This window comes from Dioscorea cayenensis, chromosome 3, assembly GCF_009730915.1.
Source record: "Dioscorea cayenensis subsp. rotundata cultivar TDr96_F1 chromosome 3, TDr96_F1_v2_PseudoChromosome.rev07_lg8_w22 25.fasta, whole genome shotgun sequence".
NCBI lineage: Eukaryota > Viridiplantae > Streptophyta > Magnoliopsida > Dioscoreales > Dioscoreaceae > Dioscorea > Dioscorea cayenensis.
In genome coordinates this window covers 50,966-123,054 of record NC_052473.1, presented here as the reverse complement: position 1 = coordinate 123,054, position 72,089 = coordinate 50,966, and the positions used below count along the sequence as shown (strand labels likewise).

Here is a 72,089-nt window from a genome sequence, read left to right as displayed (position 1 = left end):
TTGTTTCTTTGTTCTTTACTTGTTTATTAGTTTGCTGTATTTGCTTTTTCTTTCAATAAATTCATGGTTTATCTACTTTATTAAAAAAAATCACAAATACATCTTCTTATCACCATGCAAATTGCTAGAGTAAACAATATAGCATTATACAAGAATCAATTAATAAAGCACTTAACCTAATATTTGGATAGACAAAAATTTACAGGTCGTTCCATGGATGCATTTATTCAATTTATTAATCAAAATATATATAGAGAGTATGTTTGCAATGTTATAATTATTAGTTTATTTATTATTTATTTATATTAATAGCTACTTCTGTAAACAAGTCCGTTGATGAAAAATTTGTGTGGTTGTAATAGTTGTTATACCAAGGAAAAAAAGAACTCAATGATTGTGTTAAACACTAATGTTAAAATGGGTTTAAATATAAATTTATAAGAGTTGTCTTCATCCATGAAGATTTATTAATAAAAAATATCTTTTATTTTATTAAAAATTTATTTCGTTGTATTATTACTAAATGACAGGAACGACTACCCATTTATGGACATGTCTATCTGTTCTTTTCATCGCCGGTGTTTCTTTCCCCCTTTTCTTTCTCTTATTGCACTCAAATACATTCTAGTTCTCTTTCTAAAGTTGGTGGAGATGATCCATTCCATCTTATATGTATCACTCACTTTCCATTTCTCTGCTAAACATTTTCAAGCTTCTTTAATTTTCATTAAAAATAAATTTGTTGAATATGAATCCCATCCAACACAAGAGCAAAGCTTGCAAGGACACAAACACTCAAATATATGCATATATAGAACACAAACACAAACATATTTTATTAGAAACTCAAAGCACTCAAAAACATGAACAAACACATGCACCAACATAAGTAACACAACCATAAGATAAACAAAACATAGAGACATGCACACAAACTTAATTATGAGCTAGTTAGAATCCTTGATTTCTAGTCTTCTTACTTTCCTCATTGACAACCTTAGGATGAGCATACTTCTTCTCCTTATTCTTCTTTTGATCCTTATTCTTCTTATTTTTCTTATCTTTCTTCTTGGCCTTCTCTTCCTTTCGCTCATTCTCAGTTGACGATGAGGTACCTAATGCTTCTTCGCCAAAAAGGGCAAGCGTTAATTTGGCAGCCACATAATCTCCAAACAACTTCTTTTGAGCTCTAACTTCGGTGTTCACCATCTTCACATTATTTCCACCGGCTATAAGCTTTCCGGTGGGCTTCATATCCGTAAAGCAGAGGAAACGTTCCCTAGAACAGTGCAAACGCGCCATGGCTTAGATCTAAGATAGGAGATGAAGGTTGTGAGTAGTGCAATGAGAGGTTTTGGTGTCTTTTTATAGATGAAGGTGTGACTTGTTGGGAAGATAATGTACGTGGCTGTAAGCGAAATGTGCTGGGATACAAGAGTGCCAGGAGTCACTTGGAGACGTCATCCTTGTTGATGAGTTGTCATCACTTCAAATTTTCTTTTTTCTTTCTTTTTTTTTTGTTGAATGTTTAGAAGAAGTGTTTTTACTTTGAGAAGTACCGTGAGAGTTACTATGGGTTAAAGTTGGGTAATTACATGACAATGGTGGACATGTGTTGGAAGAAGAGAAGGGGAGGAGGTGGTTAGGGTTGAGACAAACAAGGGAGAAGATAAGAAGTGAGAGAGGAGATGAAGACAGAAGAACACACCGTGAAGCATGCATAGGGTTTTGGTTGCAAAGAGTGTTTCTTGTGAGACTTTGTTGAGTTCTTTAGGGTTTAGTACTGTTAAGTGTTAAGTGGGAATTCTTTGAAGTTTAACGTCCACATTTTGCATTCATGGAAAGTTCAATAGTATGTATGTATTTATTTATTAAGAAAAGAGTTGTAATTATTTGAATGGCATGTTTTGTATATAATATGTGAGTTAGAATTACCCCTAAATTTTGAGTGTTTACTATAATGAGCAAAAGTGTTTTATATGGTTTAGTACTGTTAAGTGGGCATTCATTCTTTGAAGTTTAACGTCCACATTTTGCATTCATGGAAAGTTCAATGGTATGTATTCATTTATTAAGGAAAGAATTGTACTTATTGGGTAATAATCTTGTTTGGATACTAAACTATACCTATTTTTCAAAATGGATACCGCATTTCGATTTGTTTTATTGCGGATACTATTCTATGATTTCTGTTTGACGGGAAGGTACCTGCACATTTCTGATGGGAATAAGTTGACGTGGACGCCCGAGTAACGACGTGGTGAGGGTTTTGACAGGTCATCTGTTGACGTGGACCTCAAGTCATTATTTTTTAATACATGTCACCAAAGAAAATCCATGTCAATTAAAATTAGGGCCACATCATCACCATCTTCTTCATCCCTCTTCTCCCGAGAACTCATTCTTCTTCTTCTTCTTCTTCGTCTCTTCGTCTTCTGTGCTCCTGCTATTGCTCTTCTCCTTCTTATTCTTCTTCTTATTTTTCTTATTCTTCTTCTTCTTCTTCTGCTTCTTCTGCTTCTTCTGCTTCTTCTGCTTCTTCTCTTGTGTTTCTTCTTTAACAAAGTAGGTTACATTAATAAACCTCTCCATTTATCTTTCTCTTGATATCTCTAGATCAAAAATGAAATTATTCTCAATTTAATTAGTTTCTTAAATTGCGGAATCATTTGTGAAGCCTGCGTAATTTGGGAAAATAACATTAAAACCTGGCAGCAAAAACATGCATAATCAACTCTTGCATGTTCTAAAGTGCTATGAAGCACCACAAAATTTACATAGTTTATAAGATGCTATGAAACATCACGACATTTACATTGTTTCCAAAATTTACATAGTTAGCATGTTTCCTACACTTAAAAACCCATTCAGATTGTACCACATGCTCTATCACAAATTTTACCCAGTCAATGTGTATCACCAGAATTAGCAGACCCTCCAACACTATGCGGCACCCATATCTTCTTTTCTTTGTGGCAAGCACATCTTTGTCATTGGCTCGAGCCCTAAGAAATTTAGAAGAAGAGCAACAACAACAGAAGAAGAAAAAGACAAAGAAGATGAAGAATAAGAAAAAGAGGAATGAATTCTCGGGAGAAAAGGGATGAAGAAGATGGTGATGACGTGTCTCCCAATTTTATATGACATAGATTTTCTTTGGTGACATGTATTAAAAAATAACAACTGGAGGTACACATCAGTAGATGACCTATCAAAACCCTCGCCACGTCGCTACTCCGGCATCCATGTCAACTTGTTCCCATCGAAAACGCGCGAGTACCCTCCCGCTGAACAGAAATTATAGTGTAGTATTTGAAAAAAACAAATTGAAATGCTGTATCCGTTTTGAAATATGAGTATAGTTTAGTACCCAAATAAGATTATTACCCTGTACTTATTTGAATGACATATTTTGTGTATATAATGTGAGCTAGAATTGGCGCAAAAGTGTTTTAGAAATAAGTTTATTAAAAAACATTAGAAATTTCTATATTCAAATAATAATTCCTCTATATTGCTATATATCTATAATAAATCCCTCAAATTTAATATTAGATCTATATTGCTATATAGATCTAATATTAAATTTGATTAATATTAGATCTATAATAATTTTAGAAAATATTGAAATTGAATGACTCAAATTCTTAAATAATATTAGGCACATCATATGATCAGAATAAAGTTCACATAACAAAATAAAACTCAATTGAATTAACTAGTGAAAAAAAAAAATTAAAAGTCCCTCAAATTATAATCAATTTTAAGGGCATAAATCCCTTTATCTATATTGCTATATATCACAAAGGATTGATACTATATATATATATAGTATGTTATGTAATTATCGATAACGACAAACTTGGTTACGGTTAAAGCATTTCTTTTTATCGAAAATGACAAGCTCCAAAATTATCGGATATTCCATGAATGTATTTACGTACTTATTAATCAAACTATGAAAATATATTTGCCATGTTATAAACAAATAATACAGAGGTCTACCACTTATAGTAGTTTACCGACCTCTAGAAAAATCCCTCTGCCTTGCAACCCTGGAAGGGAGAAACTACTATTTCTCTGATTAGAGTCTTACACCTGAGCTGTGAACATACTTGATGAATGTGGGCCAAGTGTAAAAGAACAGTACTGCATTGTTTGACAGAAATTGATATTAATTTTTCTTCATAAAAAATTTTATTCACACTTCTATCTGTAATTGTTGATAGAGGGCTTAAGAGGATTGTAGATAGAGAGGAAGAGGAGAAGGAAGAAAAAAAGTAATATATGCAAGGGGATGATAACAGAGATCATAGAGGTTGAGGAGAAAAAATAATAATAATCAAATATTTCTTTAATTTATATACTAATGAGGAAAGTCATACCATGTCAACCGGAGAAAAAAAGTTCCAATTCAAAAAATTTTGTCCTGTGGAATGGTCCATTCAAGACTTACATCTTGGAAGGCTTTTTATCTTTCCTTAGGTGGATGCCTAACTATTATCAACTCTGTTCTCTTGACAATTCCAATTTATTGGATGTCAGTATTTAAACTCCCAGTTTGGGTTTTAAAAGATATTGATAAGATACGAAGGGATTTCCTTTGGAAAGGCTCAGACTTAGGAGCAAAGGGAATCAGACCAGTCGCATGGAAAAGGATTTGTAGACCCTGAAGCATGGGAGGATGGGGAATTCTCAACCTTTAAGAATTCAATCGAGCTCTTCTTGGGGAATGGTAATGGAAGATCTCTTCCTCATCGAATAGCTGTTGGGCCAAAATTGTTAAAGCCGACTACTCAAACAAGGATCTTTCCAGAATTCTCTTTCAAAATTCACCCAGGAATAAATCCTTTTTCTAGGCAGGAGTTATGTTTGTGTTATCACCTTTTAGGTCCGGTATTCTTAAAACTGTGAATAATGGGGCCAACACTTTACTTTGGTTCGATAAATGACATTCTACTCAAGCCTTAAAAAATCTCTGGCCTTTACTCTTCAATGATTGTACCACTCCCTGGATAACCGTTAGCCATTTTTTCCAGCACCTAAACATGCCAGAAAACCTTTTCCATACTGCCACTTTAACCGACTTATTTTCTCTATTGGGAGCAATCCCTGACTGCTCCAGTGATCAGACCGACCTTATCAATTGGTCGCTTGAAAAAAAGGGAATATTCTCAGTTAAATCTTTTTACAAATTCCTAATAGATGGGGCAGTGCACAATTCACTATATTCTCAATTCTAGAAAATCAAATGGCCCAGCAAAATCACCCTATTTTGTTGGCTAGCTGGGGAAGATAAATTGCTTACTCTCACAAATTTATTCAAAAAAATGTGCAACTCCCAAACCGCCACTGATCCTTGCATCCTCTGTCATAAAGCTTCTGAGACAGTGGAACATCTATATCTGGATTGTGACTTCTCGAGGAGAATTTGGTCCTTCTTCAATCAAACTCTAGACTTACAATCAGTTCCACCGAGCTTGTCTAAGATTTGGACAACTTGGATACCTTCTTTGCATCCATGCAAAAATAAATCTCTTTGTGGTCTCAGCACAAAAAGCCATCTTGTGGAACATATGGCTGGAACGGAACAAACACATATTTCAACTTGATGCTTTGCCTTCTTATTTAATAATGATTAAAATTGCTAATATGCTTCTTTCTTGGTTTTCTACAGCTTTGGACAGCCATCAGCAATCCCTCAACGAGGCTTTCGAGAGGATAAAGCTCTAACTCAACTTCATCAGCTCAAGAGCTTTTCATTAATCTGGTGAGATAGATCGTAATCTGACTTTGGAGTGAGAGGCTTCTTTTTGCAGCCTTAGCAGGCATGTTCTACCAGACGGTGGCTTTCGCCTGCTAGACTGTCTTTTCTTTCCTGTTGTTGCTTCTATTTTGTTTGATTTCCCTGCTTTTACCTCACCTTTGGTGAGGAGCTATGTTGCTACTTTTTAGTTCTGTCTGTTGAACTATTTCCTTCAATAAAGCTATGGTTTATCCACTTTATTAAAAAAAAAAATTATCCCAAATATACATTTCATACATCACATAAATCTTTAATATCTATCTCATCAAAGATCACAAATACATCTTCTTATCACCATGCAAATTGCTATAGTAAACAATATAGCATTATATAAGAATCAATTAATAAAGCACTTATCCTAATTATTGGATAGCCAAAAATTTACTGGTCGTTCCATGAATGTATTTATTCCATTTATTAATCAAAATATAGAGTATATTTGCAATGTTATAATTATTAGTTTATTTATTATTTATTTATATTCGTAGCTACTGTATAAGTCTGTTAATGAAAAATTTATGTGGTTGTAATAGTTGTTATACCAAGGAAAAAAAAGAACCAAATGATTGTGTTAAACAATAATGTTCAAATGGGTTTAAATATAAATTTATAAGAGTTGCATGTCTTCATCCATGAAGATTTATTAATAAAAAAATATCTTTATAACATATACAACTATGGAAGATTTTAATACAGAAAATTGTAAAAATATATATATATATATATAAATTAATATAGCCACAAGTTCCACTCATTTATTCAATCTTTTTTATTATAATAAAAAAATCTTTTTATTTTATTAAAAATTTATTTCGTTGTATTATTCCTAAATGACAAAAAAAAAAGAACTAGTGGACATGTCTACCTGTTCTTTTCATCGCCGGTGTTTCTTTCTCCCTTATCTTACTCTTATTGCTCTCAAATACATGCTAGTTTTCTTTCATCGCCGGTGTTTCTTTCTCCCTTATCTTTCTCTTATTGCACTCAAATACATGCCTGTTCTCTTTCTAAAGTTGGTGGAGATGATTCATTCCATCATATATATACATACTAAATACATCAAGCTTTTTTATGTCACTCACTTTCCATTTCTCTGTTAAAACATTTTCAAGCTTCTTTAATTTTCATTAAACATATATAAATTGTTGAATATGAATTTCATCCAACACGAGCAAAGCTTGCAAGTACACAAACACTCAAATATATGCATATATAGAACACAAACACAAACATATTTTATTAGAAACTCAAAACACTCAAAGACATGAACAAACACATGCACCAACACAAGTAACACAACCATAAAATAAACAAAACATAGAGACATGCACACAAACTTCTGAGGTAGTTAGACTTCAATGGTGCCCTTTCTTTAATTCTTAGTAGTCTTCGTACTTTCCTCGTTGACAACCTTAGGAGCATGCTTCTTCTCCTTATTCTTCTTTTGATCCTTATTCTTCTTATTTTTCTTGTCTTTCTTCTTGTTCTTTGCCTTCTCTTCCTTTCGCTCATTCTCAGTTGATGATGAGGTACCTAATATTGCTTCTTCGCCAAAAAGGGCAAGCGTTAACTTGGCAGCCACATAATCTCCGAACAACTTCTTTTGGGCTCTAATTTCGGTGGCCACCATCTTCACATTATTTCCACCGGCTATAAGCTTTCCGGTGGGCTTCATATCCGTAAAGCAGAGAACACGTTCCCTAGAACAGTGCAAACGCGCCATGGCTTGGATCTAAGATAGGAGATGAAGGTTGTGAGTTGTGCACGAGAGGTTTTGGTGTCTTTTTATAGAGGAAGGTGTGACTTGTTGGGAAGATAATGTACGTGGCTGTATGCGAAATCTGCTAGGGATACAAGAGTGCCAGGAGTCACTTGGAGACGTCATCCTTGTTGATGAGATGTCATCACTTCAATTTTTCTTTTTTCTTTTGTCTTTTTTTTTTAATGTTTAGAAGAAGTGTTTTAATTTGAGAAGTACGGTGAGAGTTACTATGGGTTAAAGTTGGGTAACATGAAAATGGTGGACATGTGTTGGAAGAAGAGAAGGGGCAGAGGTGGTTAGGGTTGAGACAAACAAGGGGGAGAAGATAAGAAGTGATAGAGGAGATGAAGACAGAAGAACACACCGTGAAGCATAGGGTTTTGGTTGCAAGGGGTGTTTCTTGTGAGACTTTGTTTAGTTCTTTAGGGTTTAGTACTGTTAAGTGTTAAGTGGGCATTCTTTGAAGTTTAACGTCCACATTTTGCATTCATGGAAAGTTCAATGGTATGTATTCATTTATTAAGGAAAGAGTTGTACTTATTGGGTAATAATCTTGCTTGGGTACTAAATTATATATACCTATTTCTCAAAATAAAATACCGCATTTCAATTTGTTTATTTTTTAATACTATTCTGTTAATTCTGTTCGACGGGAGGGTACCTGCATGTTTCCGATGTGAATAAGTTGACGTGGACGCCAGAGTAACGACGTGGTGAGGGTTTGACAGGGGCTGTTTTGAGTCAGAATAAACACCCTATTGCATTTTTTTTCAAAGAAAATGTCACCATCCATGCAAAAACAATCCACTTACATTCGGGAATTATTTGCAATTATTGAAGCAGTGGAAAAATTTCGGCATTATCTTATCGGGAAACATTTCATTATCAAAACAGATCAGCAAACACTTTGACATTTGTGTAATCAAATTAACCATTCAGACACCTAAGCAGCAAAAATGGCTCCCAAAATTGTCGAGCTTCAATTTTTCGATTGAATACAGACCTGGAATTGAAAACAAAGCAGCTGATGCTTTGTCCATGTGTTTTCAATTGCCTACTTTTGGCCCAGAATGTTAGTTTTGGTGCGAAATCCAGCAAGCACAGGCTAGTGATCATGTTCTGGCAAATATTATTTATCAGTTGTAATGTTCTGAAGCTATTATTCCTGAATATTCTTGGAAGCAGAATATGCTATGAAGGTATGGTAGGATTGTAATTCCTGATGTTCCTGCAATCAAGCACACCTTATTAACTGAATTTCATTCTTCAAAGTTGGGGGTCCATTCAGTTCAGTTAAGGACATATGCTAGGATGGCATTGCAATTTTTCTGGCCGGGCATGAGAAGTGATGTCAAGAAATTTATAAAGGCATGCTCTATTTGTCAGCGAGCCAAGAGTTTAACTACACATCCTGCAGGATTATTGCAACCATTGCCAATTCCTCAGCAAATATGGCAGGATATTTCAATGGATTTTATAGTGGGCCTTCCAGTATCCAAGGGAAATTCTGTAATATTTGTAGTTATTAACAGATTGTCAAAATATGGGCATTTCATGGCTCTTCGATCTAATTTCAACAGTCACATTGTTGTTGAGGCATTCATCACTCATGTTGTCAAATTACATGGAGTTCCAAGGTCTATTACTTCAGATAGGGTCAGGACATTCATGCAAATTCTGGCAACATTTGTTTAGTAGAATGGGCACGACTTTGGCTATGTCCTCAGCGTATCACCCAGAATCTGATGAGTAGACAAACGTGATCAATAAGGGCATTGAACATTATCTTAGGTGCTTCATTGCTGAAAATCCAAAATCATGGGTGGATTTGTTACCCTGGTCAGAGTACTCCTACAACACTGCTTTCATACGGGTATGGGCATACTACCTCATGCTTCTAATGAATTAGAACTAGTGCCAATCACTGAATGGTTGTCTAACTGTGATAAAATTCTGCAGCAGTTGAAGATCAATTTATCAAAGGCATAGGATAAGATGAAAAATATGCGGACATGAAGCGAAATGAGGTTTCTTTTGTAGTGGCTGATTGGGTATTGGTTAGGTTACAATCCTATCGGCAACACTCAGTATTTTTGCGCAAGAATCACAAATTGAGTATGAAGTACTTTGGGCCATTTAAAATTCTGCAAAGAGTGGGACAGGTTGCCTACAAATTGGAACTTCCGGAAGGAGCTCGAATACACCCAGTGTTTCACATTTCGGAGCTCAAACAATTTGTTGGCAATCCGTTAACTAAGACTAGTCCTTTGCCTATAAATACATATACTTTGGGCCCTTTAATTCAGCCCGAAATCTTACTGCAAGGTCGCACATTTCTGAGAAATCAATGACCAGTTAAGCAGGTCCTGGTCAATGGATGGGTTTTCCATATTCAGAAAATTCCTGGGAAGATTTACTCTTTCTACAACAACAATACCCAAAACTTGACCTTGAGGACAAGGTCTCAATTGAAGAGGGAGGTAATGTTATGTTCCCTCATGTAATTGAAATGAAATTGTAGGAAAAAGGCTAGGATAAGGGTAAGGCGGGGAAGAATGAAAATCAGGAGGATTTGAATCTTGATGACCACGTGGAGATCCAAGAAAGGTTGTTGGTGGATCAAGGTGGAGGTGTGGATAGTGGCCAGGTGGAAACTCAGGAAAGGGTGAATTCAAATCAGGTAAAAGGTCATAGGCCATCAGCACTGGGAAGAGGAGAGCCATTTGAGAAAGGACACACAGATAGCTCGATGAGTGAGGTGGTTACTGTTGAGGATGTGATTGAAAATGGTGCGCTGGCGAGAGGCATGGGATGCGATGCTAGCAAGGATCATGGTATGATGGCGCAGCTGAAGCATGATGAAGATCAGGACAGCATGAAGATGGTGAAGTACAAGCATGGTGGTGTACTGAACCGGGATGGAGAAGTCAGCTAGGTTTATTGCTGAGTTTCTCTATATTAAGTTTAAGTTAAGTTATGTTAGTTGTGATTTTGTGAGAAAAGAGTTTTTAATTAAACTCAATCTCTTGTTGTTAGTGTCCACCCAATGAGTTAAATGTTAGTGGAATGGGGTGGCCAATGGGAGTTTAGGTTGGGCATTAGCCAATGGGTGTGCTTTATTTTGTCTGACTGTCTATATTAGTTTATATATATTGGAAGATAGTGGAAGAATGGTATTGGTGGAGAACCAATCCTTGACTTGTCTTGCTCTTCTTTTCCTCAGAGAAAGTAGTGTGTTTTTGAGGAGCATTTTAACAAACACTTTGTTCTCTTTCAGGCTTTTCATCAAACAATCAGCTTCCTCTCCAGCGTTTAGCACTCCGGTCATCTACAGTTACAACATCAAGGACTAACCCGAGTGATGGACATTTGGCGAGGGAAAGGCATTTGAGCTAGCGATTGAAGGGGTACGTTCTGACGGGAGGAAGGGGATATAAGATGAAGGAAGGGGATAGAACTAGGGGTATCGAAGAATTCAATGGAGGATTGTGTTGATGATTTGCAGATGAAGAACCAGAAAGTTTGGGTATCAATCTGAAATGGAAACCATAAAAGCACAAGTAGAGAAGAAACACAAACAGTAACAAACACAAAGCATCCATTCATTCACACACACATTACTTTTTCCTCAGTCAAACACTACAAAACAAAGGAGACTAAATAAAAGTAAAGACAATCGAAAAATACAATAATGCCCTTAACTTAACCTGAGACAACCATCGAGCATGCCTCGAACTTAAAAGCGCATCTCGGGATCCATTCATCTCAGCCCATTCATTGCTTCTTACTCTCTTCTCTTCACAAATCAACTCACAAAAACAGTCATCCACATAAACCTCGAGTAACCCATATGGTACACTAACATCCTTGTTATAAAACCGAACTTGAACTTTAAAAACTAAAAGATCTTCATGGCTTCAATCAATCAACATTCCCCCCCTTGATTGAAGAGTACACATTCCCAGTTGCTCTCTAAATCGGCAGTGACTGAAAACTTAAGCATTTAGTCAATCCATCAGCTACTTGCTCATCTGATTTGCAAAAATTCAGATTTACATCTTTGTTTGACACTAAGTTTCTTATAAAATGAAACTTAATGTCAATATGCTTGATTACGCCATGCATAATGGGATTTTTGCAACATTAATGCAGGATTTATTATCACACCACAGTGTAATAAGATCATTGCAAGTCATACCACATTCTATTAACATCCTTTTCATCCAGATTCCATGACAACATGCTGAACAAAGGGAGATGTATTCAGGTTCTGTAGTTGATAGAGCAACAATTTCTTGTTTTTTTGATGACCAACAGACAGCTCCTGTACCCAAGTTAAAAATATACCTTGAAGTGCTCTTTCTGTCAGTTAAATCTCCACTCCAATCACTATCAGAAAATCCCTCTAAAATACATTTAACTCCACTATAGTATTGAATGCCATACTCAATTGATCCAGCAAGATACCTGAGAATATACTTAGTTGCAACAAATTGAACTCTAGTGGGCTTGGCCATAAATCTGGATAATAAATTAACTGCAAACAAGATGTCTAGTCTTGTATGTGTTAGATATAGCAACTTTCCAATTAATCTTCTATATAGAGTTGCATTTACTTCCTCTGATTTCCCAAAAATCTGTTGCTTTGTTTCAATGGTCATTGGAACATTTGTGGGCTTGCAATTCTGCATATGAAATAATTTCAACAAATCTTCTGTGTATTTCTTTTGAGACACATGTATTCCAACATGATCTTGCTGAATTTCAAAGCCCAAGAAATATTTCATCACACCCAAATCATTCATTTCAAATTTTCTTTTCATTTCAGCTCTGAATTTTTCTGCTTTTAATACTGATGAACTCATATATATGAGATCATCCACATAAACACATACCAGCAGTATATCTCCATCTTCTTCAACCTTTTTGTACAATGCATGTTCCATCTGACTTCTTTGAAAACCCTGTGATTGCATCCAAGTATTTAGTCTTTCATACCATGCTTTAGGAGCTTGCTTCAGACCATATAAAGCCTTGATTAGTTTATATACCATGGTCTCTTTGCCTGGAATTTCAAATCCCCTTGGCTGAGCTATATAAACATCTTCTTCAAGAAATCCATTCAGAAAGGCTGATTTTACATCCAATTGAAAGACAGTCCATTTTTTATAAGCTGCAAGAGCTAAGAAAATTCTCACTATGTCCATTCTCACAACTGGAGCAAACACTTCCTCATAATCTACTCCATATTCTTGATTGTATCCTTTAGCTACTAACCGAGCTTTGTACTTGTCTACTTCTCCATTTGATTTGAATTTTGTTTTATAGAGTCACTTTACACCTATCATCCTCTTGTCTGTTGGTAATTCACATAATTGTCATGTTCCATTCTTTTCAATGTAATTAATTTCTTCACACATTGCTTTTCTCCAAACTTCTAATTTTTCAGCTTCTTCAAACCTTTCAGGATCCGAAACACATAAAGCAAAGCTGCAACTTTCATACACTTCTCTAAGTGATCTCACCTTTTGAATTGGAGAATCATCTACATTGATATCCCTTTCTTCCCTTGTTTGTCTACTTGGGATGCCGTTATTTTCTGATTCAGAAACTCTTGAAGAATCAACTTGAGAAACATGAGACCCACCACTAGCAAGAAAAAACAATAATGATTGCATTGCTTACAGCCTTAACTTGTGATGTTGAGATATTTTCTGAAATTTCCTCCTCATTCCATACCCAATTCTTATCTTCCATAAAATAAACATCTCTACTGAGAATTATATTTTCAGGATCAGGAATGTAAATTCTGTAAGCTTTGGTGTTTTGACTGTAACCAATAAAAATACCCTTTTGAGCTCTTTCATCTAGTTTCTATGACTTCTGAGCAATTGTTTTAGGAAAAGCAAGAGACCCAAAAATCTTCAAATGAGATACTTTAGGCTTTACACCAAACCATACCTCATGTGGAGTCATTCCTTTCACAGCCTGAGTAGGAGATATATTAGACAAGTATGCTGCAGTTAACACTGCTTCAGCCCAAAATTTTACAGGAAGATTTTTAGCTTTCATCATGCTTCTAGCTCTCTCTACCAATGTTCTATTCTTTCTCTCTGCAACCCCGTTTTGCTGAGGAGAATATATAAGGTGCTGAGAGTTCATGCTTTATGCCCAACCTGCTGCAAAACAAATTAAATTCCCTTAATACAAATTCTCCACCTCAATCTGTTCTTAATATTCTCAATTTCTGATTTGTTTGTCTCTCAACAAGTGCAACAAATTCTTGAAAACAAGGAAAAACTTCATGCTTGAACTTTAACATATAAACCCAACACATTCTAGTATAGTCATCAATAAATAAAAGAAAATACATGTTCCCTCCTAATGACTCAGTTTGCATTGGCCCACAGACATCAGCATGAACTAAATGTAGTCTCTTTTTAGCTCTCCATGATCTGCCTTCAGTAAATGAATTCCTTGCCAATTTTCCATAAATACAAGCTTCACGATATTTGAATTTCTGTAAGCTTGGCAAACCAACAACCATTTCTTGTTGTTTAAGAGTTTGCAGACTCTGCATGTGAAGATGACCATATCTCTGATGCCAAAGAAATGAAATATCATCTTCTTTTATCATCACATTTGCATTATCAATTTTAGCAAATTCCATAGGATAGAGATTATTATTATTATTCTTCACATTCAATAATTTCTCACCAGTTTTTGGATGTAGAACATGACATTCCTTATTCTTGAAGTTGATAATATAACCCATGTCATCCAGCTGACCTATACTTAGTAAGTTATGTGCTAAACTTGGCACATAGTACACATCATGAATGAATTTCTTTTCTCCATTTTGAAGAGTAATAGTAACAGATCCTTTCCCATTAACTTTCACCTCTTGATCATCACCCAATTTCACTATATGGCACAAGGATTCATCCAACTTAGTAAAGAGAGCTTTCTTACCTGTCATATGATGAGAGCATCCACTGTCTAGAAGCCAAATAGCTGAATTTTCTTGATCAGTTTTCATATTAGCATCATGAACCATAAACAAGCTACCAGTGTCACTTGACTGTTGACTTTCTTCAGTGTTAATATTTTGCTCTTGAGCTCTGTTAAGTGACCAACAATAAGCTTTGATATGACCATATTTCCCACAATGGAAGCACTGAACACCTTGATAAGAACCTCTTCCACCTCTTTGATTAGTTGTTGTTCTATGCGATTGCCTTTGACCACTTCTTCCATACTGTTGTGCTGGTTGAGCATAACTCTGGAAATCAAAACTATATCCTCTTGTAACATTAAAATTACCTCTTGTATTATCCATACCTCCTCTTCCACCAGCATCATATCCTTTTCCTCTACCTCTGAAACCTCTACCTCTGCCTCTTGCATACCCTCTTCCTCTATAAAAGTCATATGACCAATTTTCACTCTCTTGAGGACTTCCACTGCTTGTAGATGCCTCTCCCTTCACATAAAGAACTTTGTTTGTTGGTTGATCTACAAATATGTTAAGCCTTGCTTCATATGCTTGCAGACTGCCACTCAGCTCATTTAAGGACAAGTTATCAACATCTCTAGCTTCTTCTATAGAAGTAACCACATTATCATATTTGATGGTTAAGCTTCTCATCACCTTGGAAACAACTTCCTTCTCTTCCAACTCATAGCCAAGCCCTTTAATTTGATTCACAAGAGTAATAACCCTTGATACATATTGTTGTACTCCTTCATCTTCTCTCATTTGCAAAACTTCAAATTTCTGTCTAAGAGTTTGTCTTCTCACAGAAACAATTCGGGAAGATCCATGATACTCAGATTGGATATGCTCCCATGCTTCTTTTGTACTTGTGAATCTAATAATACGATCAAAGTGATTATCATCCACAGATTGTTGAAGAAGATATAAAGCTTTAGCATCATCATTACTACTCTTCAATTTTTCAGCATCTGTTCCTTCTTTGAGCACCCCTTTCTCTACCACTTCCCATATATTTTGAGATCTAAACAAGGTCTTCATTTTTGCACTCCATCTATCATAATTTTCTCCTCTAAAGAAAGGCAAAGATGACTGAACAATATCAGGGTTAGAGGATGAACTAGAAGCCATACCTTCGTCAAGCTCACACTAAATTCAAGGGAAAATATCAAGCTTCTTGATGCAACTCACTCCAACTCTACAGAACTCTTTACTCCTAAGCTCTGATACCACTGTTGATGATTTGCATATGAAGAACTAGAAAGTTTGGGTATCAATCTGAAATGGAAACATAAAAGCACAAGTAGAGAAGAAACACAAACAGTAACAAACACAAAGCATCCACTCATTCACACACACATTACTTTTTCCTCAGTCAAACACTACAAAACAAAGGAGACTAAATAAAAGTAAAGGCACTGAAAATACAATAATGCCCTTAACTTAACCCAAACAACCATCAGTATGCCTCGAACTTAAACTGCATCTCAGGATCCATTCATCTCAGCCATTCATTGCTTCTTACCCTCTTCTCTTCACAAATCAACTCACAAAATAGTCATCTACATAAACCTAAGTAACCCATATGATACACTAACATCCTTGTTATAAAACTGAACTTCAGAACTTTAAAACTAAAGATCTTCATGGCTTCAATCAATCAACAGATTAAGGCCCTGCCGGAAGGAGGGATGAGGACTGAGAAGTCTAGAATGGATTTCTATGGTTATTTTACTTTCAGTTCTTGAATAATTCCTGAGATATGAACTCTATTTTCTTGCATTCTTACTGAAACTTCACTGCTACTTGATTGCTTGGCTATTCTGATGCATTGATGCTAGATCTAGTTAATTTCCTGATGAAAACTATGATGATCTTGATTGATTCAATGAAATACCAGCTGCGAGCTCTTTGATGATGGTGATTTGTTGATAGGTTTATTGATTTGGGGTTTGTTCATATATCTGGAAGTTTATTCATTACACACATGCACACAAACTCTGAGCTAGGGTCCTTGACTTTAATGGTGCCTTTAATTCTCAGTAGTCTCCTTACTTTCCTCATAGACAACCTTAGGAGCATGCTTCACCTTCTTCTTCTTCTTCTTCTAATCCTTATCCTTCTCACCCTTCTTATCACTCTTTAATGGTGGACTTGTGTTTTAAGAAGAGAAAGGTAGGAGGTGATTTGGGTTGAGATAAACAAGGGAGGAGAGGATATGAAGACAGCAGAACACGCTGTGAAGTATAGGGTTTTGGTTGAAGCTAGAGAGTGTTTCTTGTGAGACTTGGTTGAGTTCTTTAGTGTTTAGTGGGCATTTTAAAGTCTAGTTTTTACTTAATGTACACATTTTCATACATTCAAAAGTTGGATGAGAGTGATAAATCATTAATTTATTGAAATGAAAAATTACTAGTATAAGGACAGCAAACCATAAACAAACAGAAAATCATAAAAAAAAAAGAAGGAAAAACACCAGGACTTAAAAGTCCATCACCAGGGATGGTGCATTCCTAAAATTCGCACACTAGAAAAAAAAAAGACAATATAGGGGGAGAGGAGGAAACAGCTAAGAAGACGAAGTCTGCCGAAAGATGACAAAGGTTTACTCATGCTGTCAATACAGATGGAACACTCCCGAGGTTCAATAGTCATTTCCTTTTGATTTTAAAAAATCAACACTATGCATTTATTAAAAAACAGCTGTAATTATTTGCATGAGATTATCTATAGTGTAAGTTAGAAATTTCCCTAGAATTTTTGAGTGTTTAATATAACGACCAAAAGAGTTTTAGAAATAGATGAATAAAATTTTGTTTAGGAATTTCTATATGCATATGTTTCCTCTTATTATGCTATAACTTGTTGTATTGTTGCATATTCAATTCGGACAAATAAAATATATTCGATATTGTCAAACCTCCAAATGATTGAAACGTTATTTGTATCGAAAACGACAAGTTTGGAAATTATTAAATAAAGAGTAGATCAATTATCAATTGAAGATAGAGACTTATTTGCCAAATAAATATATATAATTTTCTATCAAGTCATAAAGATCGATCTGTCATTTTCTGTTTTTAATTAATGAACATAAATTTTGGAGAATTGTAAAGTATCCTCAAATGATGCGATAAAATGTTTCACAATCACTTGGATTGTGTATAGTTTTTTAGTGTTCATAAATTTCAAATAATTGTCATGTTACCATATGGGCAAGCTAAGTAATCAGAAAACAAACTAAAATTGATATTATTTTCATAATGCTTTTATTCATATATCTATCAACAATTGTAGGTAGAGTGGAAGAAGAGGCGTAAAAAAAGTTGGAAGATAAAGAGGAGGCAATTGATAAAAATGAAGGTGATGGAAGTGGAGATGAGAATGGAGATGGAGGTGAATAAGAAAAAATAATGATAACAAATTATTTCTTTGTATTGATGCGGAAAGTCATACCATGCTATCTCAGTATTAATGAAAAAAAAATAAAAGATCTATTTGGTAAAAATTTCTACACAAAGAAGACATTTTAGAAACATCAAGAGTCTTTAATATCCATCTTAGCATTAACTAATTTCAAAAATCACAAATACATCTTTCTATTACCATGTGAAACAATGCTAAAGAAAACAATGTAGCATAATACAAGAATCAATAATGCATTTATATATCCTAATTATGAATCTTTTTTTTTCTGCCAAATAATGAATTAATGAATGTTTTATAAGCACATATTATTCAAACTAGCTTAATTTTTGCTTTAAGACTTAGTAAAATGGTCACATGGCTTCTTATTGATTAGAGTTCATGCTTCTGAATTGGTGGCTAATGCCATGTATAGGGGATGAATACATAACTTCATGATAACTTTCTCTGGTCACATATATATATATCTAATAATTAACTTTCATAAATAAGTAAATCAAGAATGTGTGTCTTCAGACCTGTGTTAAACCATTCACGTGCACGAGATTACAAGGGATCAATGAAAACTAGAGTAAGAGTGTCTTTTCGTAACTATATATACGTATCTATGAACTATCCACCAAAAACCAATAAACGTACATAGAGGATGAAGTTAATTATCTAGTTCATTCTCTCATTTTGATGACTTGCTTATTAATTTAAGTTAAAACAAGTAACTTAGTACCGAGATGCATAAATTGGAAAAACTAATATTTGTATTTGGAAATGTAACTGCAAGGACACGAGTATATGCCATGCTAACGCGCATGATAAGAGCAACATATATATGAATATAGCGGCACAAGTTGAACAGCTATCCCTTTAATCAAACCATTACTAGATATCAAAAGATTAAAATCTCAATAATGAAATAGGACATGCAATTCATAATTATAAACCTATTATGATTAAACATGAAAATATATAATGACTGAAATAATAAAATCATAATGTAAAAATTACAATTCTATTGCAGAATCTTCATTACCCTCTTTACTCAAAGGTCGAGAGTTTAGAATATGACTCACATGGAATGTATAAATATAGATCGAGCATTAATTCTTTTGACTAAACTATTAATTTCATAAGATCAAAGTAATGGAAGTTTCATCCATGTATGGAGCAAGAAAAGCACTCAAGGTTGAAAATTTCATAACAAAAAACAACAACAAATGCTTCAAATAACATGCAAGAATAATAGTAACAATATAACAAAACAACACATTAATCATAGTTTAGGCATTAAGATATCTATGACAAATTAAAATCCATATTTGAAATCAGAGAAACTAAGCTTCATCCATAGAGTTGGAAATGTTACTGATCAGATCCTTCCTCCTTTGGTTATTGATCATAATAATTTTCGTCATACTCTTCTTAGAAGAAGGTGTTCTAATTCTCACTTCATGAAAGTTATGAAAGCCTTTCGGCTTTTCTTTTCTTGCTATGTGAACTCATATGTCCTCCATAAGCCTGAGCATTTGGGAACTCCACATAACACTTATGACATTTGTATATTTGAACATCAGGACCGGGGCGAACAACTCCATCTAAGTATGATTGAATGGCCTTCAACTCCTCCTCTGATTGGTTTACTACTTTCAGAGAGTGGTTTGTAAACTGAGAACATCTTCTAGAACTAGAAGAGGGATATCTGGCAGAAGGCCTTCTTGCATTATATGCATTATTATATTGAGAAGAAGTATTAAAAACATATCTTTGATTTGTTGGAGGTTGAAATGGAGCAAAGTTCATTACTGGGATGGTCTGGGTCTGAGAGCAAAGAGCATCTGCAGGACGTGGTACTCCTTCACTCATTTTGAAAGGTCCCATGGAGAAGAGTTCTGGCCTATTTTGTGAAATATTTGGATTAGGATCTGGTGTGTCTGAGAGAAAAGCTATGACCTCTGAGACTGAAGGCATATCATAGTTCTCTAATTCTAAGTTATATAGATCAGTAGGAATGGCATGGTTATCTACTTGTAAAATATCTGAATGATCAGTATGAAAATTGGTTTGGTTTTCCATGACCAACATATTCAAGTCAGCATCAATGGCATGGTTTTCAACCTCTTTAATATTTGGATTACCTTGCATGGTAGGTTGAGAGGAAGTGATCTCCTCCATATCTTCAAAGAATGAAGAGAAGAATGAAGAAGAAGGAGAGGAAGGTGGTGGATCCTTGGAGGATGGAGGAGTATCTTTAAGGCATGATTGCTCTAAGATTAACTCAAGAAGTTTATCACCATCATCATCCATGTGCATAACTCAAGAAGGAACAAGAAAGCAAGAAGAAAAAAAGATGTTGTGGTGTGGGTAGAGATTAATTTAAAAAAGACAAAAAAAAATAAATAAATAAAAATAATCAAGAATCTAAGAGATTTTTCAAGGGTCTGGCTAATTTAATTTACGTCTACTAGCAGAGAAAGTATTTTTATTTTTTTTTTGAGAGTTGATACAAAAAGAAAAATTACGACTTATCAGCTCAAGCTCTCCGCTTCCATTACTGGCCTTACAAAAACTCTTCTTTGGATCGAGCTCCTAAAAAATGGATATGTTTATTGCAGAGGAAAAACTCCAAATGAAAATTTTATCTCAACGATTATAGAGTCGGTCAAAGAAATTCTGTGGGCGTATAGAGGTTTTAGTAATTCTGATTTTAGGAAGGAAAATTTATTTTTTAAAATATTTTATAATTAATTCTAATATATACAATGTATCTATATATGTGTGCATTATTAGGAATTATTATATAAAGATTGTGTAAATTTGATGTATTTTAAATATTCCAATAAAAAAATATATGTTTGTGTCCATTTATTATATATCACTAGAAATTGCAAAATAGTTATTGCGCAAATTTAATGTATATTATATAATAATTTTGCATACATTATATATAAAATTGTTATATTGCTCTTTATAGTTTATACTGAAAAAAATACAATTTTAGAAAATATTATCTCAAATAAATTTTAATTATTAAAAATATTAAACACTTGTCTAAAAGGCGAAGGTTCAGATTTCGGTCATAGAACCTATGCATTTAGTATCATTTAGTATCTATTGAAAGATTTCTAAAGATATACTATAAAATATTTTTGTACAAATCTTATATTATCTTTCACCTTTGAGACAAATATTTAAAAATATTTTTTTTCTTATGGCTACCTTTTCTAATTATTTTTGTTGATTTAATAGAAGTTTTTGACAAGAAAAACATCAATTAACTTATGTATAAACACATGCATTCTGTATGTTATTCCTACTCTTTTAAATTTTTAGGTGGAAACAAACATACTTTTACATAGTAAAGGTACAGTTATTTTTAAAAAAAAATTATATGATGTATTAATTCAAATGTTTTTGTGAGATTAAAGAAACTGAGCCTTGCTCATATTCCATAAAAATTTAAATATGGATTACATGAGACATTAACAAAGGGTGAATCAAATGATAACAACATCATTTTATATCCACCAAAACCTCATAAAAAGACCATAAAAAGATGACTTTAGCTAGCTTAGAAGAAAATTAAAGATCCCTTTTCTACGGAAAAAATACTTTTGTTCATTTTCTCATTTTGATAAATTGTTTATTATAATATGGTGTCAAAATAAGTAACCTGAATAATGGTGCTCACCAGGATGAACCCATTATGATTAGAACAAAAACAGGAACTGAAATAATAAAATAGTATAGAAATTAAGAACTATTGTCATGAAATCAATGGAATTTTAGCTTCATCCCTTGAGTAGGAAATGCTACTAAAAGTTGAAGACTTTATCATTGTAAGTAAATATAAGTTCTTAAATAATAAGCTTTGTCATCATGGTTGTGATTGTAGTTGTTTTTCCGATATAGTTTGACTATAGTGTGCACTAATTGTTGGCAAATAGTTATGGTACTACTTTGTTATATAATACCAATGGCTGTCTTAGTATAGTAGTTTTTTCATCATATGTAGCGACATGGTTCTGCTATGGAAGTTGCGTTGATGGATTATTGTTCTATACTTCAGTAATAATAGTAATAATGCTTGTTAGGGAGTATATAATATGAGTGGTATTTATCATATTAATTAATAGTTTCACTATATTATTAGTTAGAGGTATACATATAACTAGCTTTAAATTGTTTATCATATGCTTGTTGTAGGAGTACTATAGTTTGTTACCGGTAGTTATATACTTATATAGTAATGGTAGCTCTTTCCCTTATCCTAGTGGGCAACAAATTCCTCTCAAAATATTGGCTGAAATGAGTGGTTTTTCGTCTTATAAAAAAAATTAAAAAATAAAAAATAAAAAATAAAAATAAAAATAATGGTAGTAGAAGATCATAATAAAAGCCTAAAAGTAATTTTTTTTTTTTTATCGTTAGTTATTGCATGATTAGTACATGCATCAACATTGATTTTTTTTTTAATACAGTAGATAAATCACTGCTTTATTAAAAAGAACAAAAGCGAAACAGACAAATCCTGGAACAAACAAAAGACAAAGAAAGAGCTACAAACCGAACGAAAAACTGAAAGCAATCACCAAAGATGAAACAAGTTCAAAAATGGTTACACGAAACAAACACACAAACAACAAAATAAGAAAGAGCAACAACTGAAAAGAGAAGTCCATCCTCTGGTATCAGAGGTTTCCTCAACTGACAGCAGGAATGGATTACTCCTGTGCGGAAGGCGTGGTCGACGCACCGGTGTGCTCTTCTGATTTAGCGCCAAGAAGTCAAGTGAGCGCTTGATGTTCCAAATGGAGTCCTCCGAGAAGCATTGGTTCAGATCTTTAGCTGTAGAGTGCCAAGCAAGTAACATATGAAAAATTTTGGAAATAACAGAAAAGAAGTCACGAGCATGCAAGTTAAAAGACACTAGCCATTCAAGCCATAAATTCCAAAAGATGGCCTTTGAGAAAAGATCCCAAAAGGAACGAAATTAGGCTTGTAAGGATAGGATCTATGAAGTCCAGACCTCAGCAAAGATCTGAGGAAAAGAGTACAAATTTAAGACTTGCTTAAAAAAGTGGCTGATACAGGTGGAGAATTCACACTCGAGCAAGAGGTGTTCCACCGATTCTGAATTTCTATGGCATAAAACAGGTTGAAGAATTCAACACTAGATTTATAAAACATGAATTTTTTTTTAATGATATTTTGATAAATTCTATAATTTACTTCCTCTAATTCCATTTTTGTCTCAAAATAAATCCCAAGACATTCAATTATAGGAATACTAAATAAAAATTTTATCATAATCAATTAGTCATCATTATATAAATATATTTCATAAATATGTAAAAAAAATCATATATTATTTTTAATAAATTTAATTATTTTAATAAATAATCACCCTTTCACATAAACTTCAAAATTTATGTATAACTATATATATTGACAAAATAGACAAGTCCTAAAATGTAAGATTAGGCTACTTTATTCACATTTTAAAAAATCATTAATGAAAAAGAAAAGTTTTTTTTTCCCATTTTTTTTAGATAACAGCAAAATTTTAGATTTATTTATTTTTTATTATTTTTATTTAAAAAAAAAGGGGAAAAAAAAAAACACTTCACCATCTCCTTCCTCTTATATTCATTCCAAATCTATGAAGTGAGAGAGTAACAAGTGTTATGATAAACAAACAGTCAGTAATATCCAAACTAGAATCATGCAAATCAATAAGACAAGTGAAACAAGTGCACTCACTCATGATCACCACCACCCTCATCACCCACCCCATCCCCCTCACTAAACTCATCCACTCCTCTCTCTCCGCCGATCTCCACCACGCCCACGCCCTCTCCATCTTCCTCCACCTCCACAACCCCTCCCTCCACCTCTGCAACTCCATGCTCCGAGCCTTTTCCACTTCCCAACATCCCTCTACCACCCTATCTTTATACAAACACTTGCACCGCCTTGGTCTCTCACCGGACCATTTCACCTTCCCGTTTGCACTCAAGGTGTGTGCTGAAATGCCTGACAGAACAACAGGGCGTTGTATTCACTCGCGCGTTGTCAAAACCGGGTACCAGTTCGACGCTTATGTGAACGCCACGCTGGTTCGCATGTACGCTTGTTGTGGCGACGTCGAGTGCGCGAGGTCTTTGTTTGATGCTGAGAAAGATCCGAACGTCGTCGCGTGGACGACGATGATTGCTGGATATGTTGCTAATGGGCGAGCTTGTGAAGCCATTGCTTTGTTTAAAGAGATGGTGGAGATGGGGATCACGCCGAATGAGATCACGATGGTGCATGTCCTCGGCGCATGCGCGCACGCTCGGGATTTAGAGACTGGTCGATGGGTTCACGCTCGGACTCGATCAATGGGACGGTGTAATGTCGTGCTCGGAACGGCGCTTGTGGACATGTACGCGCGGTGCGGTAGTTTGAGGATTGCGCGGGAGGTGTTTGATGAAATGCGTGAGAGGAATCAGGTGACTTGGAATGTTATGATTAGTGGATATAATCAGTATGAGAAGTTTGATGATGTGTTTAGGATGTTTAGAGGGATGTGTGAGGCTGGGTTGAGGCCGGATAAGGTGACTTTGTTGAGCTTGTTGGGTGCTTGTGGGGGTAATGGTGACTTGAGTTTAGGGCAGGGAGTTCATGGGTATGTTGAGAAGGTTAATGGTGGTTGTTGGAGTGATGAGGAACTTGGTACTTCTCTCTTGGATATGTATATTAAGAGTGGAGACACAGAGAGTGCGGTGAAGGTTTTTAGGGGATTGAAGAGGAGGGATGTGGTGGCCTGGACGAGTATGATCGTTGGGTTGGCAATGAATGGGGATGGGAAGAAAGCTGTAAAGATGTTTAAGGAAATGAGCAATGAAGGGGTTAGACCTGATGGTGTTGCGTTTGTAGGTGTTATGAGTGCTTGTAGCCACGCCGGGATGGTTGATGAGGGCCGAAAATTGTTTGATTCGATGCAGACCGTTTATGGTGTTCGACCAGAGGTGGAACACTATGGATGCATGGTAGATCTTCTAAGCCGGGCCGGAAGGTTGCAAGAGGCTGAGGGATTGTTGAAGATGATGCCCATGGCACCGAGTATGCAAATTTGGGGTGCAATGTTGAGTGGTTGTGAGAGTTATGGTGAAGTTCAGGTAGCAGAAAGGGTAAGAGATCAGCTGGCAGAGTTTGATCCTGGGGGAAGTGGAGTTTATGTGCTGCTTTCCAATTTGTATGCTGGAGCTGGACGATGGGTTGGAGCTGAGGGAGTTAGAGAGTTGATGTGGCGAAGGGGAGTGAAGAAGAACCTGGGTTTGAGTTCTCTTCAACTGAAAGGGCCCTGATGATAACAGAAACACATTTGTGTAAATGAATTCACTGGTACATAATCCAAGACTTACTTTGTTAACCATAATCGAAAAAAGGAGGTGTTTTATTACATAAACTTTGTCATCTTTTCTTAAAGGAGAACATATCTAAGCGGTACCATTTTGTATCTGCACTAAAAAACTTAGAAGTAACACTAAAGCTTCTAAAACATGTCCATCAGCTTGGTCTGAGACATCGGAACAAAGCTGACCCCTGAAAATGAATCAAGGAAATAAGATTCTTTCTACACAGGTATAATACAAGACATGAATGTAAAAGAAATTCATTATTCAATGTCATGAAAACTGGATTGCTATAACATAAACTTTTCATCTAGCTATAGATTATATTAAAAAAAAAATAGTGCATGCAATTAACAGTGTTCGTGGAGAGGCTAAAAGTAATACCTACTATGCCCAAAATGGAATGTGAATGTCTATGATTTCCTTCTATACAATAGTTTTTCCTGAGACCAGAATTTGGAGATTCCAAATTCAGTGTGTTTAGCGACAACAGGGTAGGGTAATGCACAAAGTCTAAGTTCACATTGAGGAACATCAACATATTGTAGATATATACAAGATGAAAGCTGAGGTTTCATAAAAATATAGTCATGGTGCGATTCATTAAAATGGTTGTGTTCTACATAAATATGACAGGATAGGGCATGGCGGTGTAGCATGTAATACAGATTCAAACACTGACAGTAATACACAATAAAGAAGGAGAATAATAAAAAGTTTCAAATTGAGCCAGTAGGCAGATATGCAACCCAGAGAGTAGTACCAATTACACTACAACACTCATCACAAAAGTGTGCTCACTGTGTTGCTCTGCTTTGCAGCCCATCAAATGACCAACTAAATTATCAACAGTCTACTGTGGATGGAGTTAATGTGGGCTGCCTTTGACCTAATGTTTTGGACCAAGAACTCTTAAAGTTCTTTTAGCTGATTTCTCAGCTATATGTTACCTAAAGGAACCTCCAATTAGCAACAAATTTATGTTTTAAAAAAAAAAAACTGGCAAAGCACAAACCAAATCATTAATCTCAAAGGCTAAATGGAAAGCAATGGTCAAGAGAACAATTGAGACCTTTCAGCAGATTGTGAATATGAATGATGAACTATAGATTTTTGCAGTTTTGGTCCATCCTTAAATTTAAATACTTACCACAGTATAACTAACAAGAGGACATTGCTATCTATCCAAAGAAGAGTACAACAAAATCAGTTCAGTACTGGTAAGATTGAAGAAAGATTAGGTGCATAGGGCAGGGATGATTGAAAGAAGTGATCTTATCTCACAATGTAAAGGAAGCTATCTCTATTAATAAAATGGCCAACTTCATTGGTGCACTAAACCCTTCCTACAACAGGCCAATTTCTATTTTTTCCTATATAAAATTCCTTCCACAACCAGTTAATAATAAATTCACATCTAAATATTCATGCAAGAAAACAATAGCTCAGGCAAAGGAAAAAAGAACAAGATAACTGGCAAACATATCCAAGACATCATCAATTTGATAGAAATACTAAAACTCTATGCATTTCTCTAATAAGTTCTCAGTATTCTCTACTTGCCATTCCAAAATCAACTAAAATCAAATAAAGAATATCAAACACTTGATGATAACAACCATGGAACCTCAAATCAATTAATAATAGAAATCTAATGAATGAAAATGCACAAAACCCTAAAATCAAACAAGCCAGCAAAACCAACATAAGGAAAGCCATTCAGGGGAAACTAGTTCTCTATGTGTCTTCATCCTCAACCCTAAAATCAAGAAATTTTACAATCACTGAAGAATAAATCAAAATTTTATTTCCATATATCACCAATCACCTCAACTTTCAAGAAACGCATCCATCATCCAAAATCTAAACAGATATACAACCTAATTCAAAAAACAGTTCAATAATAATTATCAAAACCTAACCCTAACTAGAAATGGCTGGGAAAAAAAAGGGGAAAAGAGGCATTACCAGCAGAGGAAGCATCTAATCGGAGGATTTAGTCTCCCCGTCCTTCTCTTCAACTTCGACTTCACCGTGCTGATGGGGATCGGCTTCGGGGACATTGGTAGGCGAAACGTCATCATCGGGGTCGACGGCAGGGTCGGAGCGGGTGATGGCGGCACGGAGGCGATCAAGGAAGGGCTTGAAGGCCGTCTCCAAAGTGAGCCATCCGAGAGCTAGCCCTCCGACAACCACCAGCGTCGTCTTCAAAGCGCCGCCTTGATCTCGTTCTCCACTGCGACCCATCTCTCTCTCTCTCTCTCTCTCTCTCTCTCGTTTGATGAAATGAAATGGCGCCAATGGACGGGTCTGGAACTCTTTAGCCTTGTGGGCCAAGTAACCTCTAAGGATACAAGCTACCGAACAGCAAACAGGATCCTATCCAGTAGGAAATCGACACGTGGTGGCTGCCCAACTAGGTAATGAGTAATGCATTGGTATCAATAAGATTACTACTATACTTAAATAAAATATCTATTGACAATGAAATTGTATATTTTTTAAAGACTAGTTCACTTAAAATACTTGATTTCAATCAATTTTATTTTTAAAACAATATGAATGAGTCAGAAATTGAATTTTCAAACCTCTAGCTACAAGAAAGAATAAAATACTAACTCTATTATTGCAGTTTTGTACCGTCATTATATCTTTTTTCTATTCTTTAATGTTGTTTTCTGTCCTGCTCATTTCTATTGAATGTTTTGTTCTCTAGTGTATTTAATGAATGTAATTTATCCAAATTTTTTTAAAAAATAAAAAATAAAATACTAATTCTATTGTTGCAAAGAATTAATTATGTGGTTTTAAATTTGTTGTACTATAACTATGGCTCGTGAGTTGATTAACTTTTAAGTTTTAACTAATGTGTGTGATCTCACAAATAGTGAAGTATAAGTGCAATATGTACTTATTCAATATGTTTATGATGAGAAGGAAGATAAAGTAGAATTATATGGAAAATGATGGGAAAAATAAAAAATAAAAATTTTGGCTCAATTTTTCAAACACATATATGGTGCAAAATAAAGTAGGCCGTCCAAATAGTGATGGAGTAGAATTAGCGGTAATGGAGAATTAATGCTTTTCAATTTGTTAAAGAAATTAAAGGCTACAATTAAAGCCTAATGTATGAAAAACCTGGAAAAGATTTTTATAGATAATTGACTTCGAGATGTGAATTATGATTTAAGGTGCATTGCGTTCTTACTATTAAAGTATTGCTTTATTACTTGATTAGTGTTGCAAAAGAAGATCATAAATGAAAATAGACTTCATAATTAGGATATATTTTCTAATGCAACTTGTTTTTTATCTGCCATATTGCTAAAGAAAATATAGATCATTTTTTCTCCCAATGCAGTTTCTCAAATACCGTATTGAGGAAATCTTTAAATGCTTATCATATAAAAATAAGTGTGTTAACTTGGTACAACAAAGTCACTTGGTTTACAAGAAAAATAGCAAGTAAAAGTTTAGTTAGTAAAATATACATAGCTGCTCTCTATACTTTACATTTTCTGTGGCAAGCTAATTAATGCACGTATTCAAAGAAAAAATAGCAGACCAAGTGTACTAGACAAGGAAACTGATTTGTAGTTTTTATTGTGGTCTTTATCTTGTCTTGTTCCTTTGTTATTATTATTTTTTTTTTGGTTGCTTCTAATTAAGCGACCAATGAGTTATAAGCTTGTAGTTTTAAGAAATAAAAATTCCTCTCACTAATTTGTGGGAAAACATTGATGCATTACATCTTACACTCATCTTTTATTCAACGGTGATTAACAGTTAAGTTGAAATTACCCATAATAAACTATGTGGGACAAGGGCAATATATAGTAAAATTGTTGTATTACACATACAAAAGTAAAAGTATATTACCATCTCAAAAATAATCTAACGATTAAAACATTTTGACTCAAATGCATGAGGCCGAGGGTTTAAGCCCCTCCTCATGTATAATTAAGGCGTAATAATAAAAAATGTGTGTGATTTAGGTGATTTATCCACATTGTAAAAATAAAACAAATTGTATTTTTGAACTTGTATAGTTTTAATTATATTAAGTTGACATTAACTGGCATATATATATATATATACATATATAGCTAATGTTAGCTCAACATATCATGTAATGCCTGTGTTTTTGAAAGATTAAGAAAGGATATGATAAAACAAAATTTAATTTAAAAAAAATAAATTTATTTATAAAATTTAATATTAACTATTGAAGAGTGCATCTATATAGGCGAAAAGAATTTATAACAAAATTAAAAATGACATTAGTACTGATATATCATTGGCAAAAAAAGCATTTAATCAGGGAAAAAAATAAAAATAGATGATTGTGTTTAAATCCCATCAATCAGAAGAGTTCAAGCATGGATAACCAGAGAGAGGGAGAGAGACCACCATCTAACGCACCAAATATAGTACTATGGTCACATCAATCACGTCCATTAAAACCAGTTCCACTGGCCACACGTCACACAGGAATGCATGGATGCATGCATGCACGTCCAATCAACACGACCCCATGCAAAACGTGGCGTGATTCAATCCAAGTTGACATGACTCAATAGAATAACAATGAGCTTGCATGTTCTTAATTAAGATGATAATCTAAATATAGCACTCCTTGTTACACATATATGTAAATTTGTACATGAATATCACAGAACAGAAGGTCCCGATGCGCCAAAAGGAGTAGGACCCATTAAGGGCAGTTCATCAGAAGGAGGTGCCCCAAGGTATACACCTAGAGGCCCTAAACCCATGCCATAGATCAAAGGGTTCTGCAGATAGGCTTCAATGAAGCTTGAGACTGTTACCTCTTCTTCTTGGGCAACAAGAGGGAGAGAAGGATGGTTGGTGGTGTTGTTGTTAGAGATGTGAAGGGGAAGAGTACTTTGGGTGGGGTTTTCTAGGGTTTGGAGGTCTATGAATGAAGTAGATGTGGAAGGGTCTTGGAAGCCAGTCTGGTTTGGGTGATAAGAGTTCTTCTTGTCTCCTGACTTGTGAAGTATCCTACACATGACCCATTCCTCCTGAAAACATGAACAAAGACAAATATGATGTGCATGCATATAATTAGTTGCATATGATGATATATAGTCCCCAGTCATGTCAGGGCATGCAATTAATATTGAGTGGAATAAATGAGTAGTATAACAAGATTGAAAAGCATAAACTTAGGATGCATGCACCTTATAAGTATGGCGACATGAGAGCTCTCCTTCTAGTCTGTATTCATGAAGGACCCATTTGGTCTTCTCCCCACGAGGAGCTCTTCCTCTGTAAAACACTAATGTCTTCTTCATCCCAATCAGAGCTCCAGTTGCAGTTCTGCGCACCTCTCGGTCCTTGCCGGTGGCTTTCCAGTAGCCTGAATTTGTTGCCCTGTTTGTTCGAAGCCCAGTTGGATACTTCCGGTCTCTTAGACTGAAGAAGTACCACTCCTTCTCCCCCATTTTGGCTAGATCTGAAAACAAATGAAACATAATACCAAGTGTTCTCGATTTGTTGAAGTAATTTTTAAATGGTAAGTAATTAAGTTATATATATATATATATATATACCTGGAAGCTCCCATGGCTCACACTTATTGAGATCAACCTCCATGATGTCTACTCCGTTAATACCTCCATTGAAGACCTTAGAGACCAAGTAGAAGGTGATGAGTTCTTCATCAGTAGGATGGAACCTAAACCCAGGGGGCAGCCCTTGCTCAGTAATATCCTCTCCAAACAACTCCCACACCACCTCTGCCATGGAACTACTCATCCTATCAAAGAAAGAAAGTGAATAGTTTTAGGGTTTTGGAGGGGCTTTATATGCGTGAGATATATGGATAGCTAGCTACAAAAGTGGGAGGATGAGGGAGTTAATGAGAAGGTGGCATTGGAGATATATGCGTGCCTGTTTAGTCATGTTTGTGAGATGGAAGTACACAGTGGCTGGCTACACATTTCCAAACAAAAACTCAGTACCATTTGTTGCTTCCGGTGAGGTACTCATCTCTTCTACTCTCCCAACAAATGTATACATGCATGTAATATCACTATTATTATGTCTACTTCTTTTGGATATAAACCATTCTTCATAATGTAGTAGAGATATATATGTATTGCTAGCTATACTTTTTGTCAGTTTATATATAGTCTTGTCTCTTTGTGATGGCATGCACAGAAGTTGATTTAAACAACTTATTATATGAATTTATCAGAGTGCTGTACATTCTGATATACCAACAGTGGAGAGATGTGGTTGAGTGAGAGGCCAGCGATTGAGAGTAGAGGGTGGCAATAGGGGTCTATAATATCTATATATATATATATATTTTATATATATGTTTCATCAGGCATTTATTAACATGCACCAGAATGAGGCAAGTTCTTGTCTATTGGGATGTGGGAAGATGAGTGATTTACAAGAGAATGGTAAAACAAGAAAAAAATTGAAAAAGGAATGCATTGAGAACATGGCAAGTAAAGTCAGTGAAGATCATTTAATGCAGCCACTCTGCATTGAAGGAGGTGGTGAGAAGGAAAATCAATAATTAGAGTTTCTTAGTTCAATCATACACATGATTAGACCTCGGGGCCACCAAACTCCGAATCAGACCTTTGTCATTCGTACATGGTAATTTAATTTGGTAATATTATTGTTGCCAATGGTTTTACATACTTTTTAATTTTTTTCATCTTTGGTTTTTTTAACGTTGGTGGAGAGGGAACTGGAGTTCCGGGAAAAAGGAAGTGGAAGTGGAAGTGAGGGGAAGTCTAGCGCAAAGTATCCCAAAAAGATTGCATGAATCTAAGGAACCCACGTGCAAGAGAGGCTCGACGTGACGGCTCCGCGCTCGTGCACACGCCACCGGGATGATGACGTGGAGGTCCCTTATTGGTTATACTCAAATGGGACCCACGCGCCTCATAGTACTTTGTCGTTTTTGGAGACCTCAATGGCAGCCTGGCTTGCAGGGTTGGGCCGTCCTCAACTAACCCTATCTTCCGGCCATAAATATTTTTTTTTACTTTATTTATTTATTAAAAAGTAACACATCCATAAAAGAGAAAAAGTTTCACCGGGTTTAATTGGTGAACCAGACAAAACGATTTGCCCGGTCGGGTGCACCTCTAACCCAATTCGGGGCTGTTGGGTGACTAAGGTTGATCTAATGGAAGTTGCAACCAATTGGGTTCTTGGGTCGGCCCATGCAAGAAACTTGACCTCGAGTTTTGATATGGGGAATTCAACTTATAATTGACTATTTCATTAATCCATCATCTTTCCAAAATTTGAATTTGTTGATTTTGAAACCTTTTCATTTAGTAGCTTTCTTTCTTTTTTTCTTCAAAAAAACCAAAACAACCTTAGCTTTGATTCTTCATGAAACTCAGATAAATCGTTTTCATTGTTCTCATTTCTTCCATCAACACTCTCCCAATCAACCCTTTTCATCTTTTATATTAGTTTTAGAAGCTTCCCTAATTATATTTTCACGATTTCCATTATGAGCAATACTATTGAACACCTTATTTTTAAGTAACTGATGGCTTTGAATCTACTCTTCATGTTTGGAAGTAAACATTATCCGTCTTACAAGATAAATTTGTCTCTCATCTACTGCATATTCATCTTCCTTATCTCCATCTGGCTCACAAATAATTTTTTCATTCTTCTTTATAATGTTCACTATCTTTCTCAAGGGACATCCGTTTGACTTGTGCCCTGGTTGATTACATTTGGAACACTTCCCATAGAAGGTTTGGCATATGGATTTCCATTCTCCTTATTTCTTTATCATTTCCTTCTTTATCTTTTTCTACTATCTCTACTGCCTTGTTTCTTCTGTATTGGTTGTTGTCTATGTTACTACGATCTTCATACTCTTTTGCAGAATTGGTATAATTATTATCATAGTTCCTCTAACTTCGCTCCTGTTACATTAGCTCCGCCTTTAAAGACATATTCTTCACCTCAGATAAAGTTCGGATAACTTGTACCCCAATTATGTCTTTGAGTGCTTGTTTTAATCCCTCCAAATACCTGGAAACTTGTTGCCCTTTTGATTCAAAGAGATTGTTTCTTTCAGTCAATCTAATGAATTCTGGTGTATATTCGTGCACTGACCGACTACCCTGTTGACAGAGCTAATACTTTTGGAAAGGATCTGCTCATAATTTGGAGGTAGAAACTCCATTTTCAATAAATACTTCATCCTGTACCAAGTTCATATATGACCTTTACCTTCTCGTTCTCTCCTGGATTGAATTCGTTCCCACCATGCCGACGCTCCGCCTTTTAAACGACACGCCACCAAATGGACTCGCTTCTCTCGAGGACTCTCCATATAATTAAAGAATCATTCTATTTCTGCAATCCAGTCTAGAAATTCCTCTATACCCATACTTCCATTGAAAGGAAGAATGTCCACCTTCAAGCGCAAATCCCCAGCATCCCTTTCAACACCTCCATGATTATTTCTTGCCCTTTGACCATCATATAGTTGATGATGACTAAACCAATTTGGTTTAAAATCCTCTTCTTCCTATGAATCACATCGTAAACAATTTGTCTATGGATAGGGACCCGACCACGTCTATTAATAGGATCACAATAAGCCAACTCCACTGCTGGTCTTCTATTATCAACACATCTCCTGTGTGCATCAGTTCCTAGAGTATCCAAACGATCCACAAGTTTTTTAAAGTGCTCCTCAAAACATCTGAATATGAGATCCATTCGTTGCTCCAGACATCGAGGGGTTCTAGCCTCCTGATCACCGTCACAAAGACCAGCGGATACGCAATTCTAATCCAATATTTCAAACTCAAAATAGAGTAAACAAAAACATAAAAATTTCACTGAAATGGTTCTTTTTCACAAGCTCTAAATTAAGTATTTATAAAAGCCTAAACTAAAGACAAAATAGTAAATAAAACTAAAATAGTTACAAAATACTGGATAAAAAAATATATTATTTTTTAATAGACTAATCCAAACAATCCTAAACCCAATTTAATCTTTTTCTTAAATTTTTAAAATCTCTTTGCAACATTTAAAGGTCATAACTAGTTTGTTTTATACCTCCGTACTATATAAAATAATATATTTCCATATTATTTAACTTTTTACAATTTTCCCGATATTAATCTTTCATGTTTATATGTGCATACCTCTAACAAACTCCTAATTCTTTATTTAATCATCAATCCGATTTTCTACAAAACTACGAAAGCAAAATTTTTGAAATTTACAAGATGTATAAAGTAATTATAATATTTTAAAATTAAATAAAAAATAAAAAAATTTACGGGGACACAGTTAAATAAATCTAATTTTCTTAATTTCAATAATTCGACATCTTATTTCTTTGGGTAAACACTTTCTTCATCCCATCTTTGCAAGGTTTCTCCTCTTTCTTATCTTTTAATGATATTGGACAAGAAAAAAACACGTGAGACGATTGAAAAAGGACTTCTTTATGGCACATCAATTCAAATTTTAGTGTTTTCTTGTCATTTGATAAGGAATTGTTGGTGGCGCATTTATTCAATTTTTAGGTTTTTGTTGGTATATATACATATATAAATATTAATCTGTTGGCTCAACTCATCAATAGCCATACATCTGTCCCATTTTGATTGATATTTTGCACACCGGCCAATGACGCAGAGCCGAGGCATTAGAGGTGGACATGAGCTCCACTGGGTTGGATCTGAATTGGATGAGACTCACAAATACAATCCATATATTCAGATTAGGCTGGATGGGCCATATTTGGGTCTAATTATTTTGGTCTAAACAAAACCCATTTGATTTTCATTAGGCCTAGGTCCAGTTTAGCCCAATCTAAAAAATAAATAAGTTTTTATAAAATAATAAAAATAACTAAATAAAACCATTATCACAAACTCTCAAATTTTGTTGAGCAATTAAATAAAAAGGACAAAACTAGATGAAAAAGAATGCACATATCCCAACACATGCATATATTAAAAAAGCCAAAAGTAAAGTTTATAAAGTTACCTTGTATTTTATTTTCAAATATGTCTTATATATATATATATATATATTATTTATTTATTTGGGTCAGACTGGATAAAGTTGGGCTAAAATTCATCTAACTTTAGCTCATCTCGAAATCAATCGGACTTACATATTTGAGTCCAAACCGATTTTTTTGGTCAACTTTTTAAACTCATATCTTATATTATTTTTGGGTTGAACTAGATCAGCTCATGAGTCACCCAGCCTATGTCCACCCCTCCGAGACGTATCAATTGATGGTTAAAGACTATTTCCAAACCCCTTTTATTTTATAAATATATTGCCTTATATCTCCAGTCCACGCACGACTTTTTTAATTTATGTAAAAGAAAAAGTAATTAAATAAAAGTTTAATAATTGTCAACTATCACCGCTGAAATATAATAAATGGTTCTTGAGGACGAAGGAAGCTGTCTCTTTCCCTTCCATTATAAAAGTGGTCTTGGATGCTTCTTGCCTGCTTGGTGTAAAGCATCCAAAGTGACAGAAGACAAACATTTCTTATATATTAAGTCATTACAATCTCTCCATCTCTTTCTATGTATTTATATATGTCTTTCATCTAATATACTTTCTTACCTCCCAACTTCACTCAGAAAAAAAAAAAAAATTGAATGGCTTCAGAATCCCAATCCTCAACTCCAAGCATTCCCATTCGGTCAGAATCAGAGCTCAAGACACTGCATGAAGAGTGGCTGATAAAGCAGAACAAGTCCTACAAATCAGAAGCAGAGAAGGAAGAAAGGTTCAAAATTTTCAAAGATAATCTCAAGTATATAGACGAGCACAACGCTGGTAATCACTCCTACAAACTGGGTCTCAATGTCTTTTCGGATCTCACTCATGAAGAGTATAGATCCACCTTTTTAGGATTCAAACCTCCACCTGAAGTGGATAACCAGAGACAGAGTGATCACTCTGTTGGAGGTGGAGATGAAGATGGAGAGGGAGATCAGCTGCCTCCCAAAGTTGGGTTGGCGAACCAATAAACAAGTGCTTAATTGAGATCGATCTGAGTGAGAATGGCCTGTAAGTGACAAGAAATAAAGCTGACTTGTGGGAAATGATGTGTTATTGGAGATTATCTGTGTGTTTTATGTTTATCTTGTTGTTTTGTTCCATCATTATGATAGTATTTCGTCTGTTTGGTTGTGTATTCTACCCTCTCCTGGAGAGGTTTTATTTTTGGCTTAGTGTGTGTTTGACATAAATTTTAATCAAGACCAAATATAAATATAAATTTATCTGATTCAAAACCAAAATAAATATATCTTTTTAATTAAATTTATTCAATCCCAAATGAGCCCTCTTCTTAACATGAATCAAACATCAACGATGTAATATTTTTTTAAAGAAAAAATAAATTTGATTATTAAATTATGTGTGTGTGTATATATATATATATATATGATGTTTTATATAATATTTTAACACATCGACAAGTACCCTTCTAGAATTTTAAGAGGAATTACCATAATTAATGTATTTTTTTATAATTCTCAAATCAGATGTTGTTCCTTCCCACCCCTGTAACACACCTGAATTTTAAATCAAATATGCATGGGGCGAACATATTTTGTGCGGGGTATTCCTTTCTCCCACAATAGTTAGAGGCTTTGCACTAGAAACTTTTACATAAATATGAGTTTCATCAATAGTACCAACACAGTTCAAATATTAATTTTTTTGTTTCATTAATACCATACACATAGCTTTAGCAAAGTTGTAATTCAATGGACATGTGTTAGCTTGAAATATGGATATAATCTATTGTTGTTGAACATTTTGGAAGGAATTTGTGAGTATTTTGTATTATGAATTTGTCCTCAAATTTCACAATAGCTTGTAAAACATTGTGAAAATGACGAAAGATTATCTCACAAGAACGATGGAAGAAAAAAGATAGTTTACGATAGGAGACATTGTAGCTTAATAAGCAAAAGTATTTTTGTGACTTGTTCCTCAATAGATGCTTGCAAAGTTGGCTTAAGACCACCATTTGTGACCAACATATCACATAATCATAGCAATGTTGTACGGCTCATTCTTATCATGCTATTGCATAGATCACTTGAAAGCATATGTAACATTAGCTTGTCCCTTGCTTGGTCTCCTTGAAGTCATATTTCATTGGTGATTTTGTCAGGATTATACCCTCGAATACCAACGAGAATGCTTGTATTAGGGCATTTTATTTGTATTATTGGTGTGACACCCGCAAGTGCATGGGGTCGGTAATGACTGTAGCCGTTACTGTTCACAGCGCGCAGGAAAACGCAGTCTGGAAATCCACACAGTCGTGTGGAAATTCCACACGCTCGTGTGAATGCCCGATTTCAGCCCTATAAATACCGCTTTGAGGGTTTTATTTGGGGATCTTCTTCCTATTTTTTTGGCTATCTTTTGGGGAGAGTGTGGCTAGGGTTTTGAGAGATTTTTGCTGGGATTTAGTAGCGATTCTACAACATTCGACATCGATTTCCTTCGGAGGGGAGTTATTGGGGGAGCTTCCGACGGCTTAGATTCGGCTGGGAGTGCCCTAGGCTTGACGAAGGAGTCTTTGGAGAAGACGAGGGGGCTCTTGAAGACCATCGACACGAACGACAAGGGGGTTATCTCTATGAGTTGTTTGCATTTAGTTTTGATTTCATATTTGCTTTTGTATTGCTCCATGGAGAGCTAAACCCCTAGTGGGTGCTTGGACTTGTAAACCCTAGGATGATTTTGTTTCATTGACTCTTATTATGTTTCCTTTAATTGATGTTTTAATTGAGTTTCAATCTTGTGTGCTTGTTGATTTGATTTTCCCTGTGACACTAGGGTTGAGAATCTATCTAGGTAATCCATTGAAGGGGTGAAGTTTTTTGTACCACCAGTTCCTTTTTCTTTTTAAAATTAATGGTATATATGAAAATTAATTTTATTATGTAATGAATTAATTGAACAATCAATTCAAACAACTGTGAAAATCAATAACAGAAGCTAATCTCAAACTTCCAAGCAATTAAGCACGGCTATATTGAGTAGAATCCTTCAACATAGCAATAGATCAACAATCCAGTCTTGATACCAGTCAAGATGATAGGAATTAACTCCCAAACCAATAGATCAAATGATAATATCCATAATTACCAATCAAAAGAGAAGAAAATCTCACATATCGACTAACAACACACATCAATACTAATACTCAAATCAAATGCAATATTAAAGCTCATAGAGTTGTGGATCGAATGGAAATAAGTAGAAAAATAGTCAAATACATTGGAATGACTTCCCTCCCAACTAGGTCACAGGAGGATCACCAAAGAAAACCACTCCAGGCCCAATCTTTCTTCACTGTTCTTCGATGCTCTCTCTCTTCCTTGCTCTCCTTCTTTTATATTATTATATATACTCCCACAGTTAGCATAACTATCCTCTCTAACCAATCGCTTCCTTCTTTACTACCACATTGGCATAACTTACTCATCTCCACAGCTAATGGGATCATCGCCTGCTGCCACTCTGTTGAGAGTATGATAACTCACGAGTTTAGTGTTCCCGCGTCTCTCTCTATTGCTCATACGGATCATTGGTGGAGATGTTTCCACATCAGATGACTTATCCATATTAGCTTCTTTGCTCCTCTAGCAATTCCTATCATCTTCATTGTTTTCATAACATATTATCAACTCCATCTTGGTTTATTGATACATAAGTGTTCATGAGCATCCAATGAAATCAAATATTAAAATCTACGAAAAGATGAGAGCACAATGCTTGTTGAGCCTACTTTTGTGCATGTTCTTTACTTCTCTTAAATGAGGGGCGTTTGTCACCTATTTGTCTAAAAAAATTAATTTTAATTTCTTCTAAGATAGTTGTTCAAATGTATTTATCATCTTGAAGTACATATAGATGTTTAAAATAATTTTAACTAACAAATCAATATCTTTAAAAAAAAAAAAATAGATTATGGGTCTAACTCTTTTTTGACAAATGTGATAGTCGGGCCGGAGCAAGAGATATTTTTAAGGGGGGCAAAAAAAAATTTTAGAGAGGACTAAATTTTTTTTAAGAAAAGTAAAAAGTGAATGAGGTAAATTAATAATAAATTTTCATATATATATATATATATTAATAATATATACTAATTTATAGAAAATTAAGTTGCTAAACAATAAATTTTTATAAAATAATTTTTTGTTACTATATAACCAATTTATTAAATGTCAAAGGTTAAACAATAAAAATTTATAATTATATTTTTCTAAATATATAATATTTTTAGACTATATATATTAATTTGTGAAAAACTCGACTTGTCAAACAATAGGCTTTTGAAAAAAAACTATATAAATCAATTTATAAAAAAATTGAAAAAATAAAATAATAATTTTTCACAAATATTTTTTTCTAAAATATTTTTTTTATATTATATATATATATATATATAAAATTAAAAAAAATAAAACTAGGGGGCCATGGCCCTTTTCGCCCTCCCCTAGCTCCGCCCCTGATAGACACAGTATAGTTTGACGCACAGGTTAAAAATTAATTGTTAGACTCGTACATCCTCACATAGAAATTAATTGTTTCTGATTGTAAGCCCATATTTATAACTAGAGACTTGTGACTAGAGCGACTTCAAGCCAAGCTTATAATTTTTCTTATAAAAAATTTTTAAATCATTAAAATAAATTTTCATAAAAATTCTTTACTCAGTGAGGGCCCAAAAGCCTTTCCGGGTTCGAATTATCCAACAACTGGACCCGAATCCGATAAGAACCCAGCACATCCCCGAACCCTCACTGACAGTCATCCTCTAGCTCGCTGTCCGCTTGGGTTTAGGGTTTTCGCCGGAGAGGAGATGGTCTCTCCGACGGTGGCGTCGGGAAATTTTCCCGTGGGATTTGCTCGATTTTACAAGGTTATGATGCCCATGCCCATCTTTCATCCTATCACCGTCAGTTGGATTTGTGTTTTCTTCCATTTTTTGCTGAGATATTTGGTTATTTTGATGCTAGAATGAGTTCCAGAGCCAGAGTAGGATGATTTTCTGTGCTGGTTTTCAGGTACTTTAGTTATTTTCCTTGGATTTTTGTTTTTTCTTGTTTGTTTTGACTTTGATTTTGATATAGTTTCAGTTCAGTGAGATTGGTGTTTCTATTGTGGATGAAATTTGCCAAATTTATCTCTTTTATTCATTTGGATGTTTATTTTAGCTCTATGAATTCTCTTCATTGTTAATTAGCTCGATTGATTGCCGTGGTTTGAGATACAGCAGCGAAACTAGGTAGTTCAGTGATGTTTTTACAGTTCAATACTAACAAGACTTTTATGATTTTCTTTCATTATAATGTTGAAGTTGTCTGCGAGAGATTTAGCTCATTTATGTGATCTGATTCTATCTTCCTGTTATTTCCTTATGGTTTTCTTTTGGGATCAATAGAGAATGTGGTAATTTGCTCTGTAAAGCTTGAAATAAGTCTTTGGAAAGCTTCTCTCACAGTAGCATATTTTCAGTTAGCATTATCATTGTTCATAAGGACTTCATTTTTCATTTGGTTGTTGTTCTTGTTGCAAACAATGCACACTGCAACATGTCTAGTGAGTTAAAAGTGGAATCATTGGCGTTGGCTTCACTGCTGCATGCTTTTATTGAATTCAATTTGTTTATGGTTGCTATTTCTCCGGTGAAATAATCTAAAAGGAAATGAAAATGGGAGAATAGATTCTTGATCACTTAGCATAACTTTTGAAGTACATTTTCTTGATTTTTCAGGGTCATATTTCGTCTTAGTATTTAAGCTACTGGATTTTTCCTACTCAAAATTGATTGTTTGATGCTTATGTTATAATTTAATGGATTTTTAACTGGTATCACCATTGCCAACATCCTCATGCTTTATGCTTTTGTTTGATAAATATGTATATGCATATATATTCCTGTCATTGTATTTCTTATGAGTTCCCGTTATCTTCGCCACTTTCTGCTTCACTCTTCTTTAACAGGACCTCTTCTGTACACATGTTGGTCTGTCAAGCAGCTTCTATCATAGGGTGAAATTACCTCCATCTCAGAGTCATAGGAAAAGGCACTTAGTTCCACATGGGATAAATGTGACCGCAGGAAACTATGAAAGACCTGAGAAAATGGATATCAGTGGTGTGATCAATGCTTTGGGAAAGCTTTGGGAGAACTTACCTCAGCCTGTAAAGGATTTCCCATGGACAAAAGCAGCCTGGAGCTTCTACAGCCTGATATTTGAACTTGCTTGTGCAGTGGTGAAGTACCTCTGTCTGCCATTATTGGTGGTTTCCTCACTAAGTGAGATGTCATATTGTGCCCATGAGAGGAAGATGCGTCTCATACCCATCCCTTTTCTATTAGGATTTGCTGTTGCTGGAGTCTTGAAAGACACAGCCAAAGATCTTTATCCAGATCTCGAGGTATAGCTTATGTTTTAGTTCATTGTTTACATTTTCTGTTTAATTTCCATTAAAAATGGGGATTCTGAACCTTACTCTTCATGCTAATTGTATCAGGAAGGGGAAGGATTTCCCAGGCATCTCCTCCTGCTAGCAATTTTCTTTCTGCTACTCAAACTGCCTGGTCCTTATTACCCATATTGGGGTCGTCTTGTCATTCCTCATTTTGCAAATGGTGGGTTATGGAGGACTGCTTGGTCTGCCTTCATGTGGCTCAGGCATCCTCAGCATATGCCGGAAACCACATTGGAGGCATCACATACTGAAAATTCATCTGAAGAGAGGTAATGCTGATGGTGTTTGTTACAGATGAATCACTTGGTTTATTTCACAACTTGTGCATGAAATCTGTTCATTTGTTCTATTGTTATTAAACTATGTTGTACTTTGTTTTTTGCTCAGTCTTTGATGATATTATTAATAAGTGAACTCAGTAGTAATTGCGACCAAATGCCTTTGTTCTTTATCTTCCCCTGATTTCGGTGGTTGATATGATAGTTATTGATATTATTCACAATGCATGGTGAATTTTCAAATTTCTATGAGTTGATGAATCATTGGGTTTTTTTCCACACCTTGTGTGTGAAATCTATTCATTTGTTCTTTTGTTAGTAAACATGTTGTACTTTGTTTTTCGCTTGGTCTTCTGATATTATTTTAAGTGAATTCAGTAGCAATTGTGACCAAATGCTGTTGTTCTTTATCTTCCCCTGATTTCGGCGGTTGATATGCTAGCTATTGTCATTATTCACATGAATGGCGAATTACCTTTTATCTCATTAGATTAATAGTTTTCTTGATATGGACTTTCCTAGTTTCTCTTGAAGAGTCAATTGTTTATTAGTTAAGTGATTTTCCACTCATACATGGCATTCATACAAGCTGTCAATGCTAGTCACAGGCATTAGTGATAATATTGTTTATTTGTTGCTGCACTGGTTGATACCTAGTTAATGATCATTCACAATGCATGATGACCTTTCAGTTATCTATGCATTTTTTTCCTAATAAACAATCATGGCATCTCCTTCCACTAATACATGACATTCATGCCAGCACATAAATGACTCTAGATCCTTGCCAGTGATAATCACAATCGCTACCAATATTATTGTAAAGTCATTAGGCTTGATTTGATTTTTTTGGTTTATTCAGGTTAAGGTGGAATGAAGTAGGTTTCTGTGTGGAGGTCTGCTTTTATCTGTGTGCTTTTTTCCTTTCTCTTTTGCTATAATTGCGCTTTGCACATTCTGTCTTTTATGTTCAATGATATTTAATGCGGTATTGCTCCGAAGGGCAGAATGTAAATTCTGAAACAGTCCCATTCTGAAATAGGACCACAAGGCTTCATGAAAGCTGACTTGAATGACTTGCAAGTCTTGCATATTGTTTTTACTTGCTCTTTCCTTCACAAAATAGAGTACAGACAAACATCATGGCATCCGTTGAGAGTTGCTTGCCAACTCATGTAACAATGACACACCACCAAACTTTTTGCTTAAATTTGATTTCTTTCAAGTATAACTCCTTGATTAATTGAGCTTTTTTTTATGGATGAGTCTGTATAATTTCACAATGTCAATATACCTGACCTGGTCACTACAAATAGCTGGTTTACATCTTTATTTATTTATATATATATAATATATAAAGGTAGACAAACTAGACAGTGCAGCAGTAGCTGTTTCCTACCCAAAAGTCCATGTGTAGTCATACCATTGGAATGTGAGCCTTGAAGCTTCAGATCCAAGACAAGAGAATGTGATTATGTAGTTTTGAAGTTTTCAGGGAGACCTCATTAGAAATTGAGAATCAATCACTAGAGGAGAATCAATGAAATTAAACCACAAAATAGTGCCTAGAACTACAAGGCTCCCATGATAATACATCACAAATTGCCCTTAAAAGCTTCTTCAAAACAACAAATTGGAACAAGAAATAGGAACAAGAATGAACAAATGAATAATGGATAGGACATGAATACATACAGACATATATAGTATATAGGTATTGCTAGGAAGTAATACTAGTTGCTCTTGAAGGTAAGTCCTCCCCTGATCTGCCATTCTGCTTGGATCTTCACTAGAAAATGCTTTGTTGATTGGTGATTCATCAGAACATACATAGCTATATGAAACAGAAACTTTGGAACCAAATGGAGTAGTAGCAGGGATATATGCACACACAAGCACATAATCACTCATCTCCTATTCTCCTTCCATCATCAAAGTTTTGTGCATAACTGAAGGAGTCATACCTAAACCCTTGAGTTGTCGGCAGAGTCTCTGAGCGAAGAAGACGCCGGAATTCTGACCGCAATTTGTAAAGCAAATGCTTCAGACTCCCTTTACTATTGTATCCAAGCATGCTTGACTCCTCCTCATTCATCTCAATGTCTTTGGCAAATGCAGGCTTTCTTGATGAGATCCAGCCCCAGCCCCAGTCCCACCACTTTCTCAGAGGTCCTCCGGCAAATTCCCCGAAGGACGGCATCGACTGGGATCGCCTAAATGCCCATGCAGTGGATGCAGATGTCAGTGGCTGCACATTGATGGAGAAGGATGAAAGTCTTCTCCTCAATCCTATCATGTGAGTCTCCTTGTGCTTGTCTTGAGATATTGGAAGTTCATCCTTTTCAGGCATTGAGGGGAAGAACCTTTTCTTTTGCAGGTTCTCAAACATGGAACTCATTCTGAATGTATGTTTTGATTGATTCACTTGGTTTTGTTTCTCAAATGTATCATGTGTTTGTATATGTCTTCTCTTATTGCTTCTGCAGCTTTGTTTTTCACAGCTCTTGGACAGGCTGGTTTTATTAGTCCATGTGGTGGATGGGGTCCCATGAACCATTTTCCTTCTTTCATCTTTCTTTAATGTCACCGCATCTCCTTTTATTTATTCCATCTCAACCAATCATCTCATGATATGTATTTATGTATCCCTTACTTTTGAGTTGTGAGTTTCTTAGTTATATGTGCATGTGTATTTGATAATTTGTTCACTTGTTTTAATGATCATAAATATATAATGATTTTATTATGTTTATATTAGATTGATCAATTAGATGAGCAGATTAAATAATTAAGAGTATTTTTTTAGAAATATAAATTTTTTTTTTATTTAGGAGTATTTTGATGTTATGTTTAACTAGGCAATGTGATTAATGTTTTAAGAAGATGATATGTAGCTATAATGCACCTAATTAGGCTTGGTATGTTGTCTCAATCATATTTAGTCTATTCAATTTTGGTGGATCTCAATTTACTCTCATTAATGTTATTATTAATTATGTTATTTCTATGGATCTCCAAATTAATGAGGGAATAACCAAAGTTGTCAGACCCGGCCCGGGCATTGACCCGGTTAAGGCCAGGGGTCAGGGGTCAATGGGTTCGACCGGGTCGAATCGGGGTTGAACCGGGGTCAATAATAAAATATAAAAAAAATATTATAATAATTAATAATGAACAAATATAATATTAAAACTATAATTATAATATAAAAAATTACTCAAATTTGATATTTAAATTGATAAATGACCTTATATGCACTAGTGTTTTCTAATTATGTCATTTATTTTTAAATTTTTTTAAACATTTACAAATTTAATATATTAATATATAATTATTGAACTTCTCTAGTATTTTTTTATTTGTTTGTTTGTTTATTGGTTAATTTTTGTCGTAATAGATAAGAAATTTAATTTACTAATTCTTATCTTTTATATGGATAATACATTTTTATCAATAAATTATGTAATCTTACCCAATTTCAATTGAGATTTTTGTTTTGTTTTTAAATTTTCTTATATTTTTTTATTTAGTTAGAATATTTTTATTTTTTTATATTTTTATGATAAAATTACACTCATTTATTGTTTTTATTTTTTTAATAAATTAAATTTTAGAAAGTATTTAGTATTTACATAACATATTAATAAATTTATTTTTAAATGCTAATTTTTTTGTTGGTATGTTTATGATATATATATATATATATATTTTGTAATTTCATTTATTGATTATAAACTAAAAAATAATATTAATAAATATACATGATTTTGTAGCTTTCTAATGAGAAAATAATAATAAATTATTAAATATCGTAAAAAAACTCTAATATTATGACTCGATTGATCCTACGGGTCAACCTGGCTCTCGATTGAACCGCCCGGGTTACAGGGCTAACACCGGCTTTTTCCATACCCGGCTCATCGGGAGTATCCCGGACCGGCCACATGGCCGGTTCCCGGGTTTTCCGGTTGAACCGGTCGGGCCGGTCCGGGTCTGACAACATTGGGAATAACATGTAGAGGCACTGAAACACAACATTTTAAAGATTTAAAAAAATAAAAAATACATAGTATATGAGAAGATGCAAAGGTAAGAAATTGAGGAGAAATTGGAGGGAGAGTCCAAATTCTCCTCCTCACCGACAAATGCTATCCTTTGTCTCCGGAGAAAACGTGGTTTGCTTAGTGGGGGCTCACACGGCCGACACTTTTATTTCCCTCATTTTTTAAATACTAAGAATTAAAATGCATATACATTTATAAAATTAATAATTTATTACCTTCCTATACTCCTTGAGCCTACACCTTATATAATCTCATCATTTTTACACCAAATACACCGAATATTAATATTAGCACAATTTTATCCCTTCACATTTTTCTTTTATGAAACATGAATGAAGAAGACGGATTAATTAGTTTTATTTATAGTAAAAAGGTAATGACTAATATTGGTGTAACCTAACGGTAAGATATGGAGTACTACATAGGAGATCAAGAGTTTGAATATTTGCTTATCTAATTTATCAAATAGTGATAGTGATACAGTCGTTTTTTAATGAGAAGGTGATCTTTCATTGATTAAATCTAATTAAAAGTGAATTAATTCTTATAATTAGCATAAGATGGTATTTATTATTTAATATCGAATGGCAAATGCACTTTAATACAATACACGTCCATTTAAGATCAATGTTGTAGTATAATTTTTATTCATAATGTATTACTCTTGCATAAAATATTTGGATATAATTCATTCACTTTTCCAACTTTAAAGGAGGGCGAAGTTTGGAGAACAACTAGGGCATTTTTTGTGATAAATAGGTTTGATAATATTGTTTAGTTTGGTAAGATTTATTGATGATTTTTTAATGCCAACGACAACTTTAATTTGCTAAAATATTTAGAAAGATAAAATATTGATAAAATTATCACATTATTTTATTTATATATTTTTTAATTAATCTATTTTTAATATTTTTATTTTCATAATTTGGTGAATGTTCTTTTATTGTAATTTTTGAGAAGCTTATGTTGGACTTTGTTAATTATTTATTATTTATTTTATATTTTCTATGAAAAGGTTCATTATTTTAAATTTGAATGAAAAGTTGGGCCTCCATAATAAATAAATTTCAGTATTTCAATTGATGCCCAAATATTTACATCTTGTAACATGGAGTATTAAACATAGAATTCTGGTATAAATTCAATATCTATCAAAGTCAAGGAGCGGGAGTAGTTGGGGTAATTAATTGGAAAGAACCAAAAAACACAGTGTTATCTCCTTCCCCATCTATCAAAGTCTTTCCCTGAGTTTTCTCTTCTCTGTTCAATTCTCTTGTGTTCACAAGAATCACAACCCTTTCCATCTCAATCATGGTTTCCCCAACATTGTCCGGCCTTGCTGGATCTCTTCTTTCACCCTTGAGTAAAGTCAGTTTGGAGAAACTGATAGGTTTTCTATGGAATTATCTATCATCATCACCATCACCATCTTCCCCTGATGAAGCAGAGAAACAACAACTGAAGGATTCACTGGAAGCCTTGGAAAATGCCAAGTTGAATGTTGAGTTGATGCAAGGTAGAATCATGAAATTGTTCCAAAAACATAAGCAAAACAAGAGGGTGGTGCGTTTGCACAACAAGCTCAAAGATGTTGGTTATGACATACAAGACTTGGAATCAGAGATGAAGTACATGGAGCTGGAGAGAAAGGTGCAGGCGATCAACAAGGCTGAAGAAGAAGAAGAAGAAGAAGGTGACAGTAGTACTAGTAGCCAATTCAGTACTGGAAAGCGCTCGTTTCCATTTCGTCTACCAACTGTTTTCTTATCTAAGAAAAAACGTCGTCTTCCAGCGTCATCGCAATCCTCAAGTCTGTCAACAGGTCTGTGTTTTTCTTTTCCTTTCCTTTCTTTTTGAGTTGATTTTTTTGTGCATCATCTTTGTTAGTTAATTTGTTTTTGGATGATGGGTATATATATATAGAAAATAATTAAGGCGATTTTTAGTTTATTGAAGCTTGAGAAATTTAATTATGCTGCAGATGAAGACATTGTGAGACAGGTTACTAGTATTCTAAAACAAATAAAAAGCATTGAATCAAAGTTGAAAGATGAAACCACTTTGGAAGATTTGTTTGACAAGCTCATAATGAATGAAGTTTATGATCCACGGGAATATCCCTCCACACAAAACGAACGTGTCACCACGTCATCAACGAACGAAAGGAAGATATATGGCCGAAATGATGAAATACAACAGTTGATTGAGTTTCTCACAGAGCCAAATGTCAACAATAGTAGTAATGTTTCTGTTGTTCCAATAGTTGGGATGGGTGGTATCGGCAAGACTACTTTGGCTCAGTTTGTCTTCAACAACAGACAAATAGAAAATCATTTTGACAAAAAAACGTGGATATATGTATCAAATCACTTTGATAGATGCAGAATCACCAAAGAAATGCTACATGTCATCAACCCGAATGTTCAACATTGCAGCACCTCCAATTTGGATTTTCTTGAGAGAGAACTCCAAAGGCATTTGACAGGGAAGAAATTTTTATTGGTGCTGGATGATATTTGGTCTGATGAGTGGCAATGGCTCATTGCCCCTCTCCAATCTTCACAAGCACATGTCATTAAAATCATTCTGACTTGTAGGGATCCTATGGTGTTAAGAAGCATAGATGAAAGAAATAAAATTATTTTGAAAGGTATAGATCATCAAGAGTACTGGTCACTTTTTTTGAATTGTGCCTTTGCCGAAAACAATTCTGACAATTATTCACAGAAACTACATGACATAGGAAGACGCATAGTGAAAAAGTTGATGGGGTCACCATTAGCAGCAAAGACAGTGGGAAAGCTTCTAGGGCGTGATCTAACTGAGAAGCATTGGAATGATGTATTGGAAAATGATTTGTGGAAATTAAAAACCGATGCACATGATATTATGCCTGCACTTGCATTGAGTTACTATCATCTACCTCCATGTCTTCAGCCATGCTTTGCTTTTTGTTCGTTGATGCATGATCATGTCTATCAAATGGAGGAATTGATTTACATGTGGATAGCCAATGGGTATATACATGAAAGCGGAAGTAATTCAAAGACAATGCATGATATAGGAGAAGAGTATTGTCATGAACTGCTGGCAATGGGTTTCTTTGATAAAGCTAATTCTACAAATTTCAAAATGCATGACTTAATGCATGATTTAGCCCAACTTGTTTCTCATGGGGAGATTTGTATTTATAAGAGTGGGAAAGATGAAAAACTCTTAAAAAATGCCCGTCATGTATATGTACAAGGCTCGATTGACCCTGGGTTGGTATGTGAAACTAATAACTTGCGCACATTTGTGTTAAGGAGGGTTGATGCCATGTTTGTCCACTTCAACCATGAGGCATTCAAAAGAGTCCGAGTGTTAGTAATCTTTGATAGTAAAATGAAAGAATTCCCGGATGCTATTTGTCATCTAAAACACTTGCAATATTTGGATTTGGTGGAAACCCGCATCAAATCGATACCGGAATCACTATGTGGGCTTTATCAGTTGAGAGTGTTGAAATTGCCGTGGTATCTACTGACCTTACCAAGTCAAGTACATAGCCTCATCAATCTTGAAATATTGTACACAGATAATCCAAAAAATGGCTTGATGTGCATGCAATTGAGGAATTTGAATAAACTAAGAGGACGAAGGCTTTCAATTGTAGCCCTGGAGATTATCCACAATAAGAAAGAAGCAACAAAAGCCAAATTGAATGAAAGACGTCATATCAAGCAGTAGAAATTATGTTGGAATATTGATAAGGTGGATCGTTGCAAGCATGTTGTCCAAGAAGAAGTACTTGAAGGCCTTCAACCTCATCCTAATTTAGAACAATTAAATATTGAAGGGTACTTGGGTTCCAAAACGCCAAGTTGGCTTATGACACTTGCATTACAGAAACTACAAGAATTATATTTATCTAAATGCAAAAACTGGGCATGCCTACCTGCAGCACTTGGGTTGTTACCCTGCCTCAAGGTACTACATTTAGAAGATATTGGGAACACAACAATTGAGTGTGATGATTCTGTGACTGAGATGTTTTCATCGCTGGAGAAGCTTGAATTGCACAGAGCAACAATATCATTTAAAAGCATGTCATCATCATCATCATCATCATCATCATCATCATCATCTAGATCTCTGACAACACCAGGGCATAGCAAGTTGTTTCCTCGTCTTCAAGAACTCATTGTGAAGGAATGTGATGAGCTGAATGGATTACTCTTGCCCAAGCTTTCAACACTTAAGATACTCACTTTACAACCAAGTCGTGGGCTCCAAAGTCAAGTGCCAAGATGCCTCCAAAACTTGACCTCGCTTACTTCAATTACTTTATGGTTTATAAAAGGGTTCAAGACTGAAACCACCACTGAAATTGGGGCAAAACAGCAGCAGGTAGGTCAGGTCCTACCAAATCTGAAATATATTAAGATAGAATGCTGTGAAGATATGTCATTTATGCGGGATTTGTTGCTTCGTGTTCCTTCACTGGAGAGCTTGAGTCTTTCCAAATGTAGTCCAGTAAGTCTTCCGGCAGTTGGACACTTGTCCTTCCTTAGATACATTGTATTAGAAGAGGTGGAGCTAATATTAGAGGATTCAGCTCCCGTGTTTCCATCTCTAGAAAGTCTGGTTATATTGAAGAAATCAACAATTATTTTCCAGAACGTGCCATCATCGGTAACAACACAAATTCACAACTGCTTTCCCTTTCTTGATTTGCTCTATATTATGGAGTGTGATGAACTAGTGAATGGATTACATTGGCCCATATCTTCCCAATTGCCCCGATGCCTCTATGGCCTCTCTTCTCTTACTACATTGTTTTTGATTAACACAAAGATTAAAAATTTTCCTACAGAGGTGATGGCCACACTGCATGCACTATACTCGTTATGTCTTGAAGATTGTAATGAGCTTTCATCAGTGGAGGGTTTACAAGCCCTTCCCTCCTTGAGATATTTGGAAATTTCTAAATGCCCCAAATTCGAATCATGGCGTATGGAGGAGATGCCAAAGCTGGAGACTATGCATATTCGGTATTGCCCAGATCTGGCGTCTTTGCCTGCTTGGTTGCATCGTCTTCCTTCACTGAAGAAATTGAGAATTGACAAATGCCCAAAGTTCGATTCACTACCGGAGGGTGGCCTCCCTTCTTCACTTGAAACATTGGAAATCATAGAATGTGACCCAGGCTTAATGGAACGTTGCCAACAAGAGCAGTCTCCAGAATGGCAAATGATTCAGCACATCCCTAAACGAAAATATATTATCTGAATTTATCTAAGCGGTATGTATATATGGATCCATGTCATTACTTGTCACTATGTTTTCTCATTCGAATTATTTATAATATTATCTTCAATTTCACTTTACTAATCAAAAGTTATATCAGGAAAACAATCAAGCTGTTTTTTTCTATCAACCTTTGCTCAATCTTTGGATGTTGGAACCTCTTCAGATTAATTGTGACTAGCTACTTATCTCAGCAGTATCCTCTCACAAACAAACTTCTCTATTACTATGACGGTGATACTGTAAGTATGTTAACTACAAATAATGTTTCTGACTATATTTATGACATGATGTTATGGCTTGAATTTTCTTTTTTTTATTTGTTAACACAGCTTGACATTTAATCATGGTCTTTCAGCTAGTTGTTTTAATAAAATTGTGAGTTAGTGGATTTTTTTTTCTTAAAGGAAAATATAGGTCTTTTGTCATAGTATAATTTATTATCCTCTTCCATTTTTATTTTTTTTAAACATATCATTATGAGTTTAGATTGACTACCACACCGTCACATGTAACTTTTGTCATTGTCTTGAAAGACTTCAGTTATGATTAAAGCCAATGGATGAAAAATTAACTTTCTCCTTTTCATTGATAAGAATGATAAGTAATTCTCATGCATAATTTGTTCCATTTAATGCAGACTTCATTTTGAGAATAACCATCTCCAGAGCAAGGGCAAGCAATAATTCCAAGGTTTCTATGACAAGAGCTCAGTTCCAGGCTTTCTTTAACATGCTACTCAGACTTGAATTAATAGCATTAGTTATCTGTCACTCTTGATAGATTGGAGGCAAATGTTATTGCACACCACTCAGCTGGTGCATTCAAGATTTCATAACACAAACTGAAACCTTGTCTTTCTAGTTCTCCATGAATTTGAGTTATGGACCTTTTGCCTATGCAGCATTGGGAGAAGCCAGAGTTCCCTTTTTCATGTTATTCCTAAGCTTGCTTCCCTTAAAGTTGCTGGGGAACAATTAAGGTATCAGTTAGATGGTCTAGTTGGTTAAACTTATGAACTGATAAAATAGACACTTATCTAATTTGTCAACAGGGTTATGGTTATCCAGGGCTATCTCTCACAGGAAGTGCTATTGCTATTGCAGAAATGGCACGAGTTGGTGTAAGCTGTTCAACATTCATTTTGTTTCATTCTTCTTTAGCAATGCTTACAATTGGTAATAATTACATTTCTTTGTCTAGATCTTATTGTCTGTATGTAAATATTTGAGGTTTGAAAACAGAATCAACAACCGAACTATACCTTTATATATTTCTTCTCTATTTTGTTAATTACAGGTCTTTGTAGGTCAGAGGAACAAAAGCAGAAATATCTACCATCATTAGCAGAACTACCAACTGTGGCTTGTTGGGTATGGAATAAATAAATCTTCTTTAAGTTATTAATTTTTTTAGCCATATGATCTTTATTAAATGCAATCTTTGTCTTAGAGCTTGACAGAACCAGACTATGGAAGTGATGCTAGCTATTTGAGAACCACTGCAACAAAGGTTTCAAATGCCAACTCCAATACTTATATTCTCAAATTTCTAAAGAGCTCGCCTAGTGGTAGCAAGGTCCGTCTTCAAAAGAGATCTCTTTCTTCAAAGTGCAAATTCTACATGTAGCATCATAAACTCATTCCTAAATATAATGTTTTTATCTTACCAATCTGCATCCTGTTTACCTATTCGGCTTTTATTCACAAGTTTTGTGCCTTTACTTTTGAATTGTTTTCTTCATGTTTTCTGTGTGAACCAGGTATGTGGAGGTTGGATACTAGATGGAGAAAAGCATTGGATTGGGAACAATACTTTTGCAGATGTGTTTGTTATTTTTGCTCGCAATACTGAAACAAATCAGATAAATGGGTAAGTAGGTGTGCAGTACCAGATTGATTTTTAAATTATACATGAACTTACTATTGCAATTTCATGAGAAGAAAATATGTTATATAGCCTCTTGATATTTTTTTGCCTTTTTCTGCCTGCAGATTTCTAGTGAAGAAAGGCGCCTCTTGCTTGAGGGCTACCAAAATTGAAAACAAGATTTGGTTTAAGGACATGTGTGAATTCATTTTAGGACACAAATGGCAGGGCTATTTCATAGTGCTACTTTTTGAATAATAGGTGACAAACGCCTTTTTTTTATGAATATAAACAGTACCAAACAGTATTGGAACCCGGATTACAGTGTATGTATAATACAAAAATAATATAAGAATTCCGGGTGATTGTGCTATGTTTAATTCGGACCACCATATTTTTACTTGGTTTGCTTGTTTGTTTGCTTAGTAAGCATATTCTCATCAGCTAAAGTAGTAGTAGTCTATACTTTCAAATAGCACATAGGGCTTCATAATTCTTATAGCTTTCCTAGCAATTTTCTTATTTTCAATTGGTATTTCTTTGATTTAAATTTCATTAACCCAATCTTTTATTAATTATGTTAATAATTTATTCTTTCTAGCCCAATAGCAGCTTCTTTCTTCTTGTCCATCCTATGTCTTCCAACATTAGCATAAATTTTAGTCCTTAAGCAAATAAATGCTTCTCATGAGCATCCTCTATGTTCTTCTCACTTTTAGAAAAAATATTTAAGACTTTGTATATTAAAAATTTCATATTTCAGCTTTTACTAGTTCTTTAAGTATGTAAATAGTTCTCATGAGGATATTCTCTATTCTGCCTTCTAGAAAAATATTTAAAACTATGTCTGCTATGATTTTATATTTTAGCATTTAATAGTTTTTTATTTGATTTTAATTACCATTATAGTTCTTTATTTGACAATTTTTATTTACTTATGTAGGAAAATTCATAGTTCAAGGATCAAGAGCCTTGAAGATTAAGGAGCTACAAGAAATTTTTTATTTTGTTTAATTAAGCAAAAAATACATTGTAATAGAGGTAAATAAGATGGTATCAAGTTCTTTACTTTGTATAATAAGCAAAATACATATTGATTAAATTATCACATTATTTTTTATATTTATTTTTTCAATTAAAGTAAAACATAATATTTTATTACTATAATTTTTTTTTTCTTAATTTGTAAATTTTTCATTGTAATTTTTTAGAAGTTTATGTTGGATTTTGTTCAGTATTGTCACTTTGGAAGAAAAGTTGGGGAGAAACAGAACTTTGGCCTCCATAATAAATATATATCAGTATTTTAATATATACCCAAATAATTACATCTTGTAACATATTAAACATTTAATATTAATCTAAATTCAATATTTAATTACAAAAATTATATATATATATATATATGAGAGTTTGAAATCTTTATATGATGAAAAAAAACTTAATTACTGTTGTCTAGTGTATTCAATCTTCACATGTCTTGGTATAATGATCATCATATTATATACATATATATATATATATATTAACTATTCAATCTTGTGTAGCCATTTTTAAATTGTATAACGTGATTCATTTAATCACCATCACTATAATTAATAAGTTTGGTATTTTTATTATTACAAACTAATAAGAATTAATAGAGCAACAGTGTTCTTACCTCTAAGGTTATTAAATACTTGTGTGGATTAGCTTCAATCACAGCCCCCAACTGGCCAACTCCTTTTTTTTTTTTTTTGCTTTTTTATCTTTTAGCCTTTTTGCACGTGATAGGAAGGAAAGCAGATGCTACTAGTCATAGTCAAAGAGAAAGAGTAGCCTCTTTGCGTTCTTTTGTGCTTGTACAGCCTCTTTGCATTGTCTATCCATTTGTACTTTTGCTTGGTGTTTGTGAAATTACACATCAAGTGTTTGACGAATTGCCACACTTAACTCCACACCTCCTCACACACAACATGATCTTCAACTCTGCTTGGATCTTCACTAGAAAAGGTTCCGTTGATTGGTGATTCATTAGAACATAGACAATCATATGAAACAGAGACTTGGAGCCAAATGTAGTAGTAGCAGGGATTTGCGCGCACACACACATAATCACTCATCTCTTCTTCTGCAATATTACAAAAGTTGTGCATAACTGAAGGAGTCATAATTGTACCCTTGAGTCGGCTGTTGAGTCTCTGAGCGAAGAAGACACCAGAATATATGTATTGATTTATTCACTTGGTTTTGTTTAGGGGTGGCAAAAATTCGGGTCCGGACAAAACCGAGTCCGGACAACTACTAATATAAATAGAAAAACTTGTGTCCGGACCCGGCCCGGTTTTAAATCCGGACAAACTTTAGATGTCCAAACCCGGTTTATTTTAAAAACCCGGGTTGTCCGGATGTCCAAATTTTTTTCCGAATTCTATAAGTTTATTTTTTTAAGTCACTCAAATATTAAATTATACAAAAATAATTTAATTCACATTAAATGTAAAAAAACATTAATAATCCAAAAACTCAACTCAAATTATAGAAAAAAATCTAAGTCTTTAATAGAAAAAAACAATAGATGTTTAAAGTTTTTGTAAGAATGGGACTTTAAAAACAAATGCGCAAGATTGTGAGCTTTTAAAGTTTTTAGATGTTAAAAGAGCCCGTTGTCCGAATTTCTATGTCCCGGACTCGGCCCGGATTTAAATCCGGACAACCAAGCCATGTCCGGACCCGACCAGCATTTGCAAATCTTATGTCCAAACCCTTTTTATTTCGGGCCGGACAAAACCGGGCCGGCGGGTCCGGACAGATTATTGCCACCCCTAGTTTTGTTTCTGAAATGTATGATGTGTTTGTATGTCTTCTCTTATTGCTTCTGCAGCTTTTGATTTTCACAGCTCTTGGACAGGCTGGTTTTATTAATCCATGTGGTTGATGGGTCTTATGAACAATTTTCCTTAGGCTTTTTAATAGGTTAGCCCTTTTTATTTTTTTTATTTAACTAAATGGCCCTAAGACCATTTTAATTTTCAAAATGGCCATGAGACCATCACATCACCCATGTGGGTGATGTGATATGCTGATTAGGCACTGAGTCAATGCTGATTGGGCTACTGACATGGTATTTTTAAATTAAAATTTGTGATTTTTTTTGTATTTTAACCCCTGAATTGTTTTATAATAAATAATTTGGCTTATTCTTTGGTTTTTTTAACCAAAGTTTTTTTTTAAAAAATTATTAGTGTTTTAAAATTTATTAAACTTTTAAATAAATTTTTTAAAAATATATAAGTGTGTTTTTTAATTTAAATCTCTTATTTGTTTTATAATTAACAAATTATCTTTTCTCTTTGATTATTTTACCCAATTTTATTTAAAAAAATTATGTAATTTTTTAATTTATTAAAAAAATAATTTTAAAGAATATATTTAAATGCAATTATGGAACTACTTGCCCTAGGCAAGGGAGAAATATATGATGTAACTTTACTTTATATTTAAATGCAATTATGCTTTTTAACTTCAAATAATTTTAAAAGTTATTATTGATTTCATGATTTAATTAAAAAATAAATTTGTGTTTTCATATTCAAATATATTCTTTAAACTAATTTTTTAATTTACATAATTTTTTAAACAAAATTTGGGTTAAATAATCAAAGGGAAAAGATAATTTGTTAATTGTAAAACAAATAAGGGATTTAAATTAAAAAACACACTTATATATTTTTTAAAAAGTTATTTAAAAATTTATTAAATTTTAAAACACTAATAATTTTTTTTAAAAAAAATTGGTTAAAAAACATAAGAATAAACCAACTTATTGATTATAAAATAATTCAGGGGTTAAAATGAAAAAAAAATCACAATTTTTAATTTAAAAATGACACGTCTGTAGCCCAGTCAGCGCTGACTCAATGTCCAGCCATCATTTCACATCACTCATGTTGGTGATGTGATGGTCCTGGAGGTATTTTAAAAATTAAAATGGCCCTAGGGCGATTTAGTTAAATATAAAAAAAAAAATGGGGGGCTAACCTATAAAAAACCCATTTTCCTTCTTTCATCTTTCTTCAATGTCACCGCATATCCTTTTATTTATTCCATATCAATCAATCATCTCATGATATGTATTTATGTATTTCTACCTTTTGAGTTGTGAGTATCTTTAGTTATATGTGCATGTGTATTTGATAATTTGTTCACTTGTTTTAATGATCATAAATATATAATTATTTTATTATGTTTACATTAGATTGATCAATTAGATGAGCAAATTAAATAATTAAGAGTATTTCTTTAGAAATATAAATATATATATTTTTTAATTAGGAGTATTTTGATGTTATGTTTAACTATGCAATGTGATTAATGTTTTAAGAAGGTGATATCTGATATGTAGCTATAATGCACCTAATTAGGCTTGGTATGTTGTCTCAATGATATTAGTTTATTCAATTTTGGTGGATCTCAATTTACTTTCATTAATGTTATTAGTAATTATGTTATTTCTATGGAACTCCAAATTGATGAGGAAATAACAAGTCGAGACACTAAAGGAAAACGTTTTGAAGTTTTTTTAATAATAAAATAAATAAATAAATACATACTATATGAGAAGATTCATTGAGGAGAAATTGAGAAAAAATTGGAAAGAGAGTACATATTCTCCTCTTCACCGTCAAATGCTATCCTTTGTCTCCGGAGATAACATAGTAGGCAAAACCAATGTCGCCTTATTATTTGGTGGGTCACATGACCGACACTTTTATTTCCCTCATTTTCTAAATATTAATAATTAAATTGTATATATACTTATAAAATTAATAATTTATTACCTTTTTGTAATCTCTTGAGTTGAGTGTGCACCTTATATAATCTCATCATATTTACACCAAATATTAAAATTAGCATATAAATGAAGAAGATTGATTAATTGGTTTTATTTATTTTTATTTATAGTGAAAAAGCAATTGATTGATCTTTCATTGATTAAATCTAATTAAGAGTGAATTAATTCTTATATTAGTGTAAGTTGATATTTATTATTTAATGTCAAATGGCAAATGCACTTTAATACGATACACAAGTTTACTTAGGATCAACGTTGTAGCATGTGTATTATTACTTTTGCATCAGTTTTTTGATTTAATTCATTCACTTTTTCAACTCTAAAGGAGTGTAATTTATTATTTATTAATTGGGGGTGGAATAAGTTTGCTGAACAACTATTTGTAATCAATGTGTCAACTCTAACTTGCTAAAATATTTAAAAAGATAGAATATTTATAAAATTATCACATTTTTTATTTATATATTTTTAAATTAAAGTAAACACATTATATTTTTATTAATATAATTTATTTTTCATAATTTGGTGCAATATTATCATAACTGTATCGGACCGGTGATCTAACCGGTTGAACAGGTGCCGGAACAAGTCCAGTTCTTTAGTTGGACTAGGCTTACAGTTAAACCAGTAAAAACCAGTGTGAACCACCGGTTTTTTAATTAAAATGATGAATCGGTCGATTTGTATTAAAAGATATACCTTATTTGTTGTATTAATTTTTTTTGTTGTAATTATAATTTTTTTAAATTAATTATATTAAATTAAATTATTTAAAATATTTAAATTGACCCGAAATTGACCGGTTAAATGTTCGATGAGATTTTAATAATATTGATTTGATGAATGTTGTTACTTGTTTTATTGAAATTTTTTAGTATTATTTATTTAATATTTACATCTTGTAACATGTAGTATTAAACATAGAATATTAATCTAAATACAATATCTAATAACAAAACCCTACATATATATATAAATACATACATATACAAATATACACACACGTATGTATACATATATGAGATTTAAAATCTTTATACGGTAAATATAGTGTCAATCATCAAAAAGCACAAGTATTCTCTAGAGTGTTCATTCATCCACATGCCTAACATAATTCATTCAATCACCATCATAAGTTTAGTATTTTTATTATTACAAACTAATAAGAATTAATAGAGCCACATTATTCTTTCCTCTCAGCTTATTAATTACTTGTGTGGACAAGATTCAATCACAGCCACCAATTCCTTTTTCTTTTTTCTTTTTACTGTTTTTCACGTGATGGAAAGGAAAGCAACTGCGACTAGTCATGTCAAGGACACAAGAGTTGCTGTGGCAATTGAGTGGAAAAACCCAGTGTTATCAAACTCTTTCTCTTGAGTTTTCTCTTCTCTGTTCTTCTCTTAATTTGTTCACAAGAATCACGATCCTTTCCATCTCAATCATGGCTTCTCCAACTTTGTCCGCCCTTGCTGGATCTCTTCTTTCACCTTTGCGTGAAGTCAGTTTGGAGAAACTGATCGGTTATCTATGGGATTATCTATCATCATCACCATCACCATCTTCCCCTGATGAAGCAGAGAAACAACAACAACTGAAGGATTCACTGGAAGCCTTGGAAGATGCCAAGTTGACTGTCAGGTTGATGCAGAGTAGAATCATGAAATTGTTTCAAAAACATAAGAAAAACGAGAGGATTGTAAGTTTGCACAACAAGCTCAAAGATGTTGGTTATGACATACAAGACTTGGAATCAGAGATGAAACTACATGGAGCTGGAGAGAAAGGTACAGGAGATCAACAAGGCTGAAGAAGAAGAAGAAGGTGACAGTAGTACTAGTAGCCAATTCAGTACTGGAAAGCGCTCGTTTCCATTTCGCTTGCCAACTGTTTTCTTATCTAAGAAAAAACGTCGCCTTCCAGCATCATCACAATCCTCAAGTTTGTCAACAGGTCTGTGTTTTTCTTTTCCTTTCCTTTCTTTTCTTTTTGAGTTGATTTTTTTTTTGTGCATCATCTTTGTTAGTTAATTTGTTTTTGGATGATGGAAATATATATTGAAAATAACTAATGCGATTTTTAGTTTATTGAAGCTTGAGAAATTTAATTATGGTGCAGATGAAGACATTGTGAGACAGGTTACTAGTATTGTAAAACAAATAAATAGCATTGAATCAAAGTTGAAGGCTGAAACCAAGTTGGAAGAATGGTTTGACCAGATCAAGTTGAATGGAGTCTATGATCCACGGGAATATCACTTCACACAAAACGAACGTGTCACCACGTCATCAACAAATGAAAGGAAGATATATGGTCGAGATGATGAAATACAACAGTTGATCAAGTTTCTCACAGGGCCAAATGTCAACAATGGTAGTAATGTTTCTGTTGTTCCAATAGTTGGAATGGGTGGTATCGGCAAAACTACTTTGGCTCAATTTGTCTTCCACAACAGAGAAATAAAAAATCATTTCGATGAGAAAGCGTGGATATATGTATCAAATCACTTTGATAGATGCAGAATCACCAAAGAAATGCTACAGGTCATCAACCCGAATGTTCAACATTGCAGCACCTCCAATTTGGATTTTCTTGAGAGAGAACTCCAAAGGCATTTGACAGGGAAGAAATTTTTATTGGTGCTGGATGATATTTGGTCTAATGAGTGGCAATGGCTCCTTGCCCCTCTCCAATCTTCACAAGCACATGTCATTAAAATCATTGTGACTTGTAGGGATCCTATGGTGTTAAGAAGCACAGATGAAAGAAATAAAATTATTTTGAAAGGTATAGATCATCAAGAGTACTGGTCACTTTTTTTGAATCATGCCTTTGCCGAAAACAATCCTGACAATTCTTCACAGACACTACATGATATAGGAAGATGCATAGTGAAAAAGCTGATGGGGTCACCATTAGCAGCAAAGACAGTGGGAAAGCTTCTAGGGCGTGATCTAACTGAGAAGCATTGGAATGATGTATTGGAAAATGATTTGTGGAAATTACTGTTTCACCGAAAATTTTGAGCCTTTTCTGGTATTTCTTTGGTCCACATTGAAGCTCTTCTTACCCTGAACTCATTGGAACTAGTTTTACTCCATTCTGAGATCGTTTGGATCCAAAATGACGATGTTTTGTCCTAAAACCCTAATGTTTTGTATTAGACATGTATAATCGTATTTTTATACATTTTCTTGTGATTATCATTCTTATGTTCATTAGAATTTGAATTCCCTGCTTGTATCTAGGTGGCGAAGCGTCCTCCAAGGGGAAGGAGCTCGCCGATCAGTGAGTGCGTCTCAGGACGAGACGACTGGTTCTGTGAGTGGTTAGATTTATAATTGTATAGATTTAATAAGAGTACTAAAATATTTTCTTCATGTGTTTTATCACATAAACTTGATGATAAATTGACTTCTTTTGATATATATATTTTGAGTACGAATTTACTTGAAATGGTTAAACTAGAATGCTTATACCTATTTATTTGAATGAAACATGTTTACTTGCATTTCCGTATTTATATGCAAATGAGATATGGTTTTATGTATATTTCCGCATTTATATGCAAATGGAATATGGTTTGATGTACATTTCCGTATTTAAACATTGTATGATGGATTATTTGAATTGGAAGTTAGAAAGAATTATGTTGTGGCATTTAGTTTTGATGGTGACAGCGGACTTTAGTCCGACACTGCAGTGTGGGGTTCCACGGTCCGGCCTGATGGGAGGCGGCGTGGTTAACCCTGGTTTACCCTGGTCAAGAGGTGCGCGGAGCCATTGACAGGGGGTTCTGTTATGTGAGAAACCCGGGGTCACCACACGGGGATCTCAGTGGCCAACACCAAGGAAAGGCACCCTTTTAAATTTTAAAAAGTTTTAAAAACTTCTTGGTGGTCCCACAGCTAGTCGCGGCCACGATTAGTGTGGGAATTGTTTTAGGTCAGCCTGTATTTTTGGAGCTATGTTCATTATATTTTAAAATGTTATTTGCTTTTACTATTGATGAATCTTGTGTTACTTGTTAATATGTTGAATACTTGGAACTGATTTTATATGCTATTATTATTATTATTATTATTTTTTGAATTACCATTTGAAATACTTTATCACTCTGTTACATCTATGCTGACACCACTCACTGGGTAACATCTGTTACTCACCACTCCCCTTTTTATCTTTTCAGACTGCGACGTTGGACAGAGTTGTGCTGTGCAGCAGTAGAGGTTTATCTGTACTTCTTATTTAAGTTTGTTATAGTATGCATGTACACTCTATGGATCCACTAGACTTGACCTTATATGTGGTTCTTGTATTTATATTTTCGGGTTGTATCTTAAAACCCTGGTTTGTGCTGTTATTGTTGCTACTTGTGTTTAGGGTTCCTAGTACTAGGGAACTCTATTTGTGATATTTTATTATGTTGTCTTCTAGTTATATAATTGTGATAACATGTTTATATTGAGCCTTACGGCGACCTGAGGGTGGGGCCGTTGTGGGACCCACTTCTTGTCGTCGTGGCGGTTGCCACGTGCCCGGTTAGGTTCGGGGCGTGACAGTTGATGCCATGTTGGGCCTCTTCAACCATGGGGTATTCAAAAGAATCCGAGTGTTAGTAATATTTGATGGTACTATGAAAGAATTGCCGGAGGTTATTTATCATCTAAAACATTTGCAATATCTGGATTTGCAGGGAACAGTCATAAAATCAATATCAGAATCAGTGTGTGGACTTTATCAGTTGAGAGTGTTAAAATTACCGTGGGATCTACTGAACGTACCAAATCAAATACATAGCCTCATAAATCTTGAAATATTGCACACAGGTAATGGCTTGATGTGCATGCAATTGAGGAATTTGAATAAACTAAGAGGATGGCTTTCAATTGTAGCCTTGGAGATTATCCGCAATAAGAAAGAAGCAACAAAAGCCAGATTGAATGAAAGACGTCATATCGAGGGGTTGAAATTATGTTGGAATATTGATAAGGTGAAACATTGCAAGCATGATGTCCAAGAAGAAGTACTTGAAGGCCTTCAACCTCATCCTAATTTAGAAAGATTAATTATTGAAGCGTACATGGGTTCCAAAACCAAAGACAGAAGAAACTAAACAGCTCTGGAGGTGAAGTCCACCTTTTGTTATTCAAAGCTTGCACAAGCTGAAAAATGAAGTCGATCACTCCTGAGCATAAGTACACTTGAAATTTTCAAATATAAATCCCTTATAATTTAATTTCTCAAACACTTGAAAACTTTCAGACTACTTTTCTTCGAGCTTGTTTTCTTTCAACTAAAACATCATACATTTATTAATTGATTTTTTCTATAATTTGGTTAACTTTTTTTATTATATTAGTTTGAGAAAATCTTGTTAAACTCTAATTGTTTATTTTTCTTTCTTTATTATTTGTATAAAAAGCTGGCCCCAAATATAGATGGGACCCCTTTATAATTATATTTTTATATGTTGGGACGCTATTTGCCCGGTGATCAAGTGGAGCGATGTGATTCATAAACAAATAAAAATAAAAATAAATTAATTAACACTAATCAAAGTACAATACCTAGATTATAGAGAATACACAACTATAAAATAAGAGGAAAGGACCCATGAGTTATACCAAAAGTTCCACATGGCCACAAGTCCACTTGGATTTTTCAAACATAAGACCTTTGAAATTTCTTAAAAACATTAATTATCTGTTTTATAAAATTATAATTCTACTCTTAAACTTTCCCCATTCTTTTATCGGCAAACTCACCCCCTCACTACATGAGCTTATCCTAGATTTGGAGACTCTTACACTTGTGGCTTGGGCTAAGCCAAGGTGAGCTACTTCAACCATGAGTAGTCCCATGGCTGGGCAACCTGGCATCTATCTTGGAAAGTCATGTCCAAGTATACTGTTAGTGCAACCGCACTATTTAATTGGCATGATTTGACACCTAGACCAAGTGACGTGGCAACCATGATGACAAGGCGTAATTAATGACGTGGCAAGCATGGTGACATGGCAAGGAGACTTGGAGTGCAAGGCAAATCATCTTGAAGATCTTGGTGGAGCTATTTTTAGTAAGTCTATATCATGGTGCCAAATATCTTGAAGATCATGGTGAAACTATCTTAAAGATCTTGGTGGAGTTATTTTTAGCAATGCATTACATTTGAAGACAAGATCATATCAAGACCATATATAGGTGATTTGATTGAAGACTAAATATGGTGGAGTTTAATTAAAGAAAGATCTATTCATGGTGTGAATGAAGATATGATTTGAAGAATCCTTGATGAGGATTGATTGAAGTCTATTGAAGGCAAGATTTGAGGATCAAACTTGGGTGAATTGAAGATCAAGTTTGGAGAATCTTTGAAGACCAAATTTGGGAGAATTTGGCAAGTTTCATGGAAGACGCACAAGGACGTGCGCCCCTTGCGAGGGGACTGCGTGATGAGGAGCTGAGGAGGTAGGCTAGTTGCTGGCAGTCAGGATCGGGAGATTTGGCTGCATCGACTCGGACTAAGCATGACCGGGAGGTTGATGGGTCTTGAGGTCGTCCGTAACGTAACCAGAACTCAGTTAAGTCAGCAGTCAGGGCCATGTTGCAATTAATGTTACAACAGGAGTTACAACACCTAATTTTGGCAGGTTTTTAAATTACTAGCCGCGGAGATTCTAAAAGAGGTATGTGTTATATTTGGGACGTTGAGACGTCTATATAAGCTACCTTGCTCGTAGATTGAAGGTGTGACTTTTGGGTAACTCTTGGAGGAGAGTGTGTGAGCACCAGACAATCTAGAGAGGGTAGTGTTCTTTATTGTTGAGTGAGTGAGTGACAAGTGTTTTGTACTCATGTATTTTCACCTCTTTTAGTGGATTGTTCTTCTCCGGGCTTGGCCCCCCAGACGTAAGCGAGTGGACGGCGAACTGGGTTATCAATCTTGTGTGTCTCCTTCTTGCTTGGTTTGTGTTTTTTTATTATTATTATTTTTTTTTTATTATTTTTTTTATGAGTGTTGTGAGTGTTCACTAAACCACAAACCACATCGCCGGAACTAACATATACAATGGCGGAACTAGGACTCAAATGGTTGGGGCTGAAGCATAAAGGCAAAACATAAAAATAAAAAAATAAAAAAAATCTAACAAAATAATTATTTTAAATAAAAAAATGTGCTAATATAATAATATTTTAAATAAATATATTAAAAAAATGAAAAAGTATAATTTAATGTTTTATTATTACCCATAACACATATATGAGATTTTTAATAATTCAATTAATAAGAGTACATCTCAAGTTTATATTTTTTAAAAAATATGATAAAATTGATTTTTCTCACTACAGATAAACAAACTATTGTTTAATTATAAAACACTTTTGTTCCTTCACTTCAGCATATATGGTACATGTAATTTTCTATGCCTCATGATCAATTTAATTTTTTTTAAAATAACTAAAATTTTAATATAAGATTTTTTAATTTTTTTTTATAAATTTTGAAATTCTAGTAAGTTTTAAAATAAAAAATAAAATGTAAAAACAACACATGCATTAGGAAGGATTCAAACCAGGGTGGGTGGTCACATATTTTATAGGTAGATCCACTAACCACTCAAGTATAACTACATTATATTATTTCATGTTTTCAAAAATTCTATTTTGCATTAACTTTAGTATAGAAGAACTGAAATCATTAAATCTTATGTTGTCCGAAAAGTAATCTCTCCGGCGTCGAGAGGGGCTTTAGCCCTTGCTAGCCCCCCACTTGGTTCTGCCCCTGTGAGTATAGTTGGTGGTCCAGACTGGTGTAGCATTGGCCTATTGCAAGCTGGTCCATTTATTTATTTATTTATTATGTAAAAAAATTTAAAAAAGTAAAAAATTTTAAAAAAATCTAAATAACAAATTAGTAAGATTTGGAAACATTGTTAAAAATATCTTAAAATAACCATACATCTAAAAAGCTAAATCATAATTAATGTCCCCTTTGTAAATACTATAGAGTAAGTGTCTAATTTATTCAAATAATTATAAAGTTTAGTAAGTATAGCCAATTTATAACTATGGAATATGTGACCATCACTATCAATTAAGTGTCAGTATATAACAATATTTTTGTAGTGATATTTAATCACCATCACCATATATAAATAAGTTTAGCATTTTTATTAGTTTAAACTAACAATTTTCATTAAACCATTATTCTAAATCAGAATACCATGCATATCAGTATCATACACATTTAATTAATTTTCTTTTTTCAACCAATATTATTTTAAAAAAATACAAAAATAATAACAAGTTTATTTAACCAACCTTCTCATCATCCTCCATGCCCTCAATGACATCCTATCTTCTTCTCTCTTTCTCCTCTTCTCCTCCATCATGCACTAGCATCAAACCCATAACGATATGTGTGTGTGCATATATACATATAGATGATATGATATGATATGGTGATGATTTCCTTAATTCTTCTTCCTCTTCTACTCTCACTTGTGTTGTTAGGGAATGGGCTTTGATATTTCTCTCTGTAATGTAGAAGTTTGATGACACCGGTTGAATAGAAGGGTATTTATGTCATTTCGATAGTTGATTTCCAATTGGGCTAGGTCAGCTCCACTCATGGTCCAATTTGTTAAATAATGACTTGTTCTTTGGGATATGGTTTGATTATTGGGATGAAGCCACATTTTGATTTCTTTTAATCCAGCAATCAAGATTGAGAGATGAAGGGTGAAGAAAGCTAATGTGAAAAGAAAGAGTAAAAACAGTGAAGGGGAAAGGTTTTTTTTGTTTTGTTTTGTTTTTTTTAAAGTTTTTAAAGCTCAGTAATCTTTTATTTCTTATATATTTACAACCCCCAAGATATATATCTGAAATATTATCTTGTGATAGATGTTAAATTCTATTTTTTAACCCAATAATTTTAAATTTGATGTCTTTCTTTGATTATTTATCGCGTATTGTTAGGTGTTTGTGAAATTGCACATTATCGCACTCATTCCACGCTTTCTCTCACACAACACTATTTGCGGGTGCTTGTCCTATAATTTTTTTTCATTTGAGTAATATAGATATATATATATATAATTTATGAGTAATTAATTATTTATTTATTTTTAGTGGGAACTTCGGTATGGTGGTAACAAATGGGAGTACATTAGTGATATACATATGTATATAGTGCTACGAGAAAAGAGATTCCATGTATAATTCTTAAAAAGTTATTAAAAAGTTGGTGATTAGGAGATTGATCCAAAATATTATTTTGCTATATGTTTTTTTTTTAATTTAAATAAAAAAATAATTTTTTTCTAAAATTACACTTCTAAATTTCCCTTACAATTCAATTGTATGTTTGATAAAATTATTATATTACCTTTCTTGTTTTTTTCTAAATATCTTTGAACTAAAATATTTTATTTTTTTAAAACTATTTTTTATAATTTAGTGAATTATCTTTTACTGTATTAGTTTTAGTATATTTTGTTATATACTTTAATGGTTTTTATTTTTATTTTTATAAGAATAATATTAATCTAAAACAATATAAGTTTAAAAAATAAAAAATTCGATGAATTATAATTTATCCACTTTATTAAAAAAAAATGTTATGTCTGTGACTTGTTCAAAGTTTCACATGACTTAATATTTCTTTTAATCATTTCAAATATCCATAAATTCTTTGCAATTCAATTTTTAAAAAATTAATGCAGACTTGGGGACTTAGTTATGTAGTGTGGGATGGCATCATCAAATCATGTGAAGGTCTTGCATATGCTTCAATACTTAAAACACTAATATAAAATAATTAAACAAATTAAAAACATTAAATTTTTTTATTAGAAAGGTACTTAATTAACAAGACCAACAGTTACATCTTCATGTAAATAACAAGAAACAAAGAAGAAAAATATAAATCAATATTGCTTGATTGATAATAAATGATAATAAAACAAACAAATTAATGTGTTCTTATATTACTTCTTTGTAGGATAAGAAGCCATCTTATTAATACCACAAAGCCCTTCAGGTTTCCCAGTGTTCCTCTTCATCCTTATGTACCCTTTCTCTCCCCATTTAGGACCCCATGAGTTCTTCACTATGATGTAATCTTGGCCCTTGGATGTTCCATATCCAACGGCTGTCACTCCCACAATGTCCATCATACACTCCCTATATATAGTTCAAGTTCACACCAAAAGGTTAATGTATATATATATATACATTCATTAGTTATAATGAAATATATAAATAATATATGTATCTTACTCCACTGTAGAACTGAAAATCTCTCCCTGAAGCTTCAATGGCAACACTAACAGGTTGATGAGCTAAAGCTTTGATGAGGCTCTGTTCATTGTTTTGTGGAACATCTTCATATCCTTCAATGGTCACAACTTCAAGTTCACCCTAAAACCATATCCTTTATGTATGAGCATGTATTAATGCATGTCTAATTACATATATATATGTATGTATGTATGTATGTATATAGGCATACCCTTCTCTCATCACAAGTGCCTTCTTCCATGATGTAAGGGTAGTCATCCTCAGTGTGAAGGCCACCTTTAGAGGCTATGTATGTGAAGGCATAATCCATCAGCCCTCCATTGCAGCCACTGTTAAATTCTGTATCACAGTCTATGAGATCTTGTTCTGATAGTGATGTTAAATTCCCTCCACTGCAGCACTGTTGAGAATGCCCAACAACTACCTGAATGATCATGCATGCATGCATGCAATGTTTTAGCTTTACGTGACAAAGGTAAAACATTTATCTTTAGAGATGGTTAGTTTTAGGTTCTTACCACATGCTCCTTGATTCTTTCCTGCAGTTACTGCACCCTTCTTTCTCCACTCCATGGATTTTGGCAAGTTGACAGCATTTTCATACTGGAAGCTTGGAGTATTTGCAACCCTAGTTCTTGTTGGAAGTTGAGGTCTGTTTAGTCCAAGATACTTAGCTTTGAATTCCTCATGAGTCATGTCTGCAAATCCATTCAAGCCAAGAAAGTAGCTGCTGCTTTGTTTGTTCCTCTCATTGATGTGCTTGAGATTGTCTAGGAAAACCTTGAACCGATGCCATTTTTCTTCAAAGCTTGCATAGGACTTGCCGTGTTTGCCCAGCTCTGGACTTCATTTTAAATATGTTGGAGCAACACAATGTTAAAAGAAGAAAGGACCCACAAGTGGCAGGTATAAAGTGTTAGAAGAATGAAAAGAGAGTGGAACAAGTGTACATTCCTTGAACGTATCACATGAGTGACCCTTTGGGTCTACATATAGAACATGATAAGTATACATATACGTCTATACATACATATACATGCATACATACATATACAATACAATAATACATCTAACACCCCCCCTCAAACTCAAGGTGGATCGTACGTCTTGAGTTTGGATAACATGAATAGATGGTGATCACGTGTCTGCGCCTTGGTAAAGAAATCAGCCACCTGGACCTCTGTAGGAAGATAGTGAAGTGACACAGTCTGGGCATACATGGCATCGTGTGAAGTGGGCATCCACACCAATGTGTTTGGTCAGCTCATGCTTGACCGGATCAGCAGCAATCTGAAGGGCTCCAGTACTATCACAGTGAATAGGAATGGGAGAGGTGATCGGTACACCAAAGTCCTGTAGAATCGAACGCAGCCAAAGCACCTCCTGGACGGTAGAAGCCAACGCACAAACCTCAGCCTCAGCACTAGACTTGGCAACAGTAGGCTGTTTCTTGGTCTTCCAAACAACAAGAGAAGATCCAAGAAAGATACAAGAATCAGAGTGATGAGACCCGATCATCGTGACAATCGCCCGTGTAGCATCGTAATAGGCTCGCAATCGAAGAGTGGGATCGACGTGAGTAGAATGCAGACTCACGAGATACGGGTTACACGAAGATATCGCAGCATCCGAATAAGATGAGCATAATGAATGTAGTGGGTGCCGCGAACGAATCGACTAAGGATGTGAACCGCATGGGAAATGTCTGGACGGGTGACAGCTAAGTAGACCAAACTGCCAACCAGATGTCGATAACGGGAAGGATCAGATAAGGGAATCCCATCAGAGGCTCGAAGCTGTAAATGTAACTCTATCGGTGTAGCAGCAATACGGGTATCAGTCAAACCAGAGCGAGCAAGTAGGTCACGAGTGTAACGCTGCTGAGAAAGACGGTAACCATCAGGATGAGAAGTAATCTCGATATCCAAGAAGTAACGAAGCTGACCTAAATCAATCATCAAGAAAGTCTCACATAACTTCTGCTTCACAAAGGTAATGTGAGCAGAGTCATCACCAGTAAGGATCATATCATCAACATATAGAAGAAGAATGGTCTGCCCACGAGAGGAAGAGTGAATAAAGACTGCCGGGTCATGTATGCTCGGAGTGAAACCAGCAGCCTCAACCATTGTACTGAATCACTCAAACCAGGCCCGTGGAGCCTGTTTGAGACCATAAAGAGCGCGACGAAGACGACAAACAGACCCCGGAGGCACCCGAAGGCCGGGGGGAGGAGTCATGTAAACCTCCTCCTTCAAGTCCCCATGAAGAAACGCGTTCTTCACATCAAGCTGATGAAGAACCCAACCACGAACAGCAGCAACAGCAACCAAAGTGCGCACAGTGTGCATGTGGGCTACTGGGGCAAAAGTCTCCTCATAGTCGCGGCCATACTCCTGCTGAAAGCCACGAGCAACCAAACGCGCTTTATAGCGCTCGAGAGACCCGTCAGAACGAGTCTTCACACGGTAGATCCAACGACAGGTGATGGGAATGGCATGAGGAGGAAGGGGAACAAGATCCCATATATGAGTCCTAGTCAAAGCATCAAGCTCCTCTGCCATGGCAATCCTCCACTCAGGTAATCGGACTGCTTCCCGGTAAGTACCTGGCTCAAAGACATCTGAAACACTGGTGCTAGCAGAAGCATAACGAATAGGGGGATGTAAAGTAGAGCGATCGCGTAAAGAATAAGTGTGAGAATGTACCTCAGGAGCTGGATCGATAGTAGGAGAGGTGTCAGAAATGACCGACTGAGATGGAGGCTCTGCAGGATCCCGACGGTGGTATGTGAAACGAACAGGTGGGTGAGCAAGAGGAAGCGAAGGAGGAGGGGAAGACACTGTAGGAGACTCAACAGATAAAGGAGGGGAAGACATTTTAGGAGAGTCAACAGATAAAGGAGGAGAAGACTCTACAGGAGAGGGGTCAAGAGAGGAATGAGAGAGAAACTCGGCAGGAGGGTTGAATGACGGAAGAGAGGAAGACACAGGAGGAGTATGCTCAGTCGAAGGGGTAGGAAAAAGAAAGGACAGAGGGACAGAGGGAGATGGGGAGGCAGTGGAAGAAGGAGAAGCATAGAAAGGTGTGGACTCATCAAAGGTGACATCACGGGAGATGCGAATACGACGAGTGACAGGATCATAACAACGATAACCTTTATGCTCAAGGCTATATCCTAGAAAAACACATGAAACAGACTGAGATGTTAGCTTTGTTCTCTCCCGCGGTGAGAGCAAAACAAAACAGCGACAACCAAAAACACGAAGATGATTATAGCGGGGAGGTGTCCCATGAAGACACTCACCAGGACTACGACCATTAAGGTGAGGGGAGGGTTGTAGGTTAATGAGATAAACAGCAGTCTGTGACTTCACCCCAAAAAAATGAGGGGGAAGAAAAGCACCAAGAAGAGCACGTGTCGTCTCTAAGATGTGACGATGCTTACGTTCAGCGACCCCGTTCTGAGGATGAGCCCCAGGACAAGATAACTGAGGCAAGGTGCCTTTAGAAGACAAAAAGG

At 34.6% G+C, this 72,089-nt stretch overlaps 6 protein-coding genes and 1 pseudogene across 16 annotated transcripts; 4 read left to right on the top strand and 3 right to left on the bottom strand.

Annotated features, from left to right (window-relative positions):
* Positions 1 to 23,677: 23,677 nt before the first annotated feature.
* LOC120257665 (putative pentatricopeptide repeat-containing protein At3g05240) lies at positions 23,678 to 25,361 on the top strand. The gene has a single exon (XM_039265103.1). It carries the CDS (start codon positions 23,745 to 23,747, stop codon positions 25,329 to 25,331), a length of 1,587 nt encoding a protein of 528 aa, XP_039121037.1. The 5' UTR covers positions 23,678 to 23,744; the 3' UTR covers positions 25,332 to 25,361.
* A 12-nt stretch (positions 25,362 to 25,373) lies between these two features.
* Positions 25,374 to 27,666, bottom strand: LOC120257666. Its single transcript, XM_039265104.1, has 2 exons — positions 27,348 to 27,666; positions 25,374 to 25,569 (listed from the first exon to the last, which is right to left on the bottom strand). Exon 1 carries the CDS (start codon positions 27,624 to 27,626, stop codon positions 27,363 to 27,365), a length of 264 nt encoding a protein of 87 aa, XP_039121038.1. The 5' UTR covers positions 27,627 to 27,666; the 3' UTR covers positions 25,374 to 25,569; positions 27,348 to 27,362.
* Positions 27,667 to 29,977: 2,311 nt separating this feature from the next.
* LOC120256446 (protein CUP-SHAPED COTYLEDON 3-like) lies at positions 29,978 to 31,335 on the bottom strand. Its single transcript, XM_039264127.1, has 3 exons — positions 30,959 to 31,335; positions 30,587 to 30,861; positions 29,978 to 30,427 (listed from the first exon to the last, which is right to left on the bottom strand). Exons 1-3 carry the CDS (start codon positions 31,161 to 31,163, stop codon positions 30,053 to 30,055), a joined length of 855 nt encoding a protein of 284 aa, XP_039120061.1. The 5' UTR covers positions 31,164 to 31,335; the 3' UTR covers positions 29,978 to 30,052.
* A 4,714-nt stretch (positions 31,336 to 36,049) lies between these two features.
* Positions 36,050 to 36,424, top strand: LOC120254749 (actinidain-like). Its single transcript, XM_039262788.1, has one exon. The coding sequence runs from the start codon at positions 36,050 to 36,052 to the stop codon at positions 36,422 to 36,424; it is 375 nt and encodes a 124-aa protein (XP_039118722.1).
* A 3,716-nt stretch (positions 36,425 to 40,140) lies between these two features.
* On the top strand, positions 40,141 to 44,847 carry LOC120252150. The gene is made up of 6 exons (XM_039260633.1): positions 40,141 to 40,347; positions 40,445 to 40,492; positions 41,433 to 41,870; positions 41,967 to 42,193; positions 43,065 to 43,098; positions 44,321 to 44,847. The coding sequence occupies exons 1-6, from the start codon at positions 40,288 to 40,290 to the stop codon at positions 44,417 to 44,419; spliced, it is 906 nt and encodes a 301-aa protein (XP_039116567.1). The 5' UTR covers positions 40,141 to 40,287; the 3' UTR covers positions 44,420 to 44,847.
* A 2,587-nt stretch (positions 44,848 to 47,434) lies between these two features.
* LOC120254414 (putative disease resistance protein RGA3) lies at positions 47,435 to 62,624 on the top strand. 11 transcript variants are annotated; one of them, XR_005534614.1, is made up of 10 exons: positions 47,435 to 48,091; positions 48,251 to 51,553; positions 51,659 to 51,800; positions 52,199 to 52,251; positions 52,463 to 52,540; positions 52,613 to 52,681; positions 52,858 to 52,931; positions 53,011 to 53,136; positions 53,321 to 53,430; positions 53,553 to 53,673. XR_005534614.1 is itself a non-coding variant. In XM_039262551.1 (2 exons), the coding sequence occupies exons 1-2, from the start codon at positions 47,581 to 47,583 to the stop codon at positions 49,996 to 49,998; spliced, it is 2,259 nt and encodes a 752-aa protein (XP_039118485.1). In that variant the 5' UTR covers positions 47,435 to 47,580; the 3' UTR covers positions 49,999 to 51,554. The 11 variants fall into 11 exon arrangements, 1 of the variants encoding a protein (XP_039118485.1); XR_005534612.1 differs by having other exon boundaries at positions 52,199 to 52,376; XR_005534626.1 differs by having other exon boundaries at positions 52,199 to 52,540; positions 52,665 to 52,736.
* A 5,526-nt stretch (positions 62,625 to 68,150) lies between these two features.
* LOC120254738 lies at positions 68,151 to 71,053 on the bottom strand (annotated as a pseudogene).
* Between the last annotated feature and the right edge of the window lie 1,036 nt (positions 71,054 to 72,089).

Coding starts and splice junctions, on each gene's coding strand:
- LOC120257665 (XM_039265103.1), top strand. CDS start 23,745: ATGATCACCACCACCCTCATCACCCACCCCATCCCCCTCACTAAACTC.
- LOC120257666 (XM_039265104.1), bottom strand. CDS start 27,626: ATGGGTCGCAGTGGAGAACGAGATCAAGGCGGCGCTTTGAAGACGACG.
- LOC120256446 (XM_039264127.1), bottom strand. CDS start 31,163: ATGAGTAGTTCCATGGCAGAGGTGGTGTGGGAGTTGTTTGGAGAGGAT. Junction 30,862..30,958: donor TGAGCCATGGGAGCTTCCAG/GTATATATATAT, acceptor ATTTGTTTTCAG/ATCTAGCCAAAATGGGGGAG. Junction 30,428..30,586: donor CATGTCGCCATACTTATAAG/GTGCATGCATCC, acceptor TCATGTTTTCAG/GAGGAATGGGTCATGTGTAG.
- LOC120254749 (XM_039262788.1), top strand. CDS start 36,050: ATGGCTTCAGAATCCCAATCCTCAACTCCAAGCATTCCCATTCGGTCA.
- LOC120252150 (XM_039260633.1), top strand. CDS start 40,288: ATGGTCTCTCCGACGGTGGCGTCGGGAAATTTTCCCGTGGGATTTGCT. Junction 40,348..40,444: donor GATTTGCTCGATTTTACAAG/GTTATGATGCCC, acceptor TTTTGATGCTAG/AATGAGTTCCAGAGCCAGAG. Junction 42,194..43,064: donor GAAAATTCATCTGAAGAGAG/GTAATGCTGATG, acceptor TGGTTTATTCAG/GTTAAGGTGGAATGAAGTAG.
- LOC120254414 (XM_039262551.1), top strand. CDS start 47,581: ATGGTTTCCCCAACATTGTCCGGCCTTGCTGGATCTCTTCTTTCACCC. Junction 48,092..48,250: donor ATCCTCAAGTCTGTCAACAG/GTCTGTGTTTTT, acceptor ATTATGCTGCAG/ATGAAGACATTGTGAGACAG.